This window comes from Oncorhynchus mykiss, chromosome 11 (genome assembly GCF_013265735.2).
Source record: "Oncorhynchus mykiss isolate Arlee chromosome 11, USDA_OmykA_1.1, whole genome shotgun sequence".
Classification (NCBI taxonomy): Eukaryota; Metazoa; Chordata; class Actinopteri; order Salmoniformes; family Salmonidae; genus Oncorhynchus; species Oncorhynchus mykiss.
In genome coordinates this window covers 66591345-66663433 of record NC_048575.1, presented here as the reverse complement: position 1 = coordinate 66663433, position 72089 = coordinate 66591345, and the positions used below count along the sequence as shown (strand labels likewise).

The 72089-nt window shown below is 43.1% G+C and overlaps 2 protein-coding genes across 5 annotated transcripts; both read left to right on the top strand.

Annotated features, from left to right (window-relative positions):
• The first annotated feature begins 37592 nt into the window (after positions 1-37592).
• On the top strand, positions 37593-65965 carry LOC110536265 (condensin complex subunit 2). 3 transcript variants are annotated; one of them, XM_021621957.2, is made up of 18 exons: positions 37593-37769; positions 39171-39394; positions 39502-39592; positions 40992-41084; positions 41384-41501; positions 41665-41810; positions 45123-45312; positions 47555-47637; positions 48036-48232; positions 52522-52667; positions 52822-52928; positions 59341-59460; positions 60506-60610; positions 60817-60960; positions 62467-62577; positions 64638-64717; positions 64996-65071; positions 65405-65965. In XM_021621957.2, exons 2-18 carry the CDS (start codon positions 39180-39182, stop codon positions 65462-65464), a joined length of 2082 nt encoding a protein of 693 aa, XP_021477632.2. In that variant the 5' UTR covers positions 37593-37769; positions 39171-39179; the 3' UTR covers positions 65465-65965. The 3 variants fall into 3 exon arrangements, with proteins under 3 accessions (XP_021477632.2, XP_021477634.2, XP_036792060.1); XM_021621959.2 differs by having other exon boundaries at positions 37594-37769; positions 41668-41810; XM_036936165.1 differs by lacking the exon at positions 37593-37769 and having other exon boundaries at positions 64641-64717.
• Positions 65966-67138: 1173 nt separating this feature from the next.
• Positions 67139-71762, top strand: LOC110536264 (vesicle-associated membrane protein 8). 2 transcript variants are annotated; one of them, XM_021621954.2, is made up of 4 exons: positions 67139-67353; positions 67486-67554; positions 70129-70284; positions 70652-71762. In XM_021621954.2, the coding sequence occupies exons 2-4, from the start codon at positions 67525-67527 to the stop codon at positions 70838-70840; spliced, it is 375 nt and encodes a 124-aa protein (XP_021477629.1). In that variant the 5' UTR covers positions 67139-67353; positions 67486-67524; the 3' UTR covers positions 70841-71762. The 2 variants fall into 2 exon arrangements, with proteins under 2 accessions (XP_021477629.1, XP_021477631.1); XM_021621956.2 differs by lacking the exon at positions 67139-67353 and having other exon boundaries at positions 67548-67752.
• The last annotated feature ends 327 nt before the right edge of the window (positions 71763-72089 follow it).

Sequence of the window (72089 nt, the reverse complement as noted above, 5' to 3'; positions counted from 1 at the left end):
GCCATTCCCAGTCTGACAGAGCAGCTTTCGCAAATTAAATGTAGGGCCGCTGACAGCCAAAGGAAATAAATGCCTCAGCCGAGACAAACCAGCCACAGAGCCAGAGGCGCAGGCCGGGGAATAAAAGAGAGGATGATGGGTGATTGAGCGATTGCATTCACAAGCAGCCGGCTCAAATGTCGAGAGGATGGGCAGCAATATTCTCACATTAATAAGCAGACCGCATTAGGAATCTAAGACCTGATAAATAGGTAGCGAGAGAGAGAGCGCAAGAGAGAGAGAGAGGTAGGTGAGAGAGAGGAAAGAAGGTGAGAGAGATCTGGATTTGACTCGGCAACAGAATATGTCAACAAGTTAGTTCTGAATTGCTTTACAGTTTTTCTTAGTCGCTTTGGTGCATTTTTCACATCATCCCTAACATGTGCAAAATAATAAGTGCATTTCTCAGAACAATTTGTACAAACTGCAATATACAATAGATATGTTTCTAAAGCTAGTCAGTCACTAAAAATCCTTAGTACATCTCTCAAAAGTAAATACTCATGCCAATGATCATGTCAGTGTCATCAGAATGATAAGTCATTGAGTCATTGTTCACGAACAAGGTCGTCAAAATGTTTAGGCATGTTGTCAATGTAACTGTGTACTTTGACAGTATTACCTGATGTAAACTTAGGCTACAGTTTGGATGGCAGTTACTGTATTGAAAATGCACAAGGCTGCACTTCTATGGCATATATCAATTTCAACAGTACTATTTACATATTACTGTATGTGGGTTATTGATTGAAAGAGACTGGACAACCCAAGGGGCACAAAGGAAAAAAAACTAAATTAGAAAGAAACACAGGAAACCACCCCTAAGGCACAACTTTGCCCGCAGCACTGTTGTGCTGTCTCTACACATCCAGACGTTCCTGTCTGTCGGCCCACATATTCTCATCCACATCACAACGGATATTTTCCCTTCCAATGGAACGTGGAAAGAATCTTTTGGAATGCCTTATCCATCATCTGCAGGCGTCTATTGTGATGTCCTCACATGCTGCATCCATTGCAGCCAGCAGGGTCATCTGTATGTGAGGCTGACGATCGTACACCTTCCATCTCCATGCTGAAAATAACTCCTCAATTGGGTTAAGGAATGGTGAATAAGGTGGGAGGAATTCTATGAGCATCCTCGGGTGGGTCACAAACCATTGCCTTATGATGTTTGATCAATGGAAACTCACATTATCACAAATGACCACATACTTTGGCAAATCCTCTCTAAACAGACCCCTCTCATCATCAGGGATGAGAGCCCTGTAGAGAGTCTCTAAAAAGTTGAGTAGATGCTGGGTGTTGTATGGCCCTATAAGGGGGATATGGGTTAGGACACCATGCTCCGAAATAGCAGTACACATGGTGATATTTCCTCTCCGTTGGCCTGGCAAATCCACAGTAGCTCTGTGACCGATGATATTCCGATATATTCCGATATTCCTTCTGCATTTGGTCAGGCTGAAGCCAGTCTCATCCATGTATACAAAGTTGTGAGAGGGTTCACTTGAGGGTTCATTATACGCTATATCCCAGAACACACAGTTTAATTTGTTTTGGTAAGGAAGAGTGACATAAAATGCACATATATTGCATGTTCCTTCCACAGCAATGGAAATGTGTGCAGTTTATGCTTACTGTACTATGTATCACTATAAAATGTTTCTATAAAGTAGTTCCATAGATATATGTTTTACCTGTACATACTGGTACCGTAGCTCCTTAACTCTGTCCTCATTCCTTTGGAATGGTACACGGTACAGCTGTTTCATACTCATCTGGTTTCTATGCAGCACCCTGTCGATGGTTGAGATGCTAACCGTATGGATGTTTTCAAAGACATCGTTGTCTTCTATAATGGTCCTTTGTATTTCCCTGAGTCTCATGGCATCCTCTGCCACCGGTTTGAGGTAATCTTGCAGTCCTATGTGGGTAAAAATGCAGTGATTTCACATAGACACTTTCACATAGACAAAAACTATGCGAACACACATTTTACTGTAAAACATTGCAACTCTGTGTTGTGGTCTGTCTATATATGCTTGCCAATTGATTCTTCATGAGATGCACCTTTGAGCAATTTAGACAACTGGTTGATTGTTGGTTGAACTAACACTTTACATTCCTTCATGAGTGAGGGTTTTACCTGCACGATTCATCAATTCATGTTTTTGTACAAAAGGTCTAATAGAAATGTGTAGAACTATGCTTGACAGTTTATGACAAATAGTTAAACAATTTTGCATGTAATGGCTTATGCAAGGAACTAATGCCTAGATGTTTTGAGGGGTAAGACTATTCAACAGAGAACCATCTACTATATTTTGATCAACATGACATGAGCAATTGATAATGTGGAAAAAAGCTGACACTTGTACATTATCAATTGCAATTTGTTCAAAGGAATAAGAAATGGCTTTAATGATGTGCACAAGTGACTAGATGATTTGGAATTTGTACAAGTAGTATCAAGAATTGCACTTTTGATCTAAGAAATGCACCAAAGCGGCTGAGAAAAACTGTAATACAGCAATGCATTCTGACACCATGAATTTAAATAGATTTCACCTCGTTCATATAGTTGGTAGAAATTACAATTGATTAAATATAAACCTCCGCCAGCTGAAGGAGAAGAAGATCCAGTATAATAAGGGTATGTTGCTTACATCATCTAGGTAGCTAGCTTCTTTGCAAAAAACTAGCATAGTATTCATGGCACATTGTAAATATCTGACTGCTACTAGGATAGTATCCTCTACAAGACACGAGACTTTAATGCATAAACAAGCTAACAAATATTAGTTCAATAAAATATGGAACAGTAAATGAAAATGTTTGAGAGAGAGAGATAGAGAGAGGGTGGGGGCGAGAGAGAGAAAGGTGAGAGATAGATGTATGCAGCCATAAAGAGGGGGCAGTGGTGTAATTATGAGCAGATCAAATAAAGAGCGATAGGCCAAGCACCTGTATAAGCCTCCACTCTCTTTAATCACATCTCTCATCACTCGTACAAGCCTCCGCTCTCTATAACCACATCTCTCATCACTCGTACAAGCCTCCACTCTCTATAACCACATCTCTCATCACTCATACAAGCCCCCACTCTCTATAACCACATCTCTCATCACTCGTACAAGCCCCCACTCTCTATAATCACATCTCTCATCACACGTACAAGCCCCCACTCTTTATAATCACATCTCTCATCACTCGTACAAGCCCCCACTCTTTATAATCACATCTCTCATGACTCCTGTTGTCTGAAGTTCATTGCCCTCCACTGAGTAGCTATGAGTAGCCTCTCATGCAGCTTTGATGCAGGACATCTATGTTCCTTTACTTGTTTTCTACATGTGCTCCCTCCACGCCAAGGTTCAAGAATTACATACAAAAGTCTAATCGATTGGTCAGTGCAGCAGCAGGAAGAGTTTGACGGGTGCGTGCATGACTGTTCTCTACCTAACATCTGCTCTGCCACTCGCCTCACTCACATCCTAGAGGACTCCTCTGGTCTGACTCTGAGTGTGATTGAGTTGAGAAGCCTGGTCGTACACCCATGTAATCAAAGAGCATTGGAAAAGCTCCCCACCAGGCACCACTGGAAAGCAAACCACACTAGTGGGTATGGGGTGTGTCCCAAATAGCACCCTACTGCCTATGTAGTTCAGTACATTTGGGAAACAAAGGTGGAGACGGAGACATAGTGTGTGTGAGGAGAAAGCAGAGATTAATGTTTCAAAGAGCACAGAGCAGCAGCTGTCCTCCGACCAACTCCAGAGTCTTTATTATTATTAACAGAGAGGGGATGATTGACACAAATTACACCCTGCTTGCTAGCAAATAAACTGAGAGACGCATAAAACATTTTCTCCACCAACAGGGCCGGCTCCAGTTATAACCTCCCGCCACTAGTGGGCCCCCCAAGTTTTTTAGGAACTCAGTCGGGTCTCGACTTACAGAATAGTAGAATACACAAGGTGTAAGTTCGAAATGTAGTTGTGAATCAGCAGTTTTTCTCTTGTTTTGTCAGTAACTGATAATCACTCAAATAGCAATGTAGGCTAACAATTTTTTGATTGGCAAGTTAGTCTAGCAAGTTATTTAAACGTGTAGTAATAATAGCCAAATATCAACTGGGCACGCAGGGCATGTGCCCAGGGGCCCTGACCTCCAGGGGGCCTCAATTGATTTTGTTTGTCACTCTCACTCAGAAATCATTACAGTTTTTCTCAGTCGCTTTGGTGCATTTCTTAGATCAAAAGTGCAATTCTTGATACTACTTGTACAAATTCCAAATCATCTAGTCACTTGTGCACATCATTAAAGCAATTTCTTATTCCTTTTAAAAAATTGCAATTGATAATGTACAAGTGTCAGCTTTTTTCCACATGATCAATTGCTCATGTCATGTTGATCAAAATATAGTAGATGTTCCCTGTTGAATAGTCTTACAATCGTGCAGGTGAAATTGACCCTCACTCATGAAGGAATGTAAAGTGTTAGTTCAACCAACAATCAACCAGTTGTCTAAATTGCTCAAAAGGTGCATTCTCATGAAGAATCAATTGGCAAGCATATATAGACAGACCACAACACAGAGTTGCAATTTTCCAATAATGGATGGACCAGGAAACGAACAGGGTCAACAGCCAAGAGGAGGAAGAAGAGGAGCAAGGATGCATGGGGGAAGGCAAAACAGAGGAAGAGGCAGAAGAGGACATAGGCAATCTGATGACATAAGGGCCACTATTGTAGACCATGTTGTCAATCATGGCCTTACAATGGCTGAGGCGGGTCGAAGGGTGCAGCCGAATATTGGGAGATCAACCGTGTCCTCAATAGTTCAAACGTTTCGAAGAGAGAACAGGTCTGTCCACCAATGTACAGTGCACTGTTACTGTATATTAACAGTATACTGTATACTTCCTACAATGCTTCATATTACAGATACATACTGCACCTTACATGCACCCACCTGTATGTTTTACAGTAAAATGTGTGTTTGCATAGTTTTTGTCTCTGTGAAAGTGTGCGATGCATCACTGCATTTTCCCCCACATAGATTACCTCAAGATTACCTCAAACCGGTGGCAGAGGACGCCTTTTCACACCTCAACAGGAGGAGGCTATTTGCACCATGGTTCGAGCAAACAATGCCATGGGACTCAGGGAAATACAAAGGACCATTATAGAAGACAACGATGTCTTTGAAAACATCCATACAGTTAGCATCTCAACCATCGACAGGGTGCTGCATAGAAACCAGATGAGTATGAAACAGCTGTACCGTGTACCATTCCAAAGGAATGAGGACAGAGTTAAGGAGCTACGGTACCAGTATGTACAGGTAAAACATATATCTATGGAACTACTTTACAGCAACATTTTATAGTGATACATAGTACAGTAAGCCTAAACTGCACACATTTCCATTGCTGTGGAAGGAACATACAATATATCTACATTTTATGTCACTCTTCCTTACCAAAACAAATTCAACTGTGTGTTCTGGGTATATAGCGTATAATGGAGTTGGAATCAAGTGAACCCTCTCACAACTTTGTATACGTGGATGAGGCTGGCTCCAACCTGACCAAATGCAGAAGGCGGGGTCGGAATATCAACGGTCACAGAGCTACTGTGGATTTGCCAGGCCAACGGGGAGGAAATATCACCATGTGTGCTGCTATTTCGGAGCATGGTGTCCTAACCCATATCCCCCTTATAGGGCCATACAACACCCAGCATCTACTCAACTTTTTAGAGACTCTATACAGGGCTCTCATCCCTGATGATGAGAGGGGTCTGTTTAGAGAGGATTTGCCAAAGTATGTGGTCATTTGTGATAATGTGAGTTTCCATCGATCATAAGGCAATGGTTTGTGACCCACCCGAGGATGCTCATAGAATTCCTCCCACCTTATTCACCATTCCTTAACCCAATTGAGGAGTTATTTTCAGCATGGAGGTGGAAGGTGTACGATCGTCAGCCACACACACAGATGACCCTGCTGGCTGCAATGGATGCAGCATGTGAGGACATCACAATAGACGCCTGCAGAGGATGGATAAGGCATTCCAAAAGATTCTTTCCACGTTCCATTGGAAGGGAAAATATCCGGTGTGATGTGGATGAGAATATGTGGGCCGACAGACAGGAACGTCTGGATGTGTAGAGACAGCACAACAGTGCTGCGGGCAAAGTTGTGCCTTAGGGGTGGTTTCCTGTGTTTCTTTCTAATTTAGTTATTTTTCCTTTGTGCCCCTTGGGTTGTCCAGTCTCTTTCAATCAATAACCCACATACAGTAATATGTAAATAGTACTGTTGAAATTGATATATGCCATAGAAGTGCAGCCTTGTGTATTTTCAATACAGTAACTGTCATCCAAACTGTAGCCTAAGTTTACATCAGGTAATACTGTCAAAGTACACAGTTACATTGACAACATGCCTAAACATTTTGACGACCTTGTTCGTGAACAATGACTCAATGACTTATCATTCTGATGACACTGACATGATCATTGGCATGAATATTTACTTTTGAGAGATGTACTAAGGATTTTTAGTGACTGACTAGCTTTAGAAACATATCTATTGTATATTGCAGTTTGTACAAATTGTTCTGAGAAATGCACTTATTATTTTGCACATGTTAGGGATGATGTGAAAAATGCACCAAAGTGACTGAGAAAAACTGTAACATGGCATAAGTCATAGCAAGGTCTTTAGAATTGCAGGAAATTAGCTTTAAAACTGCAAAAGGCTCTCTACCCAATGGCAAAATGGGTAGAATTGTAGGATATTAACATTTTTCTCTCCGCCTTCAAGTTAGGGGCCGCAAAACAAATATGCCCGCTTGGTGGGGGGGCCCTCCAACCAAATATCGCTTATGTTAAAACAACTCATCAGCAAATGATGAGAAACATGTTGCAAGTATCAATATTTCACCCTTTTTAACAGAAAAGGAAATTCAAAAGCTACATGACAGAGAAAAAGGGATGAATTTTATTTGAATAAAGTAAGAAGGCTGGACAAACAGGCAGATCATTCAAGATTGACTTTGAAATTGGGCGTCTGTCCATGTCCTAAAAATGTTGGGAACTACCTTCAAAATCGCCCACTAGGGGCAACAGTGAGCGCTGTTAACATCAAGTAGGCTTGGGTTTTGCTAGGACGTTGTGGACGGGGATAGTGGATGGGTGTAATCCCATGATTCCATAATCTCATGACTCCAGATCAGAAATTCACATGTTCAATCCCAGTTGTGCACACCTTATTTTTTCTCTATACCAAACCTTATACCTTAACTTAACCATTCCGAATGAATGCTTAAACTTAATGTTTTAACCCTATCTAAAACCTTAACCCTTAACTTCTAAATTTTACGTTTGGAGAAATTGAAAGATGCTGAGCAGGAGGATTCATCCCAGGGTGTCAAAAACAACTTCGAAATTTTACGTTTTGAGAAATGTGCACAAACTTGTTGGACTGAAACTGAGCTATTCAATTTTCATTAAAGTATTGTGGCTGATATAAAGTTGTGTATTTGCACATTGAAAGCACAATATCTTGTCAATTCAAACTCCATATATATAGCAACAACTATTGTTGGGGCGGCAGGTAGCCTACTGTTTAAACCTTTGGACTAGTAACCAAAAGGTTGCAAGATCAAATCCCAGAGCTGACAAGGTAAAAATCTGCCATTATGCCCCTTATCAACTCTTATAGAGGTAAAGAAGCTCGAACTGTCACGCCTGCTCCCGCTCTTCCCCCCCCCCCCCCCCCCCCCCCCCCCCCGCTCTTCCCCCCTGGCGCTCGAGGACACCAGGCACTCCAGCATTACGTACTCCTGCCACCATCAGTACGCACACGTCCCCGTCACGCGCATCAGTGATTATTAGCAGTCAACCCACTGTTTCTCGACCATCATTGAAAATAAGAATTTGTTCTTAACTGACTTGCCTAGTTAAGTAAAGGTAAAATAAAAACATTCATAGAAGTGGCAAGACTGATCATCACTCAAGGGCCTTGGTCAAAAGTAGTGCTCTAAATAGGGAATAGGATGCCATTTTGGTCACAACAGATCTCTCTGAGAGGTAAAGGAGCTGAGACAATGTCTGGTGCTCCAGAGCAGACTAACAGACTATAAAGGTTTTAAAACTATGACATTTACTGTCATTTCTGAGTAGTGTCTAGACTGACAGCTCTTCGTTCATTGAGATTATCAAATCTTATAGAGGTAAACGAAGCTCGAACTGTCATGCCTGCTCCCCGCTCTTCCCCCCTAGCGCTTGAGGACACCAGGCTCTCCAGCATTACGCACTCCTGCCACCATCAGTACTCACACCTGCCTTCCCCGTCACGCGCATCAGTGATTATTGTACTCACCTGGACTCAAAAACCTCTGTCATTACCTCCCGCATATCTGTCTGTTCCACCGCTGTGTTCCCTACTTCAGCATTGATTGTCATATGTCCTTGTATACCCTTGTATACAGTGCTGACACTGTTCCTGTCTTGTTCCATCTCTGTTCCAATTAAATGTTTGACTCCTCGTACCTGCTCCTATACTCCAGCGTCGGTCCTTACAAGAACATCACATCCTTATTCTCTCTCAGACTTTAAGCAACAGACCTCTCTGTATCAAGGATTCTCTTCTGATTTCCTCTGGAGGTGAGAGAAGGGACTTCAAAGAGCCTATATTAATACTAGGCTTCAAATACTTTGTCCTTCTAACTGAATGACAGAAAGCGGACGAAGCATATAGGCTACACACGACATGAATAGATGGATGGCAGACAAAACATCAAACCGTCGGTCGCCTACCTATACAAGCTAAACTATAGAAAGCATGATGATGATAACTAGTATAGAGTAATGTAGTGTCTAAGGCTAAATTGTCATACATTCTTCTTCTATACCACAGATTTCCACAAGGTCTCAGACTCCAGGATGGAAAATGCTTACAAGAAAGAAACACATGAAGACAGAAACAGAGTTGTTGATTTCCATTCTACTAGAGTGTGTATTTCTCACATGGATGGCACATTCAGAAACTGATGATTAGATTGTCAGGATGGGTAACATACTTTGTAGGTACACTATAATTACAAGTACTTCTCAAGATACAGTTTATTTTAACTAGCTAAATCCTGTGTACATTGTACTTATGCAAACATTACATGTACTCTGTGGTGCATTAGTGTGTTTATTTTTCACGTGGATGGCGCTTTCAGAAGCTGACGATTAGATTGTCAGGATGGGTAACGTACTTTACAGGTACGTACTCTATATTTACAAGTCGGTACCCTTCAAGCTATACTTCATTTTAACTAGATAAATCCTGTGTAACACCTAGTAATTACTTATGCAGATATTATATGTACTCTGTGGTGCATTCGTGTGTTTATTTTTCACTTGGATGGCGCTTTCAGAAGCTAACGATTAGATTGTCAGGATGTGTAACGTACTTTGTAAGTACACTATAATAACAAGTAAGTCCCACCCCAAGATACACTTAATTTTAACTAGCTAAATACTGTGTGACAACTAGTAATTACATTGTACTTATGCAAATATTACATGCAGCATACCACCCTGCATACCACTGCTGGCTTGCTTCTGAAGCTAAGCAGGGTTGGTCCTGGTCAGTTCCTGGATGGGAGACCAGATGCTGCTGGAAGTGGTGTTGGAGGGCCAGTAGGAGGAACTCTTTCCTCTGGTCTAAAAAAATATCCCAATGCCCCAGGGCAGTGATTGGGGACACTGCCCTGTGTAGGGTGCCGTCTTTCGGATGGGACGTTAAACCGGTGTCCTGACTCTCTGAGGTCATTAAAAATCCCATGGCACTTATCGTAAGAGTAGGGGTGTTAACCCCGGTGTCCTGGCTAAATTCCCAATCTGGCCCTCTAACCATCACGGTCACCTAATCCCCAGTTTACAATTGGCTCATTCATCCCCCTCCTCTCCCCTGTAACTATTCCCCAGGTCGTTGCTGCAAATGAGAATGTGTTCTCAGTCAACTTACCTGGTAAAATAACGGATAAATAAATCAATAAAAACATGTACTCTGAGGTGTACTAATGTGTTTATTCTCCCACTTGGATGGCACTTCCAGAAACGTAAAAAATGATGACCAGTTTGTCAGGATGGGTAATGTACTGTATAAGTACACATTAGTTACATGTAAGTACCCTGCAAGATACACTTGAATTAGCTGAATCCTGTGTTACAACTAGTAATTACATTGTACTTGGGCAAACATGACATGTACTATGCTTAGAAATAGAGTTGTTACAGTTAATTATAATACTTGTTACAGTGTAATTAAAATGTAATAAGGATCCCTTGAAAGGAAGTGTTACAGTCACTTTATCTTTATCTGCATACACAGGGCCTGGTACATGTTGAACATGAAAAGTTATTAATAAACAAATTAGGCACATTTGGGCAGTCTTGATACAAAATTTTGAACAGAAATGCAATGGTTTGTTTGATTAGTCTAAACCTTTGCACATGCATTGCTGCCATCTAGTGGCCAAAATCTAAATTGCACCTGGGCTGGAATAATACATTATGGCCTATCTCTTGCATTTCAAAGACGATGGTACAAAAAAAATACAAAATAATGGTTGTTTTTTTCTTTGTATTATCTTTTACCAGATCTATTGTGTTATATTCTCCAACATTCCTTTCACATTTCCACAAACTATGCAAAATATGCATATCCTTGCTTCGGGGCCTGAGCTACAGGCAGTTAGATTTGGGTACGTCATTTTTGTCGAAAAATTAAGTAAAATCTTGCATAATTTGGTCAGCTGCGTGATTAACTTCTGGGTCTATACATGTTAGAAATTGGGAGTTTACACGGTCCACCCTCACAAAATTAAACTCTCAGCCAAAGCATTTATTTATTGGTCAAACATACCTTATTTCAAATATCCCCCCGTTTGCACCATTACCACACCAATTGTTGCCTTTAAAATGACAGATAACATGCCATGTATTTTACAACAAATTAGTTTGCAGCTCAGTCATGCTGACTGACGTGTTCTCGTGTGTTTTCATGTTGGTTTAAACTGCCTCTACCATTCAGGAAGCCATGATTGAGTAACCACACACACACACGCTTAAACTACCACTGTCAATCTCTGGGTATAAATCACAACTGCATGGCCACAAACTCCCTTTGGAGCCTTTGGGTATATGTTCCCGGGTAACTGGACACACAAACCTGTACCATCAACACCATAACAACGATAATGACACGACACCCACCAACAACATCCTTTTAACATCAGCCATTTATTTATTCCCTCTGAAGTTTCAAGTTTTAATGTCACATGCACAAGTCCAGTGAAATGCCTTTCTTGCAAACTCAAAATCCAACAATACAATGATGAATAGAAATGTAATACTAGAAAAAAACACACGAGAAATAAAAAGAAACACGAAGAACACAATAAGTAGGCCTAAGTGGGTAATCATACTATATACAGGGTCAGTTCCAATACCATATTGTAATGTTCAGGGATACTGGAGTGATGGAGGTAAAGTGCATTTGGAAAGTATTCACACCCCTTGACATTTTCCACATTTTGCTACATTACAGCCTTCTTCTCAAATTTGTTTTTCTTCAACAATCTACACACAATAACATTATGATAAAGCGAAAACATGTTTTTAGAAATTTTTTCAAATATGTGTGTTGAGTCAGTAATGTATGTGCATATTTATGTGTGAAGGAGCCAATGGAGGCTCCTCAGATGAGGAAGGGGAGGATCATCCTCCTCAGTGGATTTCATAAAAACAAAAATTGTAAAACATTAAAATAGTTATCCTTTTTAGATAAAACTATACTAAATATAATCACGTCACCAAATAGCTAGCTTTCTGTCCTCCTCTGGCTACATTGACTTCAAAACAAAACTTAGGAGGCTCATAGTTCTCACCCCCTTCCATAGACTTACACAGTAATTATGTCAACTTCCGGAGGATATCCTCCAAACTATCAGAGCTCTTGCAGCATAAACTGACATGTTGTCCACCAAATCAAAGGATCAAAAAATTAATCTAGTACTGAAAGCATAAGCTACAGCTAGCTAGCACTGCAGTGCATAAAATATGGTGAGTAGTTGACTCAAAGAGGACGAAAGACAATAGTTTAACTGTTTTGAACAAATTAATTTATTCCAAAATGAAGGAGAAGCAAGAAAGCAATATAAATATAGAGAAATTGTAATTTTTTTCAGTTTCACTTACTTAGCTAGCAAATGCAGCTAGCTAGTTTAGCCTGATCAAACAGAGGGATGCTATGTTAGCTAGCTGGCTGTGACTATCCAACACAACACTGGAACTCTTCCAAGGCAAGGTAAACTTTTGGTTTGACTAATTTATTGCCACCGGGCCCCACCGGTGTAACTGCTAACTGACTGTACACTGTAATGTTATTGCATGCTTGTAGCGGGTTTACTAACGCGTTAGTTCTATTAGCTATGCTGACTATGACATTACTTTAGCTAATATGGTAACCACGATGTAGGCTGTGTGTAGCGGTTTGGCTTGGAAAGGTTTTATCGACTTGTTTTGTTGTGCATTGAAGTCCACAAGCGGAGGGAAGACGTGAGAGGAGAGTGCATGGATGCAAGAAGGAATACAACATGGATGTGTGTTTACGCGTGGTCATGGGTGTATTCAATCCACCGATTCTGTTGAAAAACGTTTCTTAAACGGAAGAAAATGGAACAAAACAGGGATAAACATACTTTAATTTGTCCAACAGGAACTCTTGTTTGCAACTGTTGGACTAACGATTACATCCTATATCAGCTAGATGCAAGGCGGTATTGAACGTCACTGTCTGTCACCTCAAATTTGTCTCTCAACCTGTGTGCACCTACGTTGTATACTTTGATTCATAGCCTAGGTTGTAGCAACCTTATGGGTATAGGGGAAATTGTAGTATCATGTAGCAGCCTAAACCTATCGCTGTTACATTGAACTGGGTGAATGGAATATGAATGACAGTCATCCAATATGTTGTAATAGAAATAAAGCCATGCTCATGAAGAAAAATTGTCCTCCCTCATCTTAAACTGCACTAACCGCCACTGGAGTGAGCAGATGGAGTGAGTATGTGTGTGAGTGTGCAGGGTCAAGTGGATGTGCATAGAGACAAAACTACAAATAAAAGATCAATAAAGATACAAGGTTCATGTCATTACTGCTATCTCACTCTGTCCTTTTCACTGTTTCCCCTCTTCTGTCCTTTCTCTCTCCCTAAGAGACCTCTTATTTGCTGCCTCCTACCATCTGATCTCCCCTAAAATTCCATGTCACAGCTAGGGCTGAGACATTTTGGCAGCCGGCCTCACGGTAATTGACGGTTAATTAACATAAACATGTTTAGCATCTCCAGGCATCCACGCATACAAGCCAGTGATGCATGCCTTTGGGACACCTACGTTTAAAAAAAAGTCTAATGAATCATCACAATAAATCCATCATTTATTTTAGTCAGGTCTAAAGAAACATGATATTAAGAAAATGTATTTCAGGAGATCAGAATATGAGTTGGCCTACTGTATGTTAGTTATCTGGCTATGCTCCATGCCATAGTGTCACGTTCGTCATAACGAGGAGACCAAGGAGCAGCGTGATAAGAATACATACCTCTTTTAATGAAGAATAAACACTGAACAAACTATACATAACAAAAAAACGAACGTGACGCTATGCGACACGAGTACTGACAGGCAACTACACATAGACAATAACCCACAAAACCAAAATGGAAAATGGCAATCTAAATAGGATCCCCAATCAGAGACAACGATAAACAGCTGTCTCTGATTGGGAACCAATTCAGGCCACCATAGACCTACATATACCTAGACATACCAAAACCCCATAGAATTACAAAAAAACCTAGACAGGAAAAAACACACATACCACCCTCGTCACACCCTGACCTAACCAAAATATTAAAGAAAACGAAGATAACTAAGGTCAGGGCGTGACACATAGGCTGTAGGCTTGTTCATTTAGCTGACAAGATATGCTTATAAGTCCGCACCATCATTTTTCTTTTATATGATTTTATAGTAAGAAGAATACAATACTGAACAAAAATACAAAAGCAACATGCAACAATTTCAGTTACAGTTTATATGAGGAAATCAGTCAATTTACATAAATTAATTAGGCCCTAATCTATGGATATCACATGACTTAGCAAGGGCGCAACCACGAGTGGACCTGGCAGGGCATACGCCCACCCACTTGGGAGCCAGGCCAGGCAAATCAGAATTAGTTTTCCCCACAAAATTACAGATGGAAATACTTCTCAACAAATACTTCTCATGGTCTGCGGTTATGAGGCCGGTAGGACGTACTGACAAATTCTCTAAAATGACGTTGGAGGTGGCTTATGGTAGAGAAATTAACATTAAATTCTCTGGCAACAGCTCTGGTGAACATTCCTGCAGTCAGCATGCTATTTGCACACTCCCTCAAAACTTAAGACATCTGTGGTATTGTGATGTGTGACAAAACTTCACATTTTAGAGTGGCCTTTTGTCTCAAGTACAAGGTGCACCTGTGTAATGATCATGCTGTTTAATTGCATGCTGTTTAATTGTGTATTGCCGCTTTCCATGTTGTCTGTTGTCTGTAGCTTGTGAGGTGTGGAAACACTTTGTTGCTTTTATGGATTTTGTCTTGTATGTTGTTGCTCTGTCTGTATGCTATGTCTTGCCTGTTCTATGTTGCTCTGCGTGTGCTCACTGGTCATTGATTGTCTGCATTGTAATTGTTTTTAATAACCTGCCCAGGGACTGCTGTTGAAAATTAGCCAGCTGGCTAAAACCATCACTTTTACTGAAATGTTGATTAATGAGCACTGTCCCTGTAAAAATAAAATAAACTCAAACAGCTTCTTGATATGTCCCACCTGTCAGGTGGATGGATTATATAGGCAAAGAAGAAATGCTCACTAACAGGCATGTAAACAAATCTGTGCACAACATTTGAGAGAAATAAGCTTTATGTGCATATAGAACATTTCTGGAATCTTTTATTTCAGGTCATGAAACATGGGGAAAACACTTTACATGTGGCATTTATATTTTTGTTCAGTATAATTGAATGTAGCTAAATAAAATAGAAAGGATATTTTTCTCATTATGGAGAGAGTGAGAATTTGAAGTGGCTATGTTGAGTGTAAAAGTTTGAAACAGGCCTATGCTAGATTGAGATATTTGGCAGCTTTAGTTGTGAATAATACAAATATATATGGGCCATTCTCCTTTTTTTTTTTTTTTTTTTGCATATTAGTAAAGACAAGATTAAATTGAGAACAGTCTGAAAATATGATCACTTGATGAGAACAGCTGTGCAGCCTGAGGCAAGGAACAGAGTGCAAACCATCAATAGCCTATATTCGCGCCACGCAGCCCATAAAATGTACAGGGGTAGGGGGAAAAAGACATGTCATCTGTATGCACTGGAATAGTGAATTGAGGCCTTGCGCTTTTCCATCGGTCCGTTTTGTTGACTACTGTGGTTTTATAGCGATCATGTGCTTAATATGAGCAGCTGAGAAATAAATACACTATATATACAAAAGTATGTGGACTCCCTTGCAAATTTGTGGATTCGCTATTTCATCCACAACCGTTGCTGACAGATGTATAAAATTGAGCACACCGTCATGCAATCTCCATAAACAAACATTAGCAGTAAAATGGTGTGGCTGAATGGAAGCAAGTCCCCACAGCAATGTTCCAACATCTAGCAGCAAAGGGGGGACCAACTCCTTATTAATGCCCATGAGATTTTCGACAAGCTGGTGTCCACATACTCCAGGTCATGTAGTGCATAAGAACACTTTTTTTCGCCCCATGCATCAACCACTGTTTGAGGAGCATGCTCTAGCTGCCAGACAGGTGATATTCCGCCCCAACTCTGTATGTCATGGCTCTCCAAACTTGTTCCTGCAGCTACCCATGCTTAATTTGGGAAACCAAGTGAAATCTATTCAGCAAAATCGCAACAAAACATATTTCACTAAACTGTTCACATCCCGTTAACACGCTCGAGAAAGGAATAATGGAGACCGAGAAGGAGATGGAAACTCATGGTGGTGAGATATTCTTTATCGCTAAAGGTAATGTGTCACCCATTTCATTATGAAAATATTGACAATTCCCTATTATTAGGCTACAACAGCATGGCCTAAGGCTATGCGTTCTCTCCCAGATTTATGGATACACATTTTGGAGTGTAGCATAAGGTAACCAGTCCATCCCGTATGCATAATAATACTGTCCACACTCAAAAACTATTACTCAAATTAGTTTAATTTTGGAGTATAGGCTAGACCAATTATGTACGGATATGCATAAGCTCTAATATGCATATGGTGTTTTGAATTAATCCTCACCTTAGAAAACACTGTCCATTTCATTGTGTTAGGCTTTGAAACAACACCACAACAATCAGGTTTTACACTGTTTCAAACGGCTGTTGAACAGCTGTTGAACTTGTTTCTTTAAAATGATCATCACAGTGAGGTGAGTTTTAAAATTATGATAGGCCTACTGTTTTGACAATAAGTGTTTGATGTGACTTTCGATTGCATTTGCATTGATGGTTAGAGGGACAGTAGGCCATTAGGATCTGATGGTCATTAGCAAATTGGGTACTACCAAAGCATGTTCAGAATGCATAAAAGGAGACTACCGTGATTACGTGGAATTTTACTGCGGTCATGACTGGTGTGGTGGTAGTAAGGTTACTGCAACAGCCCCAGTCACAGCCAGTATGTTGTCTTCCTCAAGAAACATCAGCTCTAACGGATTAACACTGGGAATCCATGGGGAAATGGGAGGGCAGTGGCGACCCGTCTTTCAGGGCAGGTAGGGCAGAGCCTACATCACTGCAAAATGTACGGGTAGAACCCGAAAATTCAAGCCCTTTGGGTTCTGCCATAGAGTTACTGTTATGCACGTGAGTGAGGACCCAAAAGCGGTTTAACAAAAACAGAGTCCTTTAATGTCAAAACACAGGTAAGACATAGATCCTCTTCAAATGTATATGATGGCAAAATAAACAACCCGCAGAGAGGGCGACAAATGAAACATAAAGTCCTGAATATCACAGAAGAGTTCCCCTTCTAGCAGCAGAGGAGAATAGCTGGGTTAGAGTCCCCTTCTAGCAGCAGAGGAGAATAGCTGGGTTGTAGAGGACAGAGGTACCTGATCACACGTAGCCTCAGATGAACAGGCAGATTCCGACAGGACAGGACAAGGGTGAAGCAAACGAGACGATAGTTTGGTTCTGGCATGAGAAACTCAAACGAGAATCTGACAAAGACAGAAGCAGGAACAGAGAGAGAAATAGAGACCTAATCAGAGGGAAAAAAGGGAACAGGTGGGAAAAGGGTGAACGAGGTAGTTAGAGAAGATGAGGAGCAGCTGGGGGAAGGAGAGGAAGAGAAGGTAACCTAATACGACCAGCAGAGGGAGACGGAGTGAAGAAAAAGAACAGGAACAAGACATAATATGACAATACATGACAGTACCCCCCCACTCACCGAGCGCCTCCTGGCGCACTCGAGGAGGAAACCTGGTGGCAACGGAGGAAATCATCGATCAGCGAACGGTCCAGCACGTCCCGAGAAGGGACCCAACTCCTTTCCTCAGGACCGTACCCCTCCCAATCCACTAGGTACTGATGACCACGGCCCCGAGGACGCATGTCCAAAATCTTACGGACCCTGTAGATAGGTGCGCCCTCGACAAGGATGGGGGGGGGAGACGAGCGGGGGCGCGAAGAACGGGCTTAACACAGGAGACATGGAAGACCGGGTGGACGCGACGAAGATATCGCGGAAGAAGAAGTCGCACTGCGACAGGATTAATGATCTGAGAAATACGGAACGGACCAATGAACCGCGGGGTCAACTTGCGAGAAGCTGTCTTAAGGGGAAGGTTCTGAGTGGAGAGCCAAACTCTCTGACTGCGACAATATCTAGGACTCTTAGTTCTACGCTTATTAGCGGCTCTCACAGTCTGCGCCCTATAACGGCAAAGTGCAGACCTGACCCTCTTCCAGGTGCGCTCGCAACGTTGGACAAAAGCCTGAGCGGAGGGGACGCTGGACTCGGCGAACTGAGACGAGAACAGCGGAGGCTGGTACCCGAGGCTACTCTGAAAAGGAGATAGCCCGGTCGCAGACGAAGGAAGCGAGTTGTGGGCGTATTCTGCCCAGGGGAGCTGTTCTGACCAAGACGCAGGGTTACGAAAAGAAAGACTGCGTAAGATGCGACCAATAGTCTGATTGGCCCGTTCTGCTTGACCATTAGACTGGGGGTGAAAGCCGGAAGAGAGACTGACGGAAGCCCCAATCAAACGGCAAAACTCCCTCCAAAATTGAGACGTGAATTGCGGACCCCTGTCCGAAACGACGTCTGACGGAAGGCCATGAATTCTGAAAACATTCTCGATGATGATTTGTGCCGTTTCTTTAGCAGAAGGGAGCTTAGCGAGGGGAATAAAATGAGCCGCCTTAGAGAACCGATCGACAACCGTAAGAATAACAGTCTTCCCCGCTGACGAAGGCAGTCCGGTGATAAAATCTAAGGCGATGTGAGACCACGGTCGAGAGGGAATGGGAAGCGGTCTGAGACGGCCGGCAGGAGGGGAGTTACCGGACTTAGTCTGCGTGCAGACCGAACAAGCAGCCACGAAACGACGCGTGTCATGCTCCCGGGTGGGCCACCAAAAACGCTGGCGAATGGAAGCAAGCGTACCCCGAACGCCGGGGTGGCCGGCTAACTTGGCAGAGTGAGCCCACTGAAGAACGGCCAGACGAGTAGGAACGGGAACGAAAAGAAGGTTCCTAGGACAAGCGCGCGGCGACGGAGTGTGAGTGAGTGCTTGCTTTACCTGCCTCTCAATTCCCCAGACAGTCAACCCGACAACACGCCCCTCAGGGAGAATCCCCTCGGGGTCAGTGGAGGCTACTGAAGAACTGAAGAGACGAGATAAAGCATCAGGCTTGGTGTTCTTAGAGCCCGGACGATAAGAAATCACGAACTCGAAACGAGCGAAAAACAGCGCCCAACGAGCCTGACGCGCATTAAGTCGTTTGGCAGAACGGATGTACTCAAGGTTCCTATGGTCAGTCCAAACGACAAAAGGAACGGTCGCCCCCTCCAACCACTGTCGCCATTCGCCTAGGGCTAAGCGGATGGCGAGCAGTTCGCGGTTTCCCACATCATAGTTACGTTCCGACGGCGACAGGCGATGAGAAAAATACGCGCAAGGGTGGACCTTGTCGTCAGAGAGGGAGCGCTGAGAAAGAATGGCTCCCACGCCCACCTCTGACGCGTCAACCTCGACAACGAACTGTCTAGAGACGTCAGGTGTAACAAGGATAGGTGCGGATGTAAAACGATTCTTGAGGAGATCAAAAGCTCCCTGGGCGGAAACGGACCACTTAAAGCACGTCTTGACAGAAGTAAGGGCTGTGAGAGGAGCTGCCACCTGACCGAAATTACGGATGAAACGACGATAGAAATTCGCGAAGCCGAGAAAGCGCTGCAGCTCGACGCGTGACTTAGGGACGGGCCAATCAATGACAGCTTGGACCTTAGATGGATCCATCTTAATGCCTTCAGCGAAAATAACAGAACCGAGAAATGTGACGGAGGAGGCATGAAAAGTGCACTTCTCAGCCTTCACAAAAAGACAATTCTCTAAAAGGCGCTGGAGGACACGTCGAACGTGCTGAACATGAATCTGGAGTGACGGTGAAAAAATCAAGATATCGTCAAGGTAAACGAAAACAAAGATGTTCAGCATGTCTCTCAGGACGTCATTGACTAATGCCTGAAAGACAGCTGGAGCGTTAGCGAGGCCGAAAGGAAGAACCCGGTATTCAAAGTGCCCTAACGGAGTGTTAAACGCTGTCTTCCACTCGTCCCCCTCCCTGATGCGCACGAGATGGTAAGCGTTACGAAGGTCCAACTTAGTGAAAAACCTGGCTCCCTGCAGGATCTCGAAGGCTGAAGACATAAGAGGAAGCGGATAACGATTCGTCACTGTTATGTCATTCAGCCCTCGATAATCTATGCAGGGGCGCAGGGACCCGTCCTTCTTCTTAACAAAAAAAAACCCTGCTCCGGCGGGAGAGGAGGAGGGGACTATGGTACCGGCGTCAAGAGCTACAGACAAATGATCTTCGAGAGCCTTACGTTCGGGAGCCGACAGAGAGTATAGTCTACCCCGGGGGGGAGTGGTTCCCGGAAGGAGATCAATACTACAATCATACGACCGGTGTGGAGGAAGAGAGGTGGCCCTGGACCGACTGAACACCGTGCGCAGATCGTGATATTCCTCCGGCACCCCTGTCAAATCACCAGGCTCCTCCTGTGAAGAAGAGACAGAGGAAACAGGAGGGATAGCAGACATTAAACATTTCACATGACAAGAGACGTTCCAGGAGAGGATAGAATTACTAGACCAATTAATAGAAGGATTATGACAAACTAGCCAGGGATGGCCCAAAACAACAGGTGTAAAAGGTGAACGAAAAATTAAAAAAGAAAGGGTTTCGCTATGATTACCAGAGACAGTGAGGGTTAAAGGTAGCGTCTCACGCTGAATCCTGGGGAGAGGACTACCATCCAAAGCGAACAAGGCCGTGGGCTCCCTTAACTGTCTGAGAGGAATGTAATGTTCCCGAGCCCAGGTCTCGTCCATAAAACAGCCCTCCGCCCCAGAGTCTATCAAGGCACTGCAGGAAGCTGACGAACCGGTCCAGCGTAGATGGACCGACAAGGTAGTGCAGGATCTTGAAGGAGAGACCAGAGTAGTAGCGCTCACCAGTAGCCCTCCGCTTACTGATGAGCTCTGGCTTTTACTGGACATGAAGTGACAAAATGACCAGCGGAACCGCAAGAGACAGAGGCGGTTGGTGATTCTCCGTTCCCTCTCCTTAGTCGAGATGCGGATACCCCCCAGCTGCATAGGCTCAGCACCCGAGCCGGCGGAGGAAGATGGTAGTGATGCGGAGAGGGGGGCAACGGAGAACGCGAGCTCCTTTCCACGAGCTCGGTGACGAAGATCAACCCGTCGCTCTATGCGAATAGCGAGTTCAATCAAGGAATCCACGCTGGAAGGAACCTCTCAGGAGAGAATCTCATCCTTTACCTCCGCGCGGAGACCCTCCAGAAAACGAGCGAGCAAAGCCGACTCGTTCCAGTCACTGGAGGCAGCAAGAGTGCGAAACTCAATAGAGTAATCTGTTATGGATCGATTACCTTGACATAGGGAAGACAGGAACCTGGAAGCTTCCTCCCCAAAAACAGAACGATCAAAAACCCGTATCATCTCCTCCTTAAAGTCCTGATACTGGTTAGTACACTCAGCCCTCGCCTCCCAGATTGCCGTGCCCCACTCACGAGCCCGTCCAGTAAGGAGAGATATGACGTAGGCGATACGAGCTGTGCTCCTGGAGTAAGTGTTGGGCTGGAGAGAAAACACAATATCACACTGGGTGAGGAACGAGCGGCATTCAGTGGGCTCCCCAGAGTAACACGACGGGTTATTGATTCTGGGCTCCGGAGATTCGAAAGCCCTGGAAGTGGCCGGTGGATCGAGGCGGAGATGGTGAATCTGTTCTGTGAGGTTGGAGACTTGGGCGGCCAGGGTCTCAACGGCATGTCGAGCAGCAGACAATTCCTGCTCGTGTCTGCCTAGCATCGCTCCCTGGATCTCGACGGCTGAGTGGAGAGGATCCGAAGTCGCTGGGTCCATTCTTGGTCAGATTCTTCTGTTATGCACGTGAGTGAGGACCCAAAAGCGGTTTAACAAAAACAGAGTCCTTTAATGTCAAAACACAGGTAAGACATAGATCCTCTTCAAATGTATATGATGGCAAAATAAACAACCCGCAGAGAGGGCGACAAATGAAACATAAAGTCCTTCTGAATATCACAGAAGAGTTCCCCTTCTAGCAGCAGAGGAGAATAGCTGGGTTGTAGAGGACAGAGGTACCTGATCACACGTAGCCTCAGATGAACAGGCAGATTCCGACAGGACAGGACAAGGGTGAAGCAAACGAGACGATAGTTTGGTTCTGGCATGAGAAACAAACGAGAATCTGACAAAGACAGAAGCAGGAACAGAGAGAGAAATAGAGACCTAATCAGAGGGAAAAAAGGGAACAGGTGGGAAAAGGGTGAACGAGGTAGTTAGAGAAGATGAGGAGCAGCTGGGGGAAGGAGAGGAAGAGAAGGTAACCTAATACGACCAGCAGAGGGAGACGGAGTGAAGAGAAAGAACAGGAACAAGACATAATATGACAATACATGACAGTTACATTAGAAGTGCCCATCCAAGATGGCTCAAGGTCATTGCCCACAGATAAAATTACGTCAAATCACGTTATATCTACCGTAGCTTTAATTGGACATACTTTCGAAATCTTAGCTAGCAAGCTAGCAATCATCATCATGAATCAAGTCGACAATCTACTGGCAAATCCTTTTCAATCCTTGTCATATAACGAGAAATTATAGATCAAATGTATCGGTGCTCATCGGCCATTGGACATAAACATTACACAAGTTGGAAATCGCAAATTCAACAATCAGTGGTTTGAAAGGAATCAGTGGCTAACTGCAAGCAATCACTATCCTGCTATTCAAGTGAGTGGGTGTGGGGTTCAAGTCTGGGTTTAAGGGTCTCTTTTTCAAGCTTAAAAGGTTGAACATTCAACACCATGGGCTATAAAAGATTGAATACATTGGCCATACTGCCAATCCAGCATGACTTTTGCAGCGTTCAAAACAACTGGAAACTCGGAACTGCAAAATCTCAGACTTCAGTGAGTTCAAGACAATGAATTAAAAAAAGAGCTCCAACTAGGAAAATAAGTTTTGAATGGTCATCCAATCATCCTATTCCATGTCGGGAACTTGGGGTCTCTTTCTAGAGCTCTGACCTGAAGATCACTGCCATCATAATTCAACCTTGTTTTTTCTGAGTTCCGAGTTGTCTTGAAAGCACCATAAATTCAAAGAATGCCAGACTGATGACGTTTAATGACAAAATTTGCCCACGAAGGACCGTCGCGCCACCTTCCTGTTCAAGTGAGCACAGCACAAGGTGATTCCAAAAATCTATTGTATGGTGCTGCATAAACAATGTAATATGCCTGCAAGATATGTATACTGTTGCTAAGAAATTCATACTATGTTGTGTAGTAAGCTGTTAGTAGCCGATGTGCCTCACCCTAATAATTTGGTCCCTTTCCCCCTCATAACTTAGCCTACTATTCTGACTTGGTGGTGCCCATGCAGCCTATAGCCTGTTTTAGATAAATGTACTCATAGAATATTGCAAGAGCTTTCATTGTCTGCTTATATGCCACCTTTATTAATCCTATGGTTCTGACTTGGTGTACAGAGAGAACACTGTAAGAATGGCCCATGTTCTGAATTATGTCACTGTACATTTCCAAAGTGCTGAAAAAATTGTTATATTGACTATGACCGTCCTAGCTCGCTCATTAATGTCTTAATCGATTACGGATTGCCTCGTATCTGCTCATCGTCCTATTAAATGCCTAGTTAAAAAGGTTACATTTTAAAATTAAATATACCATAGTTTGTACATCTCAATTGTCAGTAGAAACCACATTTGTTTAAGCAAGTCAGCCATATCAGCTATGCTTTTTTTTGAAAGGCAGTAAATGAGGCTGAATGAACTGTTTCACTGCCAGATAAAGCTCCGCTGATAGCCAAGTGTAGCATTGCTGAAAAGAAAGCTTATTCTTAAATGATTTTTAACTGCGGTCGGCATCCAATAAATGTTGCATTACCGCCACATACTAGACTGCAGTATAACTCTTTACACTTTGCTTGAAAAATAAACAAATAACCTAAAATCTAACACTACACTCACACCACCAAATCAAAGTTTATTTGTCACGTGCCCCGAATACAACCTTACAGTGAAATGCTTACTTACAGGCTCTAGCCAATGGTGCGGAAAAAAAAGGTGTGTGTGTAGGTTGTTACGCACGCCTCTGAAGAGGGAACAAAACACCCTGCTACAACTAAACTCTCCGTGAAGCAAAAGAGATAGGTGCGAGTAAGGATGACAAAAGGCAGAGAATTTACCGTTTACTAGGAATTTATTCCGTCACACGGTAATATGGGGAAAAGGGGCTGGAAGGAACCAAAGCAAAGAAAGTAAATCTCAAAGCCCCCTCTCCTATCTTACCTGCCTAACCACTACTTACCTAATTTAGCACCACCTGGTGCCCTAACCAAAATACAGGGGGTGGTCCGCCCAGGTCTTACCTAGTGTGCCTAGACAGTGAGATATATATATATGCCCGCGGGCCTCTTGCCTAAGCACTCCCTAGGTGCCTTCCCCTCACCCCCTGGGAACAAATGAAACAGAATATTATTAACAATGTCACAAACACACTGAGAAACACAGGACATCAAATAGGCTCTGACTGAGCAACAAATGCACACGGAACATACCAAAGCTGCTCCCATCTATAACTAACATAGTACATACCAACTGCCTGAGAAACAACCAACATATGCTATAACCATCAGCCATCAGCCTCCTCTCTCAGCACTCATCTCTCAGCACTCATCTCTCAGCACTCATCTCTCAGCAATCATCTCTCAGCAATCATCTCTCAGCAATCATCTCTCAGCAATCATCTCTCAGCAATCATCTCTCAGCAATGACCTCCCAGAAATGATCTCTCTCCTGAACAACAGAACCCTGGCTTTTATAACTGGAGAAGGAGTCTAAAGGGATACAGCTGTAACTTGACAAGGGGGCGGGGTCAGCTCCAATTAGCCGTGGAGCCTAGCAATCAGCTGCTTGGGGGATTTCAGGAAGCCATCTCCTGAAACACACACTCAAATACACAAATTACAACACAGAAACTGGGGAACGTAACACGCCCACCACAAAAATTGCAAACATACAATTTGTAATAACAAAAACCAACACATCCCCAGTTAGTAAACCCGTGATAGAGCGTCGGCAACCACATTCGCCGAGCCCTTCACATAAGCTATCTGTACATTATATCCTTGGACAATCAGAGCCCACCGCATAAGGCGGCGGTTCTGATTGTACATTTGCTTCAAGAACACCAATGGATTATGGTCCGTGAAGACCATTACAGGCAAGGCACTGGAGCCCACATATTTTTTTTTTATTTTTTTTTTTTACCTTTATTTAACCAGGCAAGTCAGTTAAGAACAAATTCTTATTTTCAATGACGGCCTGGGAACAGTGGGTTAACTGCCTGTTCAGGGGCAGAACGACAGATTTGTACCTTGTCAGCTCGGGGGTTTGAACTCGCAACCTTCCGGTTACTAGTCCAACGCTCTAACCACTAGGCTACCCTGCCGCCCCAATATGGTATATGTGGCTCCAGGCCTATCATAATTTTAAAACTCACCTCACTGTGATGATCAATTTAAAGGAACAAGTTCAACAGCTGTTTGAAACAGTGTAAAACCGGATTGTTGTGGTGTTGTTTCAAAGCTTAACACAATGAAATGGACAGTGTTTTCTAAGGTGAGGATTAATTCAAAACACCATATGCATATTAGAGGTATATGTGGGCCGTGAAGACCATTACAGAAAAGGCACTGGAGCCCACATATACCTCAAAGAACTGTAAGGCAAGAAATAAAGCCAGCGTCTCTTGTTCAATTGTAGAGTACCTTGACTGACACGAGTTGAACTTACGGGAGAAGAAACTGACGGGCCGATCCACTCCGTCTTCATCTTCCTGTAAGAGAACCGCACCCACCCCCACGATACTAGCAACTACCTCCAACTTAAAAGGTTTGTCAAAGTTGGGGGCGGCAAGCACTGGGGCACTACAAAGTAGTGCTTTAGCAGACTCAAAAGCATAGTTACAGTCCTTGGACCACTTAAATGGTACCTTGGGACTAAGCAGAGATGAAAGGGGAGCTACTACCGTCGAGAAATTCTTACAGAACATACGATAGTACCCTACCATCCCTAGGAATCTGCACAACTGGCGGCGAGTCGTGGGAGCAGGAAAGGCAACAATTGCTTCTACTTTTCCAGTTACTGGGTGCACTTGACCTTGTCCCACTTGTTTCCCTAAGTAAGTCAGAGTAGCCTTCCCAAACTCACACTTGGCCAAATTGAGGGTTAAAGAAGCATTCTCCAACCACTGACACACACTTCTCAATGTGGAGAGATGATCAGATCAAGTAGACGAATGTATCACCACATCGTCTAGGTAAGCAGTACAATTTGGCACATCTGCAAACACAATGTTAACTAGCCGCTGAAAAGTAGCAGGTGCATTACACATGCCAAAGGGCATCACAGTGTATTGTACAAAGTTATCAGGCGTAACGAAAGCCGATATGTCAGAAGCTCGAGAGGTCAGAGGCACCAATAACCTTTTAGCAAATCTAACTTGGCAGCAGAGCCAAGTCTATCAATCAATCAATCAAATTTATTTTATATAGCCCTTCGTACATCAGCTGATATCTCAAAGTGCTGTACAGAAACCCAGCCTAAAACCCCAAACAGCAAGCAATGCAGGTGAAGAAGCACGGTGGCTAGGAAAAACTCCCTAGAAAGGCCAAAACCTAGGAAGAAACCTAGAGAGGAACCAGGCTATGTGGGGTGGCCAGTCCTCTTCTGGCTGTGCCGGTTGGAGATTATAACAAAACATGGTCAAGATGTTCAAATGTTCATAAATGACCAGCATGGTCGAATAATAATAAGGCAGAATAGTTGAAACTGGAGCAGCAGCACAGTCAGGTGGACTGGGGACAGCAAGGAGTCATCATGTCAGGTATTCCTGGGGCATGGTCCTAGGGCTCAGGTCAGTTGAAACTGGAGCAGCAGCACAGCCAGGTGGACTGGGGACAGCAAGGAGTCATCATGTCAGGTAGTCCTGGGGCATGGTCCTAGGGCTCAGGTCCTCCGAGAGAGAGAAAGAGAGAAGGAGAGAATTAGAGAACGCACACTTAGATTCACACAGGACACCGAATAGGACAGGAGAAGTACTCCAGATATAACAAACTGACCCTAGCCCCCCGACACATAAACTACTGCAGCATAAATACTGGAGGCTGAGACAGGAGGGGTCAGGAGACACTGTGGCCCACTCCGAGGACACCCCCGGACAGGGCCAAACAGGAAGGATATAACCCCACCCACTTTGCCAAAGCACAGCCCCCACACCACTAGATCAATGCAGTCATCTAAGCGAGGTAGAGGAAAAGAATCAGACTTTGTAACTTCATTTACTCGACGATAGTCCATACATAAGCGGGACGTCAGGCTTACAGTCAGGCTTAGGAACAAGAATACATGAGGAACTCCAGGAGCTGTTACTGGGTTTTGCCATGTCATTCTGTAATAAATAAGCTACCTCACTTTTCATTACCTCCCTTTTCTTTGCATTAACTCGGTACGGATGCTGACGTATAGGAACAGCGTTGCCCACATCCACGTCATGTTCCAAGATGGACGTGCGACTTGGAACGTCCCGAAACACATTGAGAAAACTGTTTATCAATAGGATAAGATCCTTAGTTTGATCGTTATCCAAATGTTACGTTTGAGAGGGTAACTTTTTCAGCATCTCCGAATAAAATAAGCATTCACACTGCTATAACGTATGGCGTAACTCCAACCTGTCTTCCTTATCCTCCTCTAGTTCCCAGCCAGGCTTCAGCACCACCGCAGGCACACTGGAAACGGCGGGCTGGACCGGCTTACCTGAGGAACTGTTTGGAGAATCACGCACATAATATGCTTTCAGCATGTTAACATGACACACACGGGAAGAACGCCTTCGATCTGGGGTCTTTATCACATAATTGGTGTCACTGAGTTTCTTTTCCACAAGATATGGTCCAGAAAAACGTGCCGACAGAGACGAGCCAGGGTTTGGCAACAAAACTAAAACTTGATCCCCTGGTGCAAAAGAACGGCCAACAGCCTTTTTGTCATAACGCAACTTCATGCGTTTTTGAGACTACGAGAGACTTTTGGGCTAACGCACAGGCGGCGTGCAGTCTCTCCCGCATCTTACTGACATAATCCAAAACATTTTTAGGGTCTCTACTGGGTGTAGGAGATAGGATATGCTCCTTCAAAACTTTCAGCGAACCCCGTGTCAGCGGACACAAGGTCAGCAAGGCTGAACCCTAAGGACTTGTGTATCGTTTCCCTTATAGCAAATAGGACAAAGGGCTCCCCCTCATCCCAATCGGTACTGGTATCCATGCAATACTTGCGTAGCATTGCCTTCAGTGTCTGATGCCAGCGTTCGAGAGCCCCTTGACTCTCTGGATGATACGAACTAGAGACCTGATGGGAAATACACAGCGTCTTTGGCACATTTGAAAACATTTTGGACATAAAGTTGGATCCCTGATCAGTTTGGGTTACTTTAGGGAGTCCAAACGTAGAGAAGAACCTTCACCACAGTCTTAGCCGTTATAGTAGGGAATATGAATAGCCTCTGGGTATCGAGTAGCACTACACATTATTGTTAGTAAGAACTGGTTACCGGACCTGGTTTTCGGCAATGGACCTACACAATCAATTATCACTCTTTCAAACGGTTCCCCCACCACAGGAATCGGGCAGAGCGGCGCTCGAGGAACTGTTTGATTCGCTTTCCCAGTGAGTTGACATGTTTTACAAAATTGGACCACGTCAGAGTTCAAACCCGTCCAGAAAAAAATAGCGAAGGACTCGGTTATAAGTCTTAGTGATCCCCCAATGTCCGGACCACGCCTGGTTGTGGGCGAGTGACAGCACCTGCTGTCGGAACGGTGTAGGAACAACCACTTGACACACTTCACTCCAGTCATTAACGGTGTCATGAGCTGCCTATTTCCACATCAAAACTCCTGCTTCCATAAAGTAGGCAGTCTCCTTAGTTTTAGCTTCCTCATGGAAATTACCGAAGCAAAACACTTCAAAGACGGGTGTCTCCCTTTTGACATTCAATCACCTTCTCGGGGGTGACAGACAAAAGAATGTCATGTAATTGGGGCGCGATTTCGCTTTCCCCTGCCTTAGTTTTTACGGGGCTAAAAACTGTCGGTCTTGCAGGAGGAATACTCTGTACATTGTCTTCTACCTCAACATTCTCAAAAATGGAACTAGCCAAATCCACCACATCTCTTAGCTTGCGAGATTGTGCCCTCGTTAACGCACAAGCAGGAAAAACATGTGGAAATGCTTGAACCAATTTCTCATCTGCAATTCTGATTTCTGGGTTGTCTACTACCTCTAACACAGGAGTGACGTTACCACCAGCAATATCATTCCCTAGTAGCAATGTGACTACTTTTACTGGCAGCGTAGGCACTACACCAACACGGAAACGTCCTGATACCAAGTCTGACACTAAGTGGACCCAGTGTAATGGTACAGGTACGGTTTTTGTCTCTATCCCCTGTAATATGACATGCGAGCCACAATACGTTTCAGGAGACCAGGGTAAAGCATCAGTAACGATTACTGACTGTGCCGCCTCGGTGTCTCGTAAGATTTGGATAGGCTTTTGATCAGCTTGTTCTCCTGTTAAGGAAACACAACCGGCAGAGATAAACAGAGCATAGACAGGATCCGGTTTCTCAAATGCTGAATCAATAACTCGATCCAATGGATGAGCCTAAGACTTGACTAAACTCAAACTTTTCATTTTTGGGGACGGTGACGGGGACTGTTTCGGTTTATTTTTCAAAACTGGGCAGTCCGCAATCACGTGACCCTTTTGGTGACAGTAAAAACATTCACGGATTTCAAGGAGAGGCTTAGGGTTGTCAGAGGAAAAGCGACCTGAACGAGGAACTGATGACGTAATCGTCTGGCCTTCAAAACTAGGCGCACCAAAGACAGTCTTGTGTGTCAAAGCGTACTCATCTGCCAACACTGCTGCCTGGGCCAATGTCGCCACTTTCTGTTCATTTAAATGAACTACAATTCTACCTGGGAGGCTGCTTTTAAAGTCCTCCAACAGCATCAACTCCCGAATAGCAGCAAAGGTGTTAGCTTTGCTGGCTGAACACCAGCGATTAAACAGAGACTCTTTGTCCCTTGCAAACTCAACAAAAGTACGGTGAGATGTTTTCTTGTGGTTCCTGAAGCCCTGCCTATAAGCTTCAGGCACCAACTCATAAGTCCGCAAAACGGTAGTTTTAACTGTATCGTAGTGTAAACTGTCTTCCAGGGAGAGAGCAGCTACTACTTTCTGGGCTTTCCCAGACAATTTACATTGCAACAGGAGCGGCCAAACCTCGAGTGATCAATGCAGTGCAGCGGCCACGGCTCAAACGCAGAGAAATAGGCATCAACTTCCGACTCTCGGAATGGAGGGACTAAAGCTATATTTCTACTTACATCAAAGTGGACGTGATGAGTGGACGTGATGATAAGCAGCTTGTGGAGTCGCACTGGAGCCAGCGTCTAGCTCCAGTTGTCGGATCCTCACCTCCTTGTCGGCTTCTTATTTTCCTAATTTCATGTTCAAAATTCATCGGCCTCTCTTTATCTTTTTGCTCCATTTATAAATGGGCCAGCCTCACCTTCAGCCTAGCGGTCCCGTCTGAACGACCTGAAGCAGAAGATAAAGGATCGAATCGGGGCAATGTAAAGGGGGTAGGAGCAACCCCTTCCTCCGCCCTGTCCTCCGACTTGGCATCGGTAGGTCTACCAGTCTCCTCTCCTTGCAATGAGAGAATTCGTTCTCTCACTAAACCCTCCCTGACTAGCACCAAAAACCATACTGTATTCTATACTATTCTAAATAAATAAAACAACAGTAAAAAGACATTTGAAAAAAGAGTAGCAAGCTATATACAGACACCTGTTAGTCAGGCTTATTGAGGTAGTATGTACATGTAGGTATCGTTAAAGTGACTATTGTCACACGGGACTAGGTGTGTGTGCAGGAATCAGACGCAGAGAGAGAGTAACGGATTGAAGTGCTTTACTATTGCACATCCAAACTGATAAGCCCAATACAATACAGGGCGCAGGACACTATACCAGACAACCCAAAACCACAGGGTGTCCAGTATAGAAAATAAAATACACTACGACCTAATATGTACACACATAACAAAAGACAATCCCGCACAAAACAAGGGCGGGCCAAACTACTACATATAGGGAAGCTAATTAAACCAAAATACACACAGGTGAAACTAATAAGACCAAACCAACAGACAAACGAAAAAGGGATCGGTAGCGGCCAGTAGGACTGTGACAATGACCGCTGAGCACCGCCCGAACAGGCAGGGGAGCCAACTTCGGCGGAAGTCGTGACAGTACTCCCCCCCCCCTGACGCACAGCTCCCGCAGTGCGCCACCACCGGCCTCAAGGACGACCCGGAGGACGAGGCACCGGGCGATCCGGGTGGAGGCGGTGGAAATCTCTCAGGAGAGAAGGGTCTAAAATGTCCCCCACCAGAACCCAGCATCTCTCCTCCGGACCGTACCCCTCCCAGTCCACGAGGTACTGTAGACCCCACACTGTCCAGAGGGGGCGGATGGACCTCAGGCACCTCACCTTCTTGCAGGGGACCAGCCACCACCGGCCTGAGGAGAGACACATGAAACGAGGGGTTAATACGGTAATACCTAGGAGTTGTAACCTGTAACACACATGTCCGCACTGTCCTCGGCAGGGTAGCCTAGTGGGGCGGCAGAGTAGCCTAGTGGTTAGAGTGTTGGACTAGTAACCGGAAGGTTGCAAGTTCAAACCCCCGATCTGACAAGGTACAAATCTGTCATTCTGCCCCTAGGAACCCACTGTTCCTAGGCCGTCATTGAAAATAAGAATTTGTTTTTAACTGACTTGGTTAAATAAAGGTAAAAAAAATAAAAAAATAAAAAAATGTCCAGAAGCACCGTTGACGCCCTAACTACTCCTGACCCTAATGGTCGGCTATCTAAGGAGTGCACGGGGAAAGGTAGGTCTAACGACACTAGCCTTAACGCGAGCCCACGATTCATGAAATTCCCAGCTGCGCCTGAATCGACTAGCGCCTTATGCTGTAGAGAGGGAAGAAACCCAGGGAAAGAAGTTAACACATACATATGACCGACAGGAAGCTCTGGGTGAGTCTGGTGTTTACTCACCTGGGGTGATCGAGTAGTGTTCCGCCTGCCCTCCCAACTCCCAGACGAATTCCTCCAGCACCGCACGGCCGTGTGCCCTCGCCGACTGGTGCAGGAGGACACTCCTCCTCCGGTCCCCCTCGAAGCCGCCCCTCCTAACTCCATAGGGATAGGGGCAGGAGGGCTGGGAAGTGGAAACGACAGGACCTGATCCGACCGCCCGCGGGCAGCCAGCAGGTTGTCGAGACGGATAGCCATGTCAATGAGTTCATCCAGTGTGAGGGTGGTGTCCCGACATGCTAGCTGCCTGCGGACGTCCTCCCTGAGACTGCATCGGAAATGATCTATCAGGGCCCTGTCGTTCCACCCTGCTCCTGCAGCCAAGGTCCTGAACTCCAGAGCAAAGCCCTGCGCGCTCCTCGTCTCCTGGCACAGGTGGAACAGCCATTCACCCGCCGCACGACCCTCTGGTGGATGGTCAAACACAGCTCGGGGTAATGATCCCTCGCCGAGTCCGGACCGTTCCACACTGCGTTGGCCCACAAGGGCGGGTCAAACTACTACATATAGGGAAGCTAATTAAACCAAAATACACACAGGTGAAACTAATAAGACCAAACCAACAGACAAACGAAAAAGGGATCGGTAGCGGCTAGTAGGACGGTGACGACGACCGCTGAGCACCGCCCGAACAGGCAGGGGAGCCATGCATATATGATGAATAGAAAGTAGCAGAAGTGTAAAAAGGGGGGTTGGCGGGTGGTGGGACACAATGCAGATAGCCTGGTTAGCCAATGTGCGGGAGCACTCGTTGGTCGGGCCATTTAGGTATACATAGTATACATGAATGTATAGTTAAAGTGACTATGCATATAAGATAAACAGAGAGTAGCAGCAGCGTAAAAGAGGGGTTGGGGGGGTGCACACAATGCAAATAGTCCAGGTAACCATTTGGTTACCTGTTCAGGAGTCTTATAAAAACTGTTGAGAAGCCTTTTTGTCCTAGACTTGGCACCCCGGTACCGCTTGCCATACTCCACTACTTAAATATATTTAGTCCTATTTCAGACCAACAACCGGAAAGGATGGGACACCACCACGTAACACACCCTGTAACTCTTCAAATCAAATCAAATTGTATTGGTCACATACTCGTGATTAGCAGATGTTATTGTGGGTGTAGCAAAATGCTTGTGCTTCTAGCTCCGACAGTGCGGTAGTATCTAACAAGTAATATCTAACAAATTACACAACATATACACACAAATCTAAGAAGGAATGAATTAAGACTATATACATATGGACGATCGATGTCAGAGCGGAACGGACTAAGATACAGTAGAATAGTATAGAATACAGTATAAACATATGAGAGGAGTAATGCAAGCTATGTAAACATCATGAAGTGAATTAGATACCGTAGAAGAGGATAGAAAACAGTATGTACATATGAGATGAGTAATGCCAGATATGTAAACATTAAGTGACTAAGATACCGTAGAATAGTATAGAATAATGTATGGAATTACTCAAGTAGTATTTTTCTGGGTAACTTTCACTTTTACTTGAGTCATTTTCTATTAAGGTATCTTTACTTTTACTCAAGTATGACAATTGTGTACTTTTTCCATCACTGCATGCATCTAAAAAAAAATAATGCTGCCCCACCAATATTTACATACTAAAATCACCACGGAGGGAGAAACACACAGGAAGGAGGCAGGCATCCTACCATACCAATCAACACACAGACCACCAGTGCAGCAGCAGTCTAATGAATACTTATCTTAATCAACAGTCTTCTTTCTTTTGGCCATTAAATTATCCAGCGTCCCAAATTGCACCCTATTCCCTATATAGTGTACTACTACTATCCTATGGGTCCTGTAGGGAATACGGTGCCATTTGGGACAAAAATTGAGTCAAATCTTTTAATTTAGAGAGAAGACTGCACCGCAGGTGGATCACCCCGCTCTGGGCATATAAATCACAGGAGAAAATATGTAATGGCAGCAACACAACAATGCATGCAAGCCCTGTGGTGAATTAAAACCTCTCTGCTGAACGAGACAAAGGCATTGTTTATGTCTGTGGTTGTGGCTCCACACAGGCCACCTGTTCCATTCCGTTCCTCTCTTTCCCTTTTTCTCTCGCTCTCTGTATCTCTCTCAACCTTATCTCCTCCTTCTCTCTCTCTCTCTCTCTCTCTCTCTCTCTCTCTCTCTCCCCCCTTCTCTCACTCCCACCTTTAGTTTTTGACAAACTCTTTACATAGTCCCGGGGGGCATCCCTCTCTTCATTCACCTCTTCAGCTGTGAAATATATTCCGTCACTGTTAAATTCCAAAACCAACTGGCAGGGGAGTCAGATTCCAAGTGTGCAATTTTGGTCTTAGCAAAGCTACATACAGTAGACGGATAGCAAGGCTATATTCGTATTAAGTAGACCAGCAGTTTATCTTTGATACTACGTGACTGTTCACATGACAACATCAAATGAGAACCTAAACACGTCAGTGTGAATGGAGCAGTCTACTGAATGAAAGCAATCAACGTTGGTAACATTTTGTCTGCAAGCGTATTTACCCTTACACAGACAGGCTTAATATCCAATATAGAGTATTGATTTCTATCATACATCTGTCAAAAAATCAACAAGTCTCACACCCTGAAGGCCAAGCCCATATCTTCTGGCCTGTAGCTAGTCCATTAAGAAGATCCTATGGGCTCTCCTGGGCTCCCATAGTAAATAAGTGGATGTCAGTCTTGCTAATCACACATTTTTTTTACTGAATTTGTCCAAGAAAAAGTCAATGAAACAAATATTTAAAGTCCCACCTTCTCAGTAATTGCTATCAGTATTCATATATTTGCCACAAGGAAATTCAAAATGTTGGTGTGGCAACACTGCTGGGCCATTTAGCAGTGACTACCTGATTTAACTTTCCCTTTGGTAAATAACAGTATAACAGTATAAAGGATTTTATGCATTAAATGTAAGTAATTTCCATTTCCATGGATGCAAGCTCCTGCCAAGTAAAGGCTGCCCTGTGGGTACGGAGCTCCTTACTACAATTATAGCTTCTCATATTTTTTAAGATGTCTCTCTTTACTCTTGCTGTATGTGTAATGAATAGTATCCCTCTTAAAATATGGAAGAACATATCTTAAGATAGTCTACTGTATATACAGTATGTTTGAAACAAATGTTTTCATAGGCTATAAGATTTTGTATAACCCACACTCCCCAACATTGTCCTTTTCCAAAGGCCTTTCTCTGATGGCCAATGGAACAGCAGGATGGGCTTACCAAAAATACCCAATAATATCTGGATGTCGACCTTTTATAAGGTCAACAAAGTGCCCAAGCAGGTGATTGGAGTGTCCCACAGGTCATTTGTTACAGATGAAATGATGACAGGAGAATGAGAGAAATTGATATAGGGATGCAAGCCCTTGCTCGTAGGACCAGCCTCACTACACCTCCCAGACCTTCTATTTACAATACATACATAGACAATAGAAAAGTCCTTACCAATACATCGTACCAGCCAGTTTTGCAATTTTATTGGGAGAAAAGTGCCAGTATCCCCATTGCTGCTGGTTGCCCTGTTTGGGAGATAGTCAGCCGATGACTGCTGATATAGTGAACTAATGACAGTGGTGTACACAGACGGGATGGTAGACTTAACTATCAGTACATGTAATCACTATATGAACTCCCAAAGAACATCAACACTCAATAATAAGAATAGGGGTGGATTCAAATATCCGTTGGAAAGATAAATGGCCTCTTTTTCTCCCCCTCATCCCATCCTCCCAGGCACTCTATCCGCTTTCTACTCATGGTGTGTGTGTGTTTGTTTTCCAGTTTCCTCTATAGACCATAACCATATATCATTGGGGCACTTCTCTGCAGATGCATTAGCCAGATTATACATCACATCTCTCCAGGAGGAGGGAGGGAAAGGGAGTAGTGCAAGCCAGGGCATTTAGACTGACTGTGGGAGTAAACAATGAAGGCGTGAATGCTTCCTCAATGCAGGTATTCCAGGAATAGGTAGGCTTTGGCTGAGAAAAACAACATAGATTATATGCTGACGGAGAGATAATTGGCACTAGAGTAGCTTAGATCAAATGGAATAGACAAATAGACTACATATGGTGAGACTCATTGATAGGAAATAGGGTTTGTTGAAAGAGCACACATGTGCAATGGCTGTGTGTTTATTCATAAGGGGTGAAATGTTAAAACCAAATATCTGTGCACACAATTTCACTAACTATTACTACATCATAATACATAGTCCTGATCACCATTTGATACAGAACTATAAAATACTTATATTGGAAAGGCCACAAACCTACCCAATGCAATGATTCTGTTCTCTTCTAGACCTATTTACCGCCATCTAGTGTCATTTATGGATAAATCATCAGTACACTATTTGAAAATGTTTGAATAAGTCTAGCAATTCTTTCATAGGTTACCAATGTTTTTTATGATGGAAATAGGGTAATATTTCAATATGCAAACCTAAACTCAATTACAATGATAAGGTTCTGGCCTAAACCAGGGACCTTTATCTTTTCTGAATAGATCTTTTCTAAATTATTTAAAAATAAATAATTTATTTAATATAGCGCTTTCTTTACAAGTAGAATCTCAAAGGGTGATGGTCTTGCACAGCTTTAGATGATAAGCAGTTGAGAAAGGTACGATCTTGAGAGGAGAGAGAAAGCGGTAGTACACATCAGCAGCGGTCCAGAAGAGCCGAAGCAAGCCTCTGCATCTCCTCACCGCAGTCCACTTCCCTCGAGAAACTGGGGCAGGGGGCCAAAAAGCAGATGCTCTTTATCTGGTGTTGCTGCATCATTCAAATCACAATTAGCAAGATAGCTAGCTAGCCAAGCCAAATATAAACAGACTTGTCACAATCACATAAGCATTTCGCTACACCGCAATAACATCTGCTACTCACATGTATGTGACCAATACAATTTTATTTTGATTTGAAAGACCTTATCTCTTCTGTTTAAAGGGTGAATATGCTCTGGAATTTGGTGCCATTTGGGACACAACTTGGTCAAATATTTTAATTAGAGAGAGGACTCTGCACAGCAGGTGGGTCACCCACTCTGGAGATAAAACACCAGAGAAAATATGTAATGGAAGAAATGTCACCTCAAAGTTTTTCGGCACCTCGGTAACACTCCCCCAGTTTGTCATCTTCTAAACCACCCAATTAGCCACCAATCACCCCATTAAAAGGTGGAAACAATGGCGTGATTGGTAAGATGTTTCCACCTTTTAATTGGGTGATTGGTGGCTAATCGGGTGTCTAAACACAAAATGTGGTATGGCCGGAGCTACCTCAATGGGGCGGGGTCGATTCAACATGGTAATGCCCACTGTCGTTACGTAAACCCTTCGGCGCACATGTTCAAATCTGATCAGGAACAAAAGTGCATTTGTGCAAAATACGCTTTGTTTTCATTTTAATGTAGCTATATATAAAGAAGCTGGAAATAATCGAGGTAATGTACGAATTCAATCTATTTACAGCTTTTGTTTTCATACTCGTTAGCTAGCATAAACAAAATCTGGGGATGGCAAGTTAGCACATTTTAGTTAACCTTTAATTCAAATCAAATTAATTTATATAGCCCTTCATACATCAGCTGATATCTCAAAGTGCTGTACAGAAACCCAGCCTAAAACCCCAAACAGCAAGCAATGCAGGTGTAGAAGCACGGTGGCTAGGAAAAACTCCCTAGAAAGGCCAAAACCTAGGAAGAAACCAGGCTATGTGGGGTGGCCAGTCCTCTTCTGGCTGTGCAGGGTGGAGATTATAACAGAACATGGCCAAGATGTTCAAATGTTCATAAATGACCAGCATGGTCAAATAATAATAATCACAGGCAGAACAGTTGAAACTGGAGCAGCAGCATGGCCAGGTGGACTGGGGACAGCAAGAAGTCATCATGTCAGGTAGTCCTGAGGCATGGTCCTAGGGCTCAGGTCCGCCAAGAGAGAGAAAGAAAGAGAGAATTAGAGAGAGCATACTTAAATTCACACAGGATAGGAGAAGTACTCAAAATATAACAAACTAACCCTAGCCCCCAACACAAACTACTGCAGCATAAATACTGGAGGCTGAGACAGGAGGCGGGTGGGTATAATTTGTGGAACTTTCCAACAGGAATCTGTTCCAAAAACAACAAGGTTGCCAACAAACAACAATAAGATACCGGGTAGGGATTGGGCAATTTTGTTAAATTTTTCATTCACCACGTTTATTCCGAAATAGGTCTGTCATTAAGAACATTAAGAATAAACTACGTGGTGAGTTGATGCCTATTCGGCAGCTAGTTAGCTAGGTGAATTGATCATGCTAACTTACGTTCTATGCGTTTGTTGTTGGCATCCTTGTTATTTACGAAGTTTTTGGAACGGATTCCTGTTGGAACGTTACACAAAACATACCCACCCAACCTTCACTAACTTGACTAGTTTATTGATATCAGATATAGTTAACTAGAGTAGCAAGTTATCTAATCCAGTTGTGTTTTTAGCTAGCTAAAAAGTTGGCTAACTAGGTAACGTTAACGTTAGTATCACAGCTACCGACAATCAAACGATACCTTCCTGTATTTAGGCTAGCTAGGTTGAGCTTTGCCAGCCCAAGTGCCAACTAAAATTACTTTGTTTACAGGTGGCCAATAACAAAAACGTTGTGTTAATTTAGGATTGCTTTGAAAAAAATCAAGCCGCCTTTCCTTTGGTAACGTTAGATAGCTATGCTCCTATGATCAAATATCCAACAGCTAACGTTACTGTTAGCTACCGACAGTATAACTCATTTTAATAAATGTAACTTTAGGAAGCAGAGAGGAATAAAGAACTTAATGTGCATCTGTGTCCCCCTCTCCCCACAGGCAGTCACGATGAGCTCATCGTCCTCACCCCTTTCCCGGGTGCGTCAGTGGGCCTCACCGTCCCTGAAGCACAGGGGCGCCTCTCCTGTCGCGAGCAGCACCCCGCTCTTCGCATCTTTCGAGGGAAACAATGATGAGCTAGAGCGTCGTCAGAGGCGCAGGTCCCGGGTCATTGGCCTGCAAGCTGCCGCTGACTCCTCATTTAATGAATCTACCTCTCATAGGTAGGACAAGCCCTCTCTCTGCCAGTAATCTCCTTTAGTACTCCATCTTGACAGGTGTTCTGTTGATTTAGACCTTTGTAAGAGACAATCCTTGTGTTTGTGTTCAGCACCAAGGGGACCCCTGCTGCTGTGCCCAAACTGTCAAATGCACAGATCTCAGAGCATTACTCCACCTGCATCAAGCTCTCCACTGAAAATGTAAGCAGCATGTGCATGCATATACTGCCATTAAAAGGCACTCTTCTAAGAGGGGCAGAATATGTTCTCCCTCCGAGTCATCGCTTATGGCATCATGTGTTTCCTTCAGAAGGTATTAATACCCCTTGACTTATTCCACATTTTGTTACAGCCTGAATTCAAAATAAATAACATACATTTTTTTCTCACCCATTTACACACTCTCATAATGACAAAGTTTTTTTTTAATGACACCCCTGTGTCAGTACATGTTACAATCACCTTTGGAAGCAATTTTAGCTGTCTTTTTCTGGAAGAATCTCTAAGAATTTAGCAAACCTGGATTGTACAACATTTGCACATTATTATTTTTCAGCTCTGTTCCTTTATGATTTTGCCTGTGCTTAGTTCTTCTGTTTCTTTTTATCCTAAAAGGCTCCATAGTCCTTGCCAATGACAAGCATACCCATAACATGATACAGCCTTGAAAAAAAAGAGTGCTACTCAGTGATATGTTGTGTTCAATGTGCCCCAAACAAAACGCTTTATATTCAGGACATAAAGTTAATTTCTTTGCCAAATATTTTGCAGTTGTACCTTGTTGCAAACAGGATGCATGTTTAGGAATATTATTTTGTGCAGGCATCATTCTTTTCACTTTGTCAATTAGGTTAGTGTTTGCGGAGTAACTACAATGTTTTGTCCTATCACAGCCATTAAACTCTAACTGTTTTAATGTCACTTTTGGCCTCATGGTGAAATCCCTGAGTGGTTTCCTTCCTCTTCGGGAACTGAGTTAGGAAGGACTTATGTATCTTTGTAGTGATTGGGTGTATTGATACACCATCCAAAGTGTAATTAATAACTTCACCATGCTCAAAGGGATATTCTTTTTTACCCATCTACCAATAAATGCCCGTTGCAAGGCATTGGAAAACTCCCTGGTCTTTGTGGTTGAATCTGTGTTTGAAATTCACTGCTCGGTTGAAGGACCTTACAGTTATCTGTATGTGTGGGGTACAGAGATTGAGGTAGTCGTTCAAAAAATCATGTTAAACACTATTGCACACAGTGAGTCCATGCAACTTATTATGTGACTGGTTAAGCAAATTCTTACTACTGAACTTCATTGGGCTTGCCATAACAAAGGGGTTGAATACTTATTGACTCAAGACATTTCAGCTGTAATTTTTGTTATTAATTTGCAAAAATAAAAACACTTTGACATTGTGGTATTGTCTGTAGGCATGCCAGTGACACACAATCTCAATTTAATCAATTTTATATTCAGGCTATAACAGAACAAAATGTGGGAAAAGTCAAGGGGTGTGAATCATTTCTGAAGGCACTGTATCTCCAGCCATGCAGATTATTGGAAACTGGAGTCTCAGATTCACAAAGCCTTGTCCTATTTTTGTAGAAAATTACCACCAAAAATGCCTTTGGTCTCCACCTGATTGACTACATGGCTGACATCCTCAAACAGAAGGATTCTGAGCTCACAAATTTCAAGGTATGGCTTGATACAATAATTATTCCTTTTATTGTAGTTTCTGTTTCTTATATCTCTTTAAATTTACTCATCACAAAACTCTCTTCAGATTTCCACTACTATTGAGGAGATTAAAGTGTAATCTACTAATGAAGAAATAAACTTGTAGCGCAACCACTTAAGATATACATTGTTTGTTTGTTTTTATAGGCTTATTCCAAACTAATGGAGTATATTGATGACAGACTGGTCATTTCACTTTATGGGCCTAGCATCTGTTGGCTGTATGAGATGATGTGTTTTTCTCTGTCCTTGCCAAGGTGGCAGCGGGTACCTTGGACGCCAGCACCAAGATTTACGCAGTCCGAGTGGATGCTGTCCATGCTGATGCCTACAGAGTACTGGGAGGACTGGGTGCTGAGACCAAGCCTGGGGAAGGTGAGAGCCTCTTAACTATAACATCCATACACTGTCTGTGTGTCCCAAATGGCAAACTATTCTATGGTGCCATACTGTGACTTGCTCTGTTGTAAAAAAATATTATTTTTTTTGCTGTCAATAAAAGATAATCAGGCTCTGACCTTTTCCTATGCGCATGGAGCAGGAGATGGGGGAGAGATGGCGGAGGGTGCTGCAGGAGAGCTGGCTGCCAAGCAGGTGGTGAAGAAGAAGAAGAGGCCTCCCAAAAAGACTGTGGAGCAGAACCTGAGCAACATCGACAGCTCTGAGTCGGAGAGGAAGTGTGAGGTAAGTGATGGTTTTCCTGCTCCAGGAATAGCCTGAGGTAAAGGACCAAGCTATGCCTGTGAGGTTTGATGTGGAGTCACCTGGACATTTTTGAGACACATAGCCAAACTCTGAATATAAATGGAATTGGTGCAGAAAGCCTTTTGAATTTTGTAAAGTGAGTGTGGAATAGGTGAAATAATTGTTGTTAATGTATTACTAGAAAGTGTATGCCCTCAGGCCTGGAGGGAAGCAAAAGTAATTCCGCCACCTAAGAATAGAGGAATGACTGGCTCAAATAGCCACCCAATCAGCCTCTTACCAACCCTTCAATAAAGTTTTGGAAAAAAATGGTGTTTGACCAGATACAATGCTATTTTACAGTAAACAAATTGACAACAGACTTTCAGCACGCTTATAGGAAAGGACATTCAACAAGCACACCACTTACACAAATGATTGGCTGAGAGAAATTAATGATAAATATTGTGGGAGCTGCTTTGTTAGACTTCAGTGTGCTTTTGACATTATTGATCATGGTCTGCTACTGGAAAAACGTATGTGTTATGGCTTTGCACCCAATGAAATATTGTGGATAAACAGTTACCTGGCTAACAGAACATGGAGAGTGTGCTTCAACAGAAGCCTCACCAACATAATCCAGGTAGAATTAGGAATTCCACAGGCAGCTGTCTAGGCACCTTACTTTTTTCAATCTTTACTAACGACATGCCACTGGAAAATGAGCACGTTGAGGTGACTAAACTGCTTGGAGTAACCCTGGATTGTAAACTGTCATGGTTAAAACATATTGATACAACAGTAGCTAAGATGGGGAGAAGTGTGTCCATAATAAAGAGCTGCTCTACCTTAACAGCACTATCAACAAGGCAGGTCCTACAGGCCCTAGTTTTGTTGCACTGTTCAGTCGTGTGGTCAGGTGCCACGGAGAGGGAGTTAAAAAAAATTGCAATTGGCTCAGAACAGGGCAGCATGGCTGGCCCATGGATGTACACAGAGAGCAAACATGAATCTCTCCTGGCTCAAAGTGGAGGAGAGATTGACTTGATCACTAATTGTATTTGTGGAAGGTATTGACATGTTGAAAGCAATCAGTTTGTTTAAATGACTAGCACACAGCTCAGACTCCCATGCATACCCAACAAGACATGGCACCAGACGTCTCTTCACTGTCCAAGTCCAGAACCGACTATGGCTACATGAAACTCTATTCCACATCAGGTAACTGATGGAAGCAGTAGAATCAGATTTTAAAAAACAGATAAAAATACACCTTATGGAACAGCGGGGACTGTGAAGCAACACAGATATAGGCACAGACACATGCATACACACACAATAACATACGCACTATACACACAAGTACACATGGATTTTGTGTTGTAGATATGTGGTAGTGGAGTGGGGGCCTGAGGGCACACACTAGGTGTGTTGTGAGCTGCTGTCTGAAAGATGACTGGGAATATGGCTGAATATAAACCATGTATTTATTCCCTCCAAGGCAATCAAACAACCGACATGTTGTTATAGGGAAAAAGTGGAGTCGCAATTCAACAGCTCAGACACGAGACGTATGTGGCAGGGTCTACAGGCAGTTACGGACTACAAAAATAAAATCAGCTACGTCACGGACACAGTCTTGCTTCCAGACAAACGAAACACCTTCTTTGCCCGCGTTGAGGATAATACAGTGCCACCGACGCGGCCCGCTACCAAGGACTGCGGGCCTCTCCTTCTCCGTGGCTGACGTAAGACATTTTAACGTGTTAACCCTCGCAGGGCTGCTGGCCCAGACAGCATCCCTAGCCGCATGCGCAGACCAGCTGGCTAGTGTTCTTACGGACATATTAAATCGCTCCCTATCCCAGTCTGCTGTCCCCACATGCTTCAAGATGTCCACCATTATTCCTGTACCCAGGAAGGCAAAGATAATTGAACTAAATGACTATCGTAGCACTCACTTCTGTCATCATGAAGTGCTTTGAGAGACTAGTCAAGGATCACCTCCACCTTACCTGCGTGGCCATGCATGCCTCCAACTCAATCATCAAGTTTGCAGACGACACCACAGTAGTGGGCTTGATTACCAACAACGACGAGACAGCCTACAGGGAGGAGGTAAGGGCACTCGGGAGTGTGGTGTCAGGAAAACAACCTCTCACTCAATGTCAACAAAACAAAGGAGATGATCGTGGACTTCAGGAAACAGCAGAGGTAGCACCTCTCTATCCACATCGACGGGACAGCAGTGTAGAAGGTGGAAAGTTTTTAATTTCCTCAGCGCACACATCAGACTAACTGAAATGGTCCACCCACACACACTGTGTGGTGAAGAAGGCGCAACAGTGCCTTTTCAACCTCAGAAGAAGTTTGGCTTGTCACCTAAAACACTGGCTAACTTTTAATGATGGGCAATTGAGAGCATCCTTTTGGGCTGTATCCCCGCCTGGTACGGCAACTGCACCGCCCTTAACCGCAAGGCTCTCTAGAGGGTGGTGCGGTCTGCACAACGCATCACCGGGGGCAAACTACATATCCTCCAGGACACCTAAAGCACCCGATGTCACAGGAAGGCCAAAAAGATCATCAAGGACAACAACAACCCGAGCCACTGCCTGTTCACCCCGCTACCATCCAGAAGGCGATGTCAGTATAGGTGCATCAAAGCTGGGACCGAGAGACTGAAAAACAGCTATCTCAAGGCCATCAGACTGCTAAACAGCCCTCAGTAGCACAGTGGCTGCTGCCTACATAGACTCAAATCATTGGCCACTTTAATAAATGGATCACTAGTCACTTTAAATAATGCCAATGGAATGTTTACATTATCTTACATAAGTCAACGCATGTGTGTATATACTGTATCTTATACAATCTATTGCATCTTGCCTATGCTGCTCGGTCATCGCTCATCCATATATTTATATATACATATTCTTATTCCATCCCTTTAGATTTGTGTGTTAGGTAGTTGTTGTTTACTTGTTAGATATTCGTGCACTGTCGGAACTAGAAGCACAAGCATTTCGCTACACTCACATCTGCTAACCATGTGTATGTGACCAATGAAATTTGATTTGTGTAATCTGTTATGAATGTAATGTTATTAAAATTGTATAACTGCCTTTTGCCGGACCCCAGGAAGAGTAGCTGCTGCATTGGTAGCAGCTTATGGGGATCCATAATAAATACAAAGCCAGAGGACTTATTATGATATTTACTGAGAGTATGGATCCTACAGTTCCTACAAAGCTCACACATGGTAAACTCACCAATATTCTCCTCGTTATCATCCCACCCCTCCAACTCCAGGTCGACCCCATGTTCCAGCGCATGGCGTCGTCCTTCGATGAGAGCAGCACAGCAGGCGTATTCCTGTCGGTGCTGTTCAGTGAAGACAGTAGCTGTGAGCTGCTCTTCCCCTCCCACATGACCCTGCTGCACTCCACTCACTCCTGCTCCCAGTCTCCTCCGCAGCACGTCCCTTCGCTGCCCTTCACAGGTAACACTGACTGGGTCACGTCAGCATCACACTTTTTGACCCGGGACATATGTAGCAAGTACCCCAGAGTAGAAGTTCTGATTTAGGATCAGCTTTGCCTTTTAGATCACAATGTATATGATTGTGTACAATGGGAGTCTGATCCTAGAACAGCACTCCTACTCAGTGCTTACTTTGTCAATTGGGAGGTGCCTGAACAAAGTGAGCCTGAGAGAGGGGTGACCTGGGGGCTCTGAGGTACCGGAGCGTATAAAAAATGCTTTCACCTTCATAATAAAGCATCGGATGCATTATCGCTTTTGCGTACTGGCATAGCGCAGTAGAGGCGATTTGTAGAAGTTGCACTCATGGGGGACCTTTTTGTAGCCTGGGATCCGAGGAAAATTTGGTCTTGCATAAACTAATTTCATGCAATTCTATATCATTTTAGATGACTCGAGACTTTAGCAGAATCTTTTTTAATACCCAACAAGTTATCGGAATTTCGGGATGACACTGACAAACTAAGAATCAATAAAAACGACCTTGTCTTGAATCCATCAATAACTTTGGCCTAGGTGTTTGGAGACAAACATATTGTTCAATATGAATATGACAATATGAAAAGGAAATTAGTCTTTAAAAAGCTTTCCAGTTTCACTGACTCACCCAATGATGTGCAGCTCACTCACCAGTGATGGTTGATGTGCTCGTGCCAAAAGCTTATCTCTCCCGTTTTACTTTGTAAAACAATGAAGTTCAAAAGGTCCATTTGGAAGTTGATAACTTGGTAGACATATTAGTCTTTTCAGCAGGATCCATTTGCTTTACAACCTGTGTTTTCCCGAGATTGTATTTGAAATTATTGCTAAAGGCCTGTTTTGGCTGCATGCTGTTCACTTACAGATTTACTGCTCGTTCCCGACTGTAGGCATCAAATCCCATTTTATTGGTCACATGCGCCGAATACAACCGGTGTAGACTTTACAGTGACAACAATGCAAAACTTAAAAAGTAAGACAAATATATTTTCTAAATAAAAAGAAAATGGTAACAACAAAAGGGCTATGTACAAGGAGTACCAGTACCGAGCCAATGTGCAGGGGTACGAGGTAGTTGAGGTAATACAGTATGTACATGTGGGTAGAGGTAAAAGTGACTAGGCAATCAGGATATATAATAAACAGAGTAGCAGCAGCGTGTGTGTGTGTGTGGCATCAATATGCATGTGAACGTGTGTGGGTAGAGTCTATAGAGTGTGCATAGAGCCGGTGCAAAACAATTAAGATTAATAAATAAAATGGTCAATGTAAATTGTCCGGATAGCCATTTGATGAACTGTTCCGCAGTCTTTTGGCTTGAGTTGTGATTGAGCTACACACAATCCACAGCTAGGCTATTAAACAAACAAAAAAAGTTATTGATCCTCTGTAGCTAAATTAAAGGCCTACTCCTTATTTCTGAACGGACGGCAATAATTCCATAACTTTGGTAAATATATGGACATTTATCAGGGGTGCTGCGGCACCTCCACCACAATTCTTGTGGCTATGGTTCTATAAGGAAATAAATAATGTAGTGCAAGATACAGGCGTGTTTCTTTCTCTCACCACAGCAATGGCCGCGTGCGTTGGTCTATATAGGCTACAATGTTGCGCAAAAACCCAGGCTGGCCCACACAAATCAATTCTTAGAATATCAGGCATGTTTTCACATCACATATGTTAGGGGGCAGAATAAATCTGGTGGAGTCAACTTTCATTTTTACATTGAAAATAGTGAAAATAATTTTTCATGCCACGACAGGTACTGAATCCCGGCAAATAGGTTCCGAAACGAAACGGTGAAGTGCCAGATCCTGTTGCAGCAGAATCCAGATTAAATTAAGCACTCTGAGACACATGAATACATATGACCCCTGGGCTGTTTTTGCTGTAGTCTGGCATAGTATCTCTAGATTTTCTCAAAGCCTGGTTGTGTTAATTGTTGAGTGATGCTGTAAGGCAGTGTTTCTCAATCCTGGTCCTGGGGACCCAAAACGGTTCACATGTTTGTTTTGCCCCAGCACTACACTCCTGATTCTACTAATCTAAGGTATGATGATGAGTCTGTTAGTGGAATCGGGTATGTAGTGCAAGGACAAAACTAAAATGTGCACCCACCCAGAACCAGGATTAAGAAACGATGCTGTAAATTATTGCCAGTTGGCCTACATATTCCAATTTAATGGTATCATTCATGAAATGATTGTGTGATTGGACAGGTGGTCTCCAGCAGACCCAGGAGAAGAGCTCCATCTGCCCCTCCCTGGCAGACTTCTCTTTCACCAGCTGGAACCCTGACCAGGTGAGCGCAACATACACTTGCAATATACACAGCTTCCATTCCAAATGGCACCCTATTTCCTATATAGTGCACTACTTTTGACCAGGACTCTATGGGCCCTGGTCAAATATAGTGCACGATATAAGGAATAGGGTGCCATTTGGGAAGCACACGTCTTTATTTTAGTTTGGAAATGATACAGATTGGAGGTATTGTTTTGATACAGTAGTCATATAGCCCTATATATATATATATATATATATATATATATATATATATATATATATATATATATATATATATATATATATATATATATATATATATATATATATATATATATATATATATATATATATATATATATATATATATATATATATATATATATATATATATAAATCGTTCTTCTATTACAGACCATGACCCAGATGCTGGAGAAGATGAAGCAGGGGGATCACGTGTTTGACCGGAACGCGGAGCCGGATGAGGAGGAGTGTCAGGATTTTGGGGATAATTTTGATGGAGACTATGAGGAGGGTCAGGGGGATTATGGTGGAGAGGGCTCCAAAGAACACAAAGATGGCTGTAAGGCTGGAGGGCCGGGGAGAGGAAGGTGAGTGTACTGAGGGTGTTTGTTACAGGGTGGGAACAACCTGGGGGTGTTTGTTGGTACTCTGCTTGTTTATACCTGTAGAGCAGTGGTTCCCAAACTCTTTATAGTCCTGTACCCCTTCAAACATTCAACCTCCAGTTGCATAGCATCAGGGTCAGCACATTCTCAAATGTAGTTTTTTTGCCATCATGATAAGCCTACCACACACACACTATACGATACATTTATTAACCATAAGAATGAGTGTGAGTTTTGGTCACAACCTGGCTCGTGGGAAGTGACAAAGAGCTCTTATAGGAGCAGGGCACAAATAATTATAGAATAATAATCAATAATATTGCTCTTTATTTAGCCATCTTGCATATAAAAACATATTTGTTCATCAAAAATGGTGAATAACTCACCACGGGTTAATGAAGGGTGTGCTTGAAAGGAAGCACATACAGTGCCTTGCGAAAGTAATCGGCCCCCTTGAACTTTGCGACCTTTTGCCACATTTCAGGCTTCAAACATAAAGATATAAAACTGTATTTTTTTGTGAAGAATCAACAACAAGTGGGACACAATCATGAAGTGGAACGACATTTATTGGATATTTCAAACTTTTTTAACAGGCCCAAACCATGATGCTGCCACCACCATGTTTGACAGTGGGGATGGTGTGTTCAGGGTGATGAGCTGTGTTGCTTTTACGCCAAACATAACGTTTTGCATTGTTGCCAAAAAGTTCAATTTTGGTTTCATCTGACCAGAGCACCTTCTTCCACATGTTTGGTGTGTCTCCCAGGTGGCTTGTGGCAAACTTTAAACAACACTTTTTATGGATATCTTTAAGAAATGGCTTTCTTCTTGCCACTCTTCCATAAAGGCCAGATTTGTGCAATATACGACTGATTGTTGTCCTATGGACAGAGTCTCCCACCTCAGCTGTAGATCTCTGCAGTTCATCCAGAGTGATCATGGGCCTCTTGGCTGCATCTCTGATCAGTCTTCTCCTTGCATGAGCTGAAAGTTTAGAGGGACGGCCAGGTCTTGGTAGATTTGCAGTGGTCTGATACTCCTTCCACTTCAATATTATCGCTTGCACAGTGCTTACTTGGGATGTTTAAAGCTTGAGAAATATTTTTGTATCCAAATCCGGCTTTAAACTTCTTCACAACAGTATCTCGGACCTGCCTGGTGTGTTCCTTGTTCTTCATGATGCTCTCTGCGCTTTTAACGGACCTCTGAGACTATCACAGTGCAGGTGCATTTATACGGAGACTTGATTACACACAGGTCGATTGTATTTATCATCATTAGTCATTTAGGTCAACATTGGATCATTCAGAGATCCTCACTGAACTTCTGGAGAGAGTTTGCTGCACTGAAAGTAAAGGGGCTGAATAATTTTGCACGCCCAATTTTTCAGTTTTTGATTTGTTAAAAAAGTTTGAAATATCCAACAAATGTCGTTCCACTTCATGATTGTGTCCCACTTGTTGATTCTTCACAAAAAAATACAGTTTTATATCTTTATGTTTGAAGCCTGAAATGTGGCAAAAGGTCGCAAAGTTCAAGGGGGCCGATTACTTTCGCAAGGCACTGTAACTCTGCAATGTTGAATTGGAGAGAGTCTCACTCTTAAATAATTTTCCACACGCAGTCTGTGCCTGTATTTACTTTTCATGCTAGTGAGGGCCGAGCAACCACTCTCACATAAGTGAGTGGTTGCAAAGGGCATCGGTGTCTTAACCGCGCAATTTGCCAAGACAGGATACTCTGAGTGCAGCCCAATCCAGAAATCTGCAGTGGCTTATGATTGATTAAATTCAATTTTCACAGAACAGCTTGCTGCAATTTCGATGAAGCTCTTGTTCAGATATCGGTAAGTGGATTGGAGGCAGAGCATGAAAGGGATAACGAATCCAGTTGTTTGTGTCGTCCATTTCGGGAAAGTACCTGCATAATTGCGCACCCAACTCACTCAGCTGCTTCGCTATTTGACATTGTCTATAAGCTTGAGTTCATTTGCACACAAAAAAATCATACAATGATGGAAATACCTGTGTGTTGTCCTTGTTAATGCAGACAGAGAAGAGCTCCAACTTCTTAATCATAGCCTCAATTTTGTTCTGCACATTCAATATAGTTGCGGAGAGTCCCTGTAATCCTAGATTCAGATCATTCAGGTGAGAAAAAACATCACCCAGATAGGCCAGTCGTGTGAGAAACTCGTCATCAGGCAAGCGGTCAGACAAGTGAAAATTATGGTCAGTAAAGAGAACTTTAAGCTCATCTCTCAATTTAAAAAAAAACATGTCAATACTTCGCCCTTGATAACCAGCGCACTTCTGTATGTTGTAAAAGCATTACATGGTCGCTGCCCATATCATTGCGTAATGCAGAAAATACACAGGTTCAGGGGCCTTGCTTTAACAAAGTTAGTCATTTTCACTGTTGTGTCCAAAAGTTCTTTCAAGCTGTCAGGCATTCCCTTGGCAGCAAGAGCCTCTCGGTGGATACTGCAGTGTACCCAAGTGACATTGGGAGCAACTGCTTGCACGCGTGTTATCACTCCACTATGTATCCCTGTCATGGCTTTTGCGCCATCAGTACAGATGCCAACACATCTTGAACACAAGTCCATTTGATGTCACAAAGCTGTCCAGTACTTTAAAAATATCCTCTCCTGTTGACCTGGTTTGCAGAAGAGGATGTCTTCCTTAATTGACCCCCCCCCCCGTCAACGTAACGGACATATGCCAGAAGCTGTGCCAGGCCCGCCATGTCTGTTGACTCATCTAGCTGTAACGCTTAGGATTCACTGGCTTGTATGCCGAAGCAGTAATTGTTTCAAAACATCTCCATCCATGTTACTAATGTGTCATGAAACAGTGTTGTTGGATGAAGGCATTGTCTGTATAGTTTTATTTGCCCTTTCCCCCAATATTGCCCCAGCCATATCCATTGCAGCAGGAAAAATGAAGTCCTCCACAATAGTATGGGACTTGCCTGTCCTAGCCACTCGGTAGCTCACCATATAAGATGCTTCTAGCCCCTTCTTATTAATGGTATCTGTTGCTTTTATACATGTCTTACTACTCGAAAGTCATCTTAATTTTCGCTCAAACTCCTGTGGTGTATTTTTCTAATTGGCATGTTTTGTTTCTAAATATCTGCGCAAGAGTGAAGGTTTCACCCATGGGAGATCAACGGTTAATGTGATTATATGTACATTTTCTGACTAGGCTACCTGTATTTGACGTTGTTATTTCGCTGAACCCTAGATGGTTTAATTTGATTTTTCGGCAGTGAAATTAGGCTACTTAAACGAGGGGGGAAAAAACCTCACCTAAATGTGTAGCCCCTTTCGAAAATATAAATTGGCTGTTTGAAAATGTGAAGATTTTTATGTGTGTGTGTGTATACACATTCACATTTTCAAACAGCCAATTTATATTTTGTATATACACACACACACCCCTGACAGCATTATGCATACCCCAGTTTGGGAATACTTGCCATGGAGGATCCCAGAGATGTTTCATGAGGAACGGCATCCCACAAGGAAACCTGTCCGGTAGTTGTAATTGACCTTGTTCTGTCTCTAGTTTTGTTGTTGTGTGTACCATGATGTCCTGAGTGTTTCAAAACTGTTATGATGGTAACACACCCAAACCCTTTAAATATCCAGTTTAGATGTCTGGATGAATGAACGGAAACAATGACTTTGACCTCCTTAATTTATGTCCAGGCAGGCTTTAGAATTAGTTACTTATTCGAGCAAAGGTAATTGGAAACACTGAAGATGTGTTTATTAAATCCATATTTTTCCCAGTCTAGGTTTAAAAATGAAACTGATGTTTCTTTTCCATCTTGGGCAATAGTTACAGGAGAGATGGATGAGCCAATTAGACGATTAGGTGGCCATGATAGTATGCGGGCCAGATTGGGAATTTAGCAAGGACACCGGGGTTAACACCCCTACTCGTACAATAAATGCCATGGGATCTTTAGTGACCACAGTCAGGACACTCATTTAACGTCCCATCTGAAAGATGGTACCATACACAGGGCAATGTCCCCAATCACTGCACAGGGGGATTGGCTTTTATTTATTTTTATCAGAGGAAAGAGGGCCTCCTACTGGCCCTCCAACACCACTTCCAGCAGCATCTGGTCTCGCATCTAGGGACCGACCAGAACCAACCCTTAGCTTCAGAGGCAAGCCAGCAGTGGGATGCAGGGTGGTATGCTGCTGGCCATGTATTTTAATGTCATTCTGTGGTGTGGTTGACTGTCCACAGGGATGTGATTCCCATTGGAGAGGGGGACATAGCCACCATGTGTCTGCAGCTGTCCAACCAGCCCAGAGAGTACTCCTACTTCAGCCCTAGGACCATGGCTACCTGGGCAGGTCCTGGCTACTGGCGCTTCAAACCTCTGCACAAGAGTGAGTGGTGGTTGTACGGACAAAGCCATGTTGTATATGTAGTTTATCTGTGTTTGGGAGAATTCCTTAACAGCATTGGCCACTAAATATCACCTGTTAATTCCTCTGTCTCGCTCGTGTGTGTGTGTGTGTGTGTGTGTGTGTGTGTGTGTAGAGGACAACATGCCTGAGAAGGAGGGTCCCAAGAGGAAGTCTAAGAATGCCTTTGCAATTGACTTTAACGACCATGTCAACTTTGAAACCTACTTCTGCACCACTAGAGTAAGCCCTTGGTAACCCCCCCCAGTTCTCTGATTATTGTTTGAGCTGCACCCAAGAGCATTAACTGGAAATAAGATGGCGCTGGAGAACATGGATGACGTTTAATGTATTCCAAACCAATTGTGTTTTTTGTTTGTTTCTTTGCTTTGTTTGTAACTTATTTTTGAACTTATTTTGTGCATAATGTTGCTGCTACCGTCTCTTATGAACAAAAATAACTTCTGGGCATCAGAACTGCGATGACTCAACACTGACTGGCAGAATCCTTTTTTTTCTTTTAACTAGTCCCGACAAGCCCAAATTGAATGATATATATATATATATATATACATACATACATACATACATACATACATACATACATACATACATACATACATACATACATACATACATACATACATACATACATACATACATACATACATACATACATACATACATACATACATACAGTGCCTTGCGAAAGTATTCGGCCCCCTTGAACTTCGCGACCTTTTGCCACATTTCAGGCTTCAAACATAAAGATATAAAACTGTATTTGTTTGATGAAGAATCAACAACAAGTGGGACACAATCATGAAGTGGAACGACATTTATTGGATATTTCAAACTTTTTTAACAAATCAAAAACTGAAAAATTGGGCGTGCAAAATTATTCAGCCCCTTTACTTTCAGTGCAGCAAACTCTCTCCAGAAGTTCAGTGAGGATCTCTGAATGATCCAATGTTTACCTAAATGACTAATGATGATATATACAATCCACCTGTGTGTAATCAAGTCTCTGTATAAATGCACCTGCACTGTGATAGTCTCAGAGGTCCGTTAAAAGCGCAGAGAGCATCATGAAGAACAAGGAACACACCAGGCAGGTCCGAGATACTGTTGTGAAGAAGTTTAAAGCCGGATTTGGATACAAAAAGATTTCCCAAGCTTTAAACATCCCAAGGAGCAATGTGCAAGCGATAATATTGAAATGGAAGGGGTATCAGACCACTGCAAATCTACCAAGACCTGGCCGTCCCTCTAAACTTTCAGCTCATGCAAGGAGAAGACTGATCAGAGATGCAGCCAAGAGGCCCATGATCACTCTGGATGAACTGCAGAGATCTACAGCTGAGGTGGGAGACTCTGTCCATAGGACAACAATCAGTCGTATATTGCACAAATCTGGCCTTTATGGAAGAGTGGCAAGAAAGCCATTTCTTAAAGATATCCATAAAAAGTGTCATTTAAAGTTTGCCACAAGCCACCTGGGAGACACACCAAACATGTGGAAGAAGGTGCTCTGGTCAGATGAAACCAAAATTGAACTTTTTGGCAACAATGCAAAACGTTATGTTTGGCGTAAAAGCAACACAGCTCATCACCCTGAACACACCATCCCCACTGTCAAACATGGTGGTGGCAGCATCATGGTTTGGGCCTGCTTTTCTTCAGCAGGGACAGGGAAGATGGTAAAAATTGATGGGAAGATGGATGGAGCCAAATACAGGACCATTCTGGAAGAAAACCTGATGGAATCTGCAAAAGACCTGAGACTGGGACGGAGATTTGTCTTCCAACAAGACAATGATCCAAAACATAAAGCAAAATCTACAATGGAATGGTTCAAAAATAAACATATCCAGGTGTTAGAATGGCCAAGTCAAAGTCCAGACCTGAATCCAATCGAGAATCTGTGGAAAGAACTGAAAACTGCTGTTCACAAATGCTCTCCATCCAACCTCACTGAGCTCGAGCTGTTTTGCAAGGAGGAATGGGAAAAAATGTCAGTCTCTCGATGTGCAAAACTAATAGAGACATACCCCAAGCTACTTACAGCTGTAATCGCAGCAAAGGGTGGCACTACAAAGTATTAACTTAAGGGGGCTGAATAATTTTGCACGCCCAATTTTTCAGTTTTTGATTTGTTAAAAAAGTTTGAAATATCCAATAAATGTCGTTCCACTTCATGATTGTGTCCCACTTGTTGTTGATTCTTCACAAAGAAAATACAGTTTTATATCTTTATGTTTGAAGCCTGAAATGTGGCAAAAGGTTGCAAAGTTCAAGGGGGCCGAATACTTTCGCAAGGCACTGTGTGTGTGTGTGTGTGTGTGTGTGTGTATATATATATATATATATGTATGTATGTATGTATGTATGTATGTATGTATGTATGTATGTATGTATGTATGTGTGTGTGTGTGTGTGTGTGTGTGTGTGTGTGTGTGTGTGTGTGTATGTATATATATATGTGTGTATATGTATGTATATATATATATGTATATACGACTATATATATATATATATACACACACACACACACACACACACACACACACACACACACTGTTTCCCTGGAAACAGGCCCAGATCCCTGTCATTTGCGTGAAGAGAAGGCAAAGAAGAAGGGGCTTGAGGGTGGGCTGCCTTCTGAGAATTTGTAGGCGATCGACTAAACCCCAACTTCCTTCCATTCTGCTAGCAAACGTGCAATCTTTGGAAAATAAAATCAATGAACTATGCGGAAGATTAAACTCCCAACGGGTCATTCAAAACTGAATGATGACATCAACATACAGCTGGCTGGTTATACACTGTATCGGCAGGACAGAACAGGGGCGGGCGTCTGGTAAGACAAGGGGTGGCGGAGTATTTTCGTAAATAACAGCTGGTGCACAATATCTAAGGAATTCTCAAGGTTTTGCTCACCTGAGGTAGTGTGGTCTACAGCTTATCATGAGATACTCTATCTACCTAGAGACTTTTCAGCTGTATTTTTCGTAGCTGTCTACATCCCACCGCAGACCGATGCTGGCACTAAGACATCACTGAATGTGCTGTATTCCGCCATAAGCAAACAGGAAAACACTCACCCAGAGGCGGTGCACTTAGTAGCCGGGGACTTTAATGCAGGGAAACTTAAATCAGTTTTACCAAATTTCTATCAGCATGTTAAATGTGCAACCAGAGGGAAAAAACTCTGGACCACCTTTTACTCCGCATACAAAGCTTGGTAAGGGTAGGTAACAACACATCCAACACATTGATCCTCAACACAGGGCTCTCAGGGGTGTGTGCTCTGTCCCCTACTGTACTGCCTGTTCACTCATGGCTGCACTGCCAGGCATGACCCCAATACTATCATTAAGTTTGCCGATGACAAAACAGTGGTAGGCCTGATCGACAACGATGAGACAGCCTATAGGGAGGAGGTCAGAGACCTGGCCGGGTGGTGCCAGGACAAAAACCTCTCCCTCAACGTGATCAAGACAAAGGAGATGATTGTGGACTATAGGAAGAAGAGGACCGAGCACGCCCCCATTCTCATCAACAGGGCTGTAGTGGAGCAGGTGGAGAGCTTCAAGTTCCTTGGTGTCCACATCACCAACAAACTTACATGGTCCAAGTTAGGGATGGGCGATATGGCCAAAATCTCATATCCTGATATCGATACATATCACGATAGACATTCTGTAAATTCAATGAATAAATAGTTTATATAAAGTGACCACGTGTAAAGGCCTATTTCTTATTACATTTTTAGTTATACTCAACAAATAAAAGGTATTTGCATTTGGTATCTTGAGTCGAGTGTTAACACCAACTCACGAAACCCCTGTTTCTCGACAGTGTAAATTAGGGCCATGTCTTTACAAATGTAAGTTATGACGGCAGCTGTTACCTCCTTCCATCTTCGTGATTCTTTGCCATATGGTGTGCCGCGGGCAAAAGCCTCTTGTCAGTCGGGGGTTTGTTTTGAGCACTCAACTGTACTTTTTTGGGTCTCATCCGTAAACTCTCCATACTGTTTCACATGATTCTTGCGTAGGTGGTAAAAGAGGTTATTGGTGTTTGAGCCTGTTGTCGGGACCGGCCTGCGGCATAATTTGCAGAGGGTGGTTTTCTGGTGTGTGTCAGACTTTACATACCCAAACCACGCCCTTGCGACTGAAGTAGCCTCTCTTTTAGGTACAGTTTCCGTGCTCTGTATCACGTTCACTCTCCTCCATGTTTTGCTTGTGTTGCAAATGTCCAAATATTGCCATAAAGAGTGTGATTTGCGACACAACGGAATAAACGAGAGCATAATATGAAACAATAGACGATTTTCTATCGTCACACAATATATATCATCATATCGCCTAGCCCTGGTCCAAGCACACCAAGACAGTCGTGAAGAGGGCACGACAAAACCTGTTCCCCCTCAGGAGACTGAAAAGATTTGGCATGGGTCCTCAGATCCTCAAAAGGTTCTACAGCTGCACCATGATTGCATCACTACCTGGTATGGCAACTGCTCGGCCTCCGACCGTAAGGCACTACAGAGTTTAGTGTGTACGGCCCAGTACATCACTGGTGCCAAGCTTCCTGCCATCCAGGACCTCTACACCAGGCAGTGTCAGAGGAAGGCCTTAAAAATGGTCAGACTCCAGCCACCCTAGTCAGACTGTTCTCTCTGCTATCACACAGCAAGCGGTACAGGAGCGCCAAGTCTAGTTCCAAGAGGCTTCTAAACAGCTTCTACCCGGGCAGACTCTTTTCTCTGTATACATCAATGATGTCGCTCTTGCTGCTGGTGATTCTCTGAACCACCTCTACGCTGACAACACCATTCTATATACTTCTGCCCCCTCTTTTGGACACTGTGTTAACTAACCTACAGAGGAGCTTCAATGCCATGCAACTCTCCTTCCGTGGCCTACAACTGCTCTTAAATGCAAATAAAACTAAATGCATGCTCTTCAACCGATCGCTGCCCACACCTGCCCGCCCGTCCAGCATCACTACTCTGGACGGTTCTGACTTAGAATATGTGGACAACTACAAATACCTAGGTGTCTGGTTAGACTGTAAACTCTCCTTCCAGACTCACATTAACCATCTCCAATCCAAAATTAAATCTAGAATCTGCTTCCTATTTCGCAACAAAGCATCCTTCACTCATGTTGCCAAGCATACCCTCGTAAAACTGACCATCCTACCGATCCTCGACTTCGGCGATGTCATTTACAAAATAGCCTCCAATACCCTACTCAATAAATCTGATGCAGTCTCACAGTGCCATCCATTTTGTCACCAAAGCCCCATATACTACCCACCACTGCGACCTGTATGTTCTCGTTGGCTGGCCCTCGCTTCACATTCGTTGCCAAACCCACTGGCTCCAGGTCATCTATAAGTCTTTGCTAGGTAAAGCCCTGCCTCATCTCAGCTCACTGGTCACCATTGCAGCACCCACCCATAGCACTCGCTCCAACAAGTATATCTCACTGGTCACCCCCAAAGCCAATTCCTCCTTTGGCCGCCTTTCCTTCCAGTTCTCTGCTGCCAATGACTGGAACGATTTGCAAAAATCACTGAAGCTGGAGACTCATTTCTCCCTGACTAACTTTAAGCACCAGCTGTCAGAGCAGCTTACAGATCACTGCACCTGTACATAGCCAATCTGTAAATAGCCCATCCAACTACCTTATCCCCATACTGTTATTTATTTTTTACTCCTTTGCACCCCAGTATCTCTACTTGCACATTCATCTTTTGCACATCTATCACTCCAGTGTTTAATTGCGAAATTGTAATGATTTCGCCACTATGGCCTATTTATTGCCAACCTTCCTTATCTTACCTCAGTTGCACACAATGTTTGTAGACTTTTTCTCTATTGTGTTATTGATTGTATGTTTGTTTATTCCATGTGTAACTCTGTTGTTTGTCACACTGCTTTGCTTAATCTTGGCCAGGTCGCAGTTGTAAATTAGAACTTGTTCTCAACAAGCCTGGTTAAATAAAGGTGAAATAAAAAACCCAAGCCATAAGACTCATGAACATCTAATCATATGGCTTCCCAGACTATTTGCATTGCCCCCCCCCCCCCCCCCCCCCCCCCCCTCCTTTACACCGCTGCTACTCTCATCTATGTATAGTCACTTTAATAACTCTACCTACATGTACATATTACCTCAACTAACCGGTGCACATTGACTCTGTACCGGTACCCCCATGTATAGTCTCGCTATTGTTAATTTACTGCTGCTCTTTAATTACTTGTTACTTTTATTTCTTATTATTACTCAATTATTTGTTTTCCTGCATTGTTGGTTAGGGGCTCTTAAGCATTTCACTGTAAGGTTGTATTCAGCGCATGTGACTAAATTTGATTTTATAATCACTAGTAGGCAGTCACATTCTAAAGTTAAAGTGCCCGATTTCTGAGCCGTTGTCAATTACTGTATTAGTCACTTCTGTAAATCACTTTTGATGCTAATACAGGGGTCAAGTGTCTTGACAATCCCTGCCTATGTAGAAGACAGTTATGCAATTTCTGCACCCGAGGAAATGTGGTTTTAGTGGCTATAGGAGTTTCCTCACCACTCACACATTGATTCAAACCTTTCTCTCACCTCTGCTTAATGTGTTCTCCCAGGCTGCTACCACTATCATCAAGTCCGCCCTCAGTACCAGCAACAAGAAAACCACTCTAGCTGCAGACTTCCAGTTCCCCCTTAAGACCCTGTCCCAACTCAGCCTCAAACCTGCCAGCACAGTAAGACCTTCTGTACACAACAACCAGCATGGAATAAACACATTTTGGGTGAAATGAATGTAACACACACTAGTTGACCCTGTCCTGCGTTTCCATGGTGATACCAGGGGACAGTGGTGTGCTAAAACAATGTGCAGCCGCCACCAGATACAGTCAGGCTTCATCACCGTAGCTGAATGGAACTGATATGCTGGTGCAACTGATAAAGTGAAGATTGTGATGCCACTGACGTGTGTGTGCTCCATGTCAGTAAACGTGTGTGTGCTCCATGTCAGTAAACGTGTGTGTGCTCCATGTCAGTAAATGTGTGTGTGTGTGTGCTCCATGTCAGTAAATGTGTGTGTGTGTGTGTGCTCCATGTCAGTAAATGTGTGTGTGTGTGTGCTCCATGTCAGTAAATGTGTGTGTGTGTGTGCTCCATGTCAGTAAACGTGTGTGTGTGTGCTCCATGTCAGTAAACGTGTGTGTGTGTGCTCCATGTCAGTAAACGTGTGTGTGTGTGTGTGTGTGTGTGTGTGTGTGTGCTCCATGTCAGTAAACGTGTGTGTGTGCTCCATGTCAGTAAACGTGTGTGTGTGCTCCATGTCAGTAAACGTGTGTGTGTGTGTGTGTGTGTGCTCCATGTCAGTAAACGTGTGTGTGTGTGTGTGTGTGTGTGTGTGTGCTCCATGTCAGTAAACGTGTGTGCTCCATGTCAGTAAACGTGTGTGTGTGTGTGTGTGTGTGCTCCATGTCAGTAAACGTGTGTGTGTGTGTGTGCTCCATGTTAGTAAACGCGTGTGTGTGTGTGTGTGCTCCATGTCAGTAAACGTGTGTGTGTGTGTGCTCCATGTCAGTAAACGTGTGTGTGTGTGTGTGCTCCATGTCAGTAAACGTGTGTGTGTGTGTGCTCCATGTCAGTAAACGTGTGTGTGTGTGCGCCATGTCAGTAAATGTGTGTGTGTGTGTGCGCCATGTCAGTAAATGTGTGTGTGTGCGCCATGTCAGTAAACGTGTGTGTGTGTGTGTGCGCCATGTCAGTAAACGTGTGTGTGCGCCATGTCAGTTGTGTAAAGAGGGCCAGAAGAGGTTGTCTGGAGAGCTGGAAGGCATCGGAGACTACGACTACAACAACGCCAACGACACAGCCAACTTCTGCCCTGGCCTGCAGGTCTGTATTGTAACTCCTGTGTCAGTCTTATACACTTTCCATTATGTGTCAATAAGACCACTACAGAGATATCGAACTTGCCAGTGTATCATTACCGCCATTAATTCTATAGCTTCAGCCCTATTTTGTTAGTAGCTGGTTTTGTAATTATTTGGCTAATCTCTTTCTCGTCCTCTCTCTACATATCTATCCGACTCTCTCTATAGGGTGGGGACAGTGATGATGGTGAAGGTTTCAGTAGAGGTGCAGATGACACCCAGCCTTCCGCAGACAGTAACCTCGCCTCCTCACAAGACCATGACGACGTGTCCACCTATGGGGAGGACGATCTGGTGCCAGAACCACACCGGGTGGGAAGGGGAATGGTTATGGGGAGCCAGTGTTCAGCAAGTGTCATGCTCTAAAATTTGTGTAGAAAGGATTAAAGACTGCAACAACGCCAACGACACAGCCAACTTCTGCCCTGGCCTGCCCCGACACTGGGACCCAGTGCCGCCTTCAGGGAATACAGTAGGGGGAAAAAGTATTTAGTCAGCCACCAATTGTGCAAGTTCTCCCACTTAAAAATATGAGAGAGGCCTGTAATTTTCATCATAGGTACACTTCAACTATGACAGACAAAATGAAGGGAAAAAAATCCAGAAAATCACATTGTAGGATTTTTAATGAATTTATTTGCAAATTATGGTGGAAAATAAGTATTTGGTCAATAACAAAAGTTTATGTCAATACTTTGTTATATACCCTTTTTTGGCAATGACAGAGGTCAAACGTTTTCTGTAAGTCTCCACAAGGTTTTCACACACTGTTGCTGGTATTTTGGCCCATTCCTCCATGCAGATCTCCTCGAGAGCAGTGATGTTTTGGGGCTGTTGCTGGGCAACACGGACTTTCAACTCATTTGGATCATTGTCATGCTGAAAGACCCAGCTACATTTCATCTTTAATGCCTTTGCTGATGGAAGCAGGTTTTCACTCAAAATCTCACGATACATGGCCCCATTCATTCTTTCTTTTACACGGATCAGTCGTCCTGGTCCCTTTGCAGAAAAACAGCCCCAAAGCATGATGTTTCCACCCCCATGCTTCACAGTAGGTATGGTGTTCTTTGGATGCAACTCAGCATTCTTTGTCCTCCAAACACGACGAGTTGAGTTTTTACCAAAAAGTTCTATTTTGGTTTCATCTGACCATATGACATTCTCCCAATCTTGTTCTGGATCATCCAAATGCTCTCTAGCAAACTTCAGACGGGCCTAGACATGTACTGGCTTAAGCAGGGGGACAAGTCTGGGACTGCAGGATTTGAGTCCCTGGCGGCGTAGTGTGTTACTGATGGTAGGCTTTGTTACTTTGGTCCCAGCTCTCTGCAGGTCATTCACTAGGTCCCCCCGTGTGGTTCTGGGATTTTTGCTCACCGTTCTTGTGAGTTTGGAGTGTGACTGTTTGAGGTTGTGGACAGGTGTCTTTTATACTGATAACAAGTTCAAACAGGTGCCATTAATACAGGTAACAAGTGGAGGACAGAGGAGCCTCTTAAAGAAGTAGTTACAGGTCTGTGAGAGCCAGAAATCTTGCTTGTTTGTAGGTGACCAAATACTTATTTTCCACCATAATTTGCAAATTAATTCATAAAAAATCCTAAAATGTGATTTTCTGGATTTTTTTTTCTCATTTTGTCTGTCATAGTTGAAGTGTACCTATGATGAAAATTACAGGCCTCTCATCTTTTTAAGTGGGAGAACTTGCACAAATGGTGGCTGACTCAATACTTTTTTTGCCCCACTGTAAATGCTCTGAAATGGCAGCATCATGTTTGAAATGTTGTTAAAGCCCAGCTTTGCCTTTCATTTCAGGTGAACAAGATTGAGATAAACTATGCCAAAACAGCCAAGAAGATGGACATGAAGAGGCTCAAGAACATCATGTGGAATCTTCTGACTGGCAGTCTGGAAAAAACAGCCAAGGTCAATTTTAAAGTGTTTTCATGCCTCTCTTTCCCCTCCGAGGTCTCATTGACTGACTTCTATAGTTGGCTAATATGTTGTTGTTTTTTTCCCTCCGTGCCTCTTCCTTGCAGACCTGGGTAGAATATCAATAGGTTTTGCTCGACTCCTATCACTTCTGTCCTCTCCTCACCTGCTCTTGAAAAAGGTCAAAGGTAGTCAAGGAGAAGAAACAAATGTTCTTGTATGAAGTGAGACTGCTCCAATCACGTTTCATCGGGCAAATTGTGTATACAGGGGTGGAATGCCAAAATAAATGTGTTGTGATAACATCAAATGTGGCTGGATGTGAAAGACATTTTATAGATAAAAGGATGAGTAGCATATAGTTTTTAAATGTGTGCATGCTTTTCTCATATGAGAAAACAGCTGATTCAATGGGGGTGTGGCAGATTTTAAAACACTTCCGTGATAGAAGCTGAAAGGATACTCTTGTGCATCCTCTGCTGAACTAGTTAATCAAGGAGGTAAGCACTCCTCTGTTCGCCTACTAACAATTTGACACACTCCTTGACCATGGAGTTTCCAGGTCATGGAGGAGTGGACAGACTTGCCCAATAGCTGACATGCATAAAGATGGCGACCCCCATGTACAGTGGGGCAAAAAAGTATTTAGTCAGCCACCAATTGTGCAAGTTCTCCCACTTAAAAAGATGAGAGAGGCCTGTAATAGGTACACTTCAACTATGACAGACAAAATTAGAAAAAAAATCCAGAAAATCACATTTGGATGATCCAGAAGAATATTGGGAGAATGTCATATGGTCAGATGAAACCAAAATAGAACTTTTTGGTAAAAACTCAACTCGTCGTGTTTGGAGGACAAAGAATGCTGAGTTGCATCCAAAGAACACCATACCTACTGTGAAGCATGGGGGTGGAAACATCATGCTTTGGGGCTGTTTTTCTGCAAAGGGACCAGGACGACTGATCCGTGTAAAGGAACGAATGAATGGGGCCATGTATCGTGAGATTTTGAGTGAAAACCTCCTTCCATCAGCAAGGGCATTGAAGATGAAACGTGGCTGGGTCTTTCAGCATGACAATGATCCCAAACACACCGCCCGGGCAACAAAGGAGTGGCTTCGTAAGAAGCATTTCAAGGTCCTGGTGTGACCTAGCCAGTCTCCAGATCTCAACCCTATAGAAAATCTTTGGAGGGAGTTGAAAGTCTGTGTTGCCCAGCAACAGCCCCAAAACATCACTGCTCTCGAGGAGATCTGCATGGAGGAATGGGCCAAAATACCAGCAACAGTGTGTGAAAACCTTGTGAAGACTTATACAGAAAACATTTGACCTCTGTCATTGCCAAAAAAGGGTATATAACAAAGTATTGACAAACTTTTATTATTGACCAAATACTTATTTTCCATCATAATTTGCAAATAAATTCATTAAAAATACTACAATGTGATTTCTGGATTTCTTTTCTCATTTTGTCTGTCATAGTTGAAGTGTACATATGAATGAAAATATACAGGCCTCATCTTTTTAAGTGGGAGAACTTACACAATTGGTGGCTGACTAAATACTTTTTTGCCCCACTGTACTTACTACAAATGCCTAATTTCACTGTTATACAGTGCTCCCCATTTACTCTTGTATTGTATCTGCATTAGCACAGTAAACTTGATCCCGATTCTTGATCCAAGACCATTTTAAAAAGCGAAAAAGTAGATTGTGCAAATTTATTGGCACATTGAACCATATTGTGTGCCGTAGTTTTTCTTTAACTGTGGGTATTGCTAAAACAATAACTTAATCTGAATTGCTCCATCTTTCTGCACCTTTCGCCATTGAGACTCTTCCCTGGGTTCAAATAGTATTCAAAATCGTTCAAATACTTTGAGCGTTTGCTTAGGTCTGCCAGGAGTCCCAGGTCTGCAAGGTTTGCACTTTTCGATTGGTTCCATTCCAACAGCCAAGCTTAATTTACCACAAATTAAATTTTAAAAGATTTCAAATAGTATTTGAACCCAGGACTGCATCCTTGTGGTTGACAGTGTTATGTTTGTTCTCAGCAGGAGGTGGAGAATGCTGAGACTTCAGTGGTGTCTGGGGAGAAAGTCTTCAGTCAGACCACAAAGACTCTGCTTCAAAGGTACCAAGCCTTAGTATCACCGCTGGGCCGATTCTTAAATGGCTATAGTGTTTTCTCAGCTGCCATTGAAGAGAATTCTAGTTGTTTTGCTTCTTCTTTTCATTAAACTAGTAGCGAGATAGACATGCGTCATTTATTTATACATTGCTGCCAACTGAGGGACTTTGGATGGTGATGGTCCAAACATTCATTTGCTAAAAGAGATGTGGATGGGACATACGTGCTGATAAATAATGTAATAAAAGCCATGTCTTGTTCTCCCTCTCCTGTCACTTCAGCCTGCCCCCCACCATGGCTCAGAACCTGTCTGTGCCCCTGGCGTTCGTCGCCCTGCTGCACTTGGCCAATGAGAAGGTGAGTAGCTACTTCTCTGACCTATTGCACCATGTCATTACTAAAATAAGTTGGTTCTAGACATGGCTATTATGTTGGCATGTAGTGGTAGTACATATCTACATTATTAACTCAATACATTTAGAGCTTTTATTAATTGAGTGGGTGTGTGGAAGGGTTCACAAACCCTTTTAATCTGCACTATTTATTTTGTCTGTGTTAAATATAAACTTGAATCTTTCAGATAGTCGTCAGTATCAAGACTGTTTCCACTTGGTAGTTGAGTGTGAATGAAGAGTTAACCACGCCACTCAATTTTTTTTTTGTCATTTATTGTCTGTTTTCTTTCAAAAGAATTTGGAGCTCGTGAAGGTGGACGACATGTCAGATATCCTCATCAAGCAAGGTCAATGAAAAGGGCTAAACTATGGGATTTAAACAGAGACTTGTTTCCTTTTCTCCTCAAACTGCTTATTCTCACTTTTTCTTGGTATATGATGAATTCCCGGCCATTCGTGTCAAAGTTGCCATCACATTTAGGTGAAATGTTATTTCTAGGAAATGTATAGTAAGTGTCCCTTAAAAATGACTAATCTGTTTATTACCTGAATAGTGTTTTTAACATATTTACCTGTACATTCAGTAGAACCTGTCCTTTTTTTTGTTCTACATCTATTGTGTGTAAATAACTGTGGAGGCTGCTGAGGGGAGAGTGGCTCATAATAATGTCTGGAATGGTATCAAACACATGAAAACCATGTGCTTGATACCATTCCATTCCAGACATTTATTATGAGTCGTCCTCCCCTCAGGAGCCTCCACTGGTAAATAATATAAATGCTTCACTCCTGCCTCCCTCAAGACTGTGTAATGTGTACATACCAAAAATAAATAAAAGTTTGTTTTTCTACATTACACAGGAATCCGGTACAAGCAAACTACAAGGTAGTTTTTAGGTAATGGCTATTCATGCTCTACCTTGTTATACATTCAACTGGCGTCATTGGATTGTAGTGTACTCCCTGCAGCCTTGTCACGAATGTCCCAAACTGCACTCCTTTTTACCAGAGCTCTAAGGGAATGGGTGCCATTTGGGATGCAGACGCAGGCTAAACCAGTTGGTCAAGGTTATTAACAGTGTGTGCGGGCTGGTTGATACCGCATCAGCATGAGTGGTAGAACAGGAGCTGCTGGGATGGGTGGAGTCACTCACTTATTGATCTGGTGGCTGTAGAGGGAGGTTTGCATCTTGATACAGCCTGACTTGTCTGAGAATGTATCGTATGTTACACCGCCTCAATCCCCCCCCCCCCCCCTTCCCTATCTTGAATGACACACTACATTTGGAATGTAAAGCAGATATTTTTTTCCATAGGTCCACTCCCAGCATTAACACTGTATTACATATAATATAGGCCTACTGTATTTTGGCATCAAAAGTGTCACGAACCGGCTCAAAGCCCGTAACAAAGGGAGACAACGTGGAGATAAGGAGTAACAAAATATATATTTATTTAACTAAAGCAACTAAGGAAAATATACAATGATGTGTGTAATCAGTAGTGTAAGTGAGTTTTGCGTGCATGAATGTGATAATGCAGGGTGTTGAAAGGTGCCAAAGCAAACAAACAAAAGGCCACCAAGAACCACAACACAATCTACAAAGGTGTCTGCATGGAGAGAGTCTCCTCCATGAATGTGGAAGAGGTCTATTTATCCTGGGAGACACCTGGCCCAGGTGTTTCCCATGAAGCTGACGACCCTCCCAACTCCGCCCACCGGCATCCTAATAAGGAAACAAGAACAAAGACAGAATACAGCAGACAGAGTGGGAGGGTCGTCACAAAAGCTTACAGCAAACTGCCTACAAGCAACCACACAATACTGTCGACCTAAAGGCATGTCTGAGACTGAACTGCATCAGATATGTAGTATCTGTAAGCATGTGAGATCAATCCTTTTAGACAAGATCCATCTTTCACTGGGACATTATTCTGTGTTGGGGGGGGGGGGGGGGGCGGGACGAGACGAGGGGACGAGTTCCGACTGGAAAAAGTAGTTTAATGGTCATCTAACTCTGAATTCCAAGTCGGAAAATGTAGGACATCATTTCAGAGCTCCGACCTGAAGATCGCTGACGTCATGATTTGACCTCGTTTTTTTCCTGAGTTCCCAGTTGTTTTGAACGTAGTGAAGTCGGAGTTCCCAGTTATGAACGCGGCATCGGTCCAGACAGCAGATAGAGGTGCTGACGTCAATCGACCTGCTGTATTTTATACAGTTCTTGCACACAGAAGTTACAGGTAAAAAGGAAACCGTTCCTTACTGTAGCACCCAGCACATACCAACGATGATCAAGAATCCTGATGTGAAAGTTTGTGGGCCAACCAGCACAACGACATTCTGATTTGGGTCCATTATCTTCCCTGCTGCAGGTGCACCAGAGAACGGCGTGCTCCAACGCCCTCGTGAGGATGCAAAGTGGAAGCAGAAGACCCGAAGAGGTGGGTCAAGGCGAAGGACTTTACTTTAAGGAAGAAAAAAAAAGTTAATGAGCAGTAGGAGTCAACGTAGGCTGTTCAGCAAGAACATCAATATCGCATTATCCATAAAGAACAGTTATATAAATTGGATACATCGGGATTTTAAATAAACTCTCCGTTTACGATAAACCAAGATCGAAGACGATGGATAATGATTTGGTAGGTGCCGATCACGGAACGATCTGTTATTTTCTGATGTGTTGTTGAACCAGGCTCAATCGAGTCCACACATTAATAGCCTAGCTTTCTCACTTGAGAATACATGTAACAGGTCAACAGTCGCCTGTTTTGCTTACTTAGTTTGTGAAATTGTTCTGTTTTACCTTAATTCATTGCGCACATTGTATCTGACCAAGAGGTCGCTAACAGTATCGCTTTTGCGGAAGATTGCGTTTGAATTATTTAAATTGTAACGTTTGTGTATTTGACATGGCGCCTGTGCACCAATTGTTACTTTGGGTGTTTGTTTTGATAATCACCACTAATTGTAGCCTATCTATTCCATAACGACAACAATTGGTGAAAGTATACCCCTGTCAGAGCATATAAAGAGTCATTGTAACACTTCAACGATTTTAGCTTGAGTCGTCAGCTGGAAAATATAGGAGGATAGTCAAATATACCAAACTCAAATACTACACCTTACTTTTTATGGGCTCTATGGGGGAATACTTGGAGAAACCCGTAATAAATTTAGTGTGGATTACTGTACTGTACTTTCCCATCAGGAGTGGATGTCAAGTTTTGAATTGCCACTACAGGGGGGACTTCAGCTAAACTAACACAAACATACATTTGGCCTTTCTTGCCTGTACCTGGATTGTTCTTTCCCTTCATCTCTGTTAACATGAAACAGTTATTACAGTAAATGGTTTATTTGTTTGGTAATTCATCAGCCTGTTGACTCATCATACTCTCCAAATGAAGAAACTTATATGCACAGGATGGAACCTAGGCTATTTTCTACTTCTGAGCTAAAGCTGAGTTTAGACCATTCACAAGGAAGTGGGCAGGTTGGTATGCCTAATATTGCTTGCCTGGTGTCAGTTGCCTGGGTTGTATGGTCTTGGAGGGTAGATTGTAGACAGACCACTTGATAGGCTCTTCAGCATTAGTTTATCCAAAATCCATTAGCTAGACACAGGCCAGCGTGTACCCAAGAGTTTGGTTCTGGGTTGAGGTTCAGTGATTACCTAAACATAAATGTCTGATTCATGAGTCCGTCCACAATATCCATAGGATGCACTTTAGAACAAAAATTAAAACCTGATACATTTTCATTTGCATATTGTAACTGACCAAAATGTGAGGGAAATTACTTGGTATTTACAAGTACTTTTTAGAGCAAAGTGGAACACAAATCAAGTGCTTAACCCCTGTTCAACATGTTTGGCATGCCAAGGAGTTGTCATATCACAAACAGATTGGCACTTATTTACTGACCAAAGATCCATAATTCATCTACATGATTTCCTCATTTATGTCAGCAAAGTGGTTATCTGTTTGATGTATCTCTGTCAAGGACAGCCATCATGCCGAGGTAGTGCTGTGTGTTGTGAGTTTGGATCTCTAACCAGTTGAAGGACTTTCAAAGCTTTAAAAGGCCCGTTTCTCAAGTATTTGAATAAGATACTGTGTTTAGTCTACTAAACTCTCTAACGCCAGTGAACTTCCTTTGTCAGTATGTAATGTTTCTCTCTTGGTGTGACTTGTCATTTGATAGCAGTCGACCATTTAGTGGGCCTCATACAGGCAAAGCCCTGTGTCAGGGGAAAGCAGGTTGTGAAGGAACGAGGGAGGAGACTGAGGACAGAGGGGGAGGGAGGGAGCCAGGTTGTGACGCAGCAAAGCTTACCGTTTCCTGGAGACGCCTGTGTTTTTTAGGCCGGTGAGCCTGCTCATGGGGTTTGGAGAAAGAAAAAAATAATTGCAACATGCACACTCACTCCTTTCTCTTTGTCTCGCATACAAAGCCTAACACGTCAGCAACGTCTAATCGATTCTTTTGCACTTTTGAGTGTAGTGAAGTTCCTCAGAAAACTAACTGGCTCTGGATGTCAAAAATAGCATTTCCTGGCTTACAGGGACCTTCAGACATGTACTATCAGTTAAATGTGCCTATTTAAAATATATATTCCTGACATAGATTTTCATTGGATCTTGTATGCATCTGTTATTTTTGTGCAGGTCTTACGTGATCATTCAAAGGCAGCTATGACATAAAGATATGGATATTCTTCTGACTAGACCGTAAAAGGTTATTTGAGAAGTGATACAGGTGTAAAACTTCCCCACAGGGTTCTCTTCTTACTACTGTTAATGGATTGTTGATAAAGCTTTGTAGGAATAATCTACACCATAACCCCAGTCAGCCCACTAGCAGCATTTGAGTACTTGAGTCCTTTACTATTGTCTTGATGGTCTATATTTCACACAGATATCCTCAGTTTATGAAAACACGTGCTGGATGACTGCTGAAGTGTATTTTCGTCATTGACCTCTCTCGCCTCTCTGTCGCTGTCTGTCGATGTCCAGGAGCAGGGAGAGGTGGTGGAGCAGGACAAGGTGAGGACCCTGCAGTCTCAGGTGGAGGGAGTGAAGGACATCATGACCCAGAACGTGGACCGGATCCTGGCCCGGGGAGAGAGACTAGACGACTTGATGGGCAAGTCAGAGGACCTGCAGGCTGGGGTCAGTCAGTCCTGCAACACTGCTCCACATCTCTATACATCTCTGTTCTACATTGTCTCTCTCCTCATCATGTGCTCCTCACTGCATTCATTTGTCCTCACTTAACATCTACTATAACGTCATAGTACATCCAATTATTGATACCTAAAGTATTTAATGGACCTAAAGAGTGAACCATGATGTGGGTTTGTTCAAGGTGTACATTTAAAAAAATATTATTTTTTTAAAAATCAAATTGCAGGCCACAAACTCTCTGAAATGTGTAGACTACATATCTGCAGTTTACAAAGCATTGATTACTGCAAAACGTTGCAAATGGTAGAACTTCTGTGAGCGTGTACCTAGTAGCGTCCCATCTCTCCCTCAGGCTGAGGACTTCAAGCACACGTCCCAGAAGGTGGCTCGCTCCTACTGGTGGAAGAACATGAAGCTGTGGGTGGTGATCGTGGTCATTGTCCTCGTCATAATCCTCATCATCGTACTGCTCAGCACTGGCGTCATCCCAACCAGCTCCCCTGTTCCCCCACTTCCCAAACCTACTAAAAGACCAAACTAGTCATGTTTTTCCTCACTGTGTTGTGTTTTAGCTGAGCTGGTTGCTAGAGAGGATGTCAGTGGGTTTTTTTGTTTTGAAAGATGGGGAAAACTTAGCTGCAATGGTATAGTGAAAGAAAGGGGGAATTGAGAGAGGGAATGGAGAGTCTGAAGAAGCATGAGAGCCTTTTGACCTCTATCCATGACCTGATACTCCATCATACACAAACTGCGGGAACTCATGTCATGACTTAATGTGGGTTCTCATGGTCCATGTACTCAGGCCTTGGAAACTCTGGCTAACTCCAGACAACCTGTTGTGAGAGAGGTGGAATTGAACAGCTAACAACTCCCCTTGCTGGTCCAAACGAGTGTCATAGCTCCTAGGACTACTGTCGGCCATCTCATAGCTTTGCATAGTAGCTTTTGGTAGGCCCACCTGTATTCTTTAACGACTTGTGGGTTTTAACTCATCTCACTGTCCACTCCAATGTTACAATACCAGCCATGCTTTGGGGAGGTCAAGGAGTTAACTCCCATGCTTGTATATAGTTATCATACCTGTATATACATTTGTAAAGCACCCACATGGGGCCCTAAACCATTCCAATAGTGTAACAATGAGGTTAATTTGAGGCTATTTATTGTTTTATTTTTGTCATCCCTACTGAACATCTTTTCTTTTTTGTTTTTCATATGACTGTATTAATGTTGTTTTTAATCAACAAAACCAATTAAAGAAAATTATATGGACCCCCCCCCAGAGTCCTATCAGTAGATATGTGGTTTAGAGCTATAATTGTATTTTAGACAAGTAGGATGTATTGGGAATTTGGGCTAGTTTCAATTGCTATAGAATTCTATTATTTTGTTTTTCATTCATTGATGGAGTTCAATCATGTTATATCTGATTAATTATAGAATAAATAGCATTTACTTCCACAGTGATTTTGTTAATTATTCTGTTATCTCAAATGGTTTCTGCCTGATCATAGGGTCACAAGAGGAAGACACAGTAAAACTAACACAAAGAGGTTGGTACAGTTGTTGAATGCACCATGGGAAATTTCTTAATTGTTTTTACTGTGTTCTTACTACTAGGATCACTTAATAAGCTAAGCGGAAACTAGGAAGTCTTGAAGAAGAGCTTTCTTTGTGAGTTGACAGAACAGAATAGTTGAGCCATTACCACAACAGTCAGTGTTACAAGAGTTTTTAAACTAATATTTAATATATTTGGTGGAATCCTTAACAGTATTTTCTTGGACTAT

Bases quoted from the DNA above. Each gene is read 5' to 3' on its own strand.
- LOC110536264 (XM_021621954.2), top strand. From the start codon at position 67,525: ATGCAAAGTGGAAGCAGAAGACCCGAAGAG. The intron at 67,555-70,128 runs GTGGGTCAAGGC...GTCGATGTCCAG, and splicing joins GAAGCAGAAGACCCGAAGAG to GAGCAGGGAGAGGTGGTGGA. The intron at 70,285-70,651 runs GTCAGTCAGTCC...TCTCTCCCTCAG, and splicing joins CAGAGGACCTGCAGGCTGGG to GCTGAGGACTTCAAGCACAC.
- LOC110536265 (XM_021621957.2), top strand. From the start codon at position 39,180: ATGAGCTCATCGTCCTCACCCCTTTCCCGGGTGCGTCAGTGGGCCTCA. The intron at 52,668-52,821 runs GTGAGTGGTGGT...GTGTGTGTGTAG, and splicing joins CTTCAAACCTCTGCACAAGA to AGGACAACATGCCTGAGAAG. The intron at 52,929-59,340 runs GTAAGCCCTTGG...GTGTTCTCCCAG, and splicing joins CCTACTTCTGCACCACTAGA to GCTGCTACCACTATCATCAA.